The sequence below is a fragment of the Lynx rufus genome, unplaced genomic scaffold (assembly GCF_022079265.1).
Source record: "Lynx rufus isolate CCGP_SWC_20201006 ecotype Redwood Valley unplaced genomic scaffold, mLynRuf1.p SCAF_6, whole genome shotgun sequence".
Classification (NCBI taxonomy): Eukaryota; Metazoa; Chordata; class Mammalia; order Carnivora; family Felidae; genus Lynx; species Lynx rufus.
The window spans coordinates 110,665,570-110,726,367 of record NW_025814878.1 but is presented as its reverse complement, the minus strand read 5'-3'; the positions used below and the strand labels follow the sequence as shown (position 1 = coordinate 110,726,367).

General features: G+C 51.9%; 1 protein-coding gene across 6 annotated transcripts; it reads left to right on the top strand.

Annotated features, from left to right (window-relative positions):
- The first annotated feature begins 5,658 nt into the window (after window positions 1–5,658).
- Window positions 5,659–36,284, top strand: FGD2 (FYVE, RhoGEF and PH domain containing 2). 6 transcript variants are annotated; one of them, XM_047101557.1, is made up of 17 exons: window positions 5,659–5,873; window positions 9,111–9,342; window positions 11,097–11,177; window positions 12,323–12,471; window positions 14,415–14,571; window positions 14,787–14,925; window positions 15,703–15,761; window positions 16,026–16,172; window positions 16,851–16,943; window positions 23,308–23,387; window positions 23,472–23,502; window positions 24,201–24,293; window positions 25,246–25,377; window positions 28,314–28,460; window positions 29,605–29,751; window positions 34,063–34,145; window positions 36,043–36,284. In XM_047101557.1, exons 1-17 carry the CDS (start codon window positions 5,806–5,808, stop codon window positions 36,131–36,133), a joined length of 1,929 nt encoding a protein of 642 aa, XP_046957513.1. In that variant the 5' UTR covers window positions 5,659–5,805; the 3' UTR covers window positions 36,134–36,284. The 6 variants fall into 6 exon arrangements, with proteins under 6 accessions (XP_046957513.1, XP_046957515.1, XP_046957512.1 ...); XM_047101556.1 differs by lacking the exons at window positions 34,063–34,145; window positions 36,043–36,284 and adding an exon at window positions 30,088–30,542 and having other exon boundaries at window positions 5,662–5,873; XM_047101559.1 differs by lacking the exons at window positions 29,605–29,751; window positions 34,063–34,145; window positions 36,043–36,284 and adding an exon at window positions 28,646–29,591.
- The last annotated feature ends 24,514 nt before the right edge of the window (window positions 36,285–60,798 follow it).

Below are 60,798 nucleotides of genomic sequence, written 5' to 3'. Positions count from 1 at the left end.
CTTTGCATCCCAGGGCAGAGTTCTCTTGACAGCCAGCCACATGACCCAGCCCTGCGGTTCCTGGTGAGGCATCCCTCCCAGCCTCTGTCCCTCCCTCTTTCCACCTCTCTGGGCTGCAGGGAACTGAGCTCTTCCAGCTTCCTTTATGGCTTTGAAAGCAGAAGGGAGAAAGCACGAGACTTATTCATGCCAAGGACCCCAAGAGCCCTGATATAGGGATCTCCCCACGTAGAAGGAGATGTGTTCATGCCCATCAGATCAGGAGCTCCTCTGCTTAAAACTCTGTACCCACTCCCCTTAGCTCACAAGCACATCCACTCGGCAGACAGAGCCTGCCAGGGCCAGACCCTTGGAGTCTTCTCAGCCTATGTCCTGTCATTCCCCAACCCCTGGACACCCAGATGTGCTGGACTGTCAGCTCTTCTCCCCAGTCAACCCTTGGTGTCTCAAGCCTAATGCCCCTCTGCACATGCTGTTCCTTCTGTTTTGAATGCCTTTTCCACCTTGTCCACCTGGAGAGTTAACTCATCCTTCACCCTTCAGGTTGCCTCTGCTAGGAAGGCTTCCTTAATAGCACCTACTATTCTCTGCAGACTTTGATGCCCCTTCTTTCGATCCCTTGTTCAAAGCATTTCCCACATCATAGTTTAGTGGTTAACAGGCCCATCTTCCTCATTAAACTACGAGCTAAGGGGTAAGGGACTGTGTTTAATCTATAGCTTCTATCCTAATGCTGACACATAGTAAGTGCTTAAGAAATATTTGTTAACTGCATGCATGATTTAATAATGGGGCAGAAGAGATCAAAGTAAGCAGAGAGGAACACCAGGTCTCTGAGGAGAGAAAGCAATTCCAGTGGTCGATATCAAGGAAGGCTTCCTGGAGGAAGTGAACTGTGGAGACATTCCAGGCAAAAGGAACTGATTGGTTAAGGCAATGGGGTAACCATAGCAAAGGTCTTCCATCAGGATCAAGAATGTGTGTACCCAAAGTTCCCTGAGTGTCTACTCTCTCCCAGGTCTCACTCTGAGCCCTTACACATGGCACGGTCCCATTTTATCTTTCCAACCACCACGGGAGGGTGGCTCTCTAACGATCCCCATTTCACACGAGGAGAGTGAAGCTGAGTTACTGGCCCAAAGCATATAGGTTGGATTTGATGAAAGAAGTAGAGGGGCACCTGGGTGGCTCAGTTGGTTGAGCATCCAACTTCGGCTCACGTCATGATCTCGCAGTTCACGAGTTCGAGCCCTGCATCGGGCTCTGTGCTGATGGCTCTGTGCTGATGGCTCTGTGCTGATGGCTCTGTGCTGATGGCTCGGAGCCTGGAACCTGCTTCGGATTCTTTGTCTCTCTCTCTCTCTGCCCCTCCCCCAGTTGTGCTCTGTCTCTCTCAAAAACATAAAAACATTAAAAAAAAAAAAAGAAGAAGAAGAAGCAGAGCCCCCAGGAGTGGCGGAGGATGTGGGGTTTGACCTTTTATGACGCGGAAGCTACTTAAAATATCGATGCTTCTGAGTCCAAGATCATCAAAGCAGGCAGTGGGGAAGGGAAGATGGGTCTAAAATGGGGGGAGCAAAAATGGACTGAATCCGCAAAGAAGGGCTGGGGCTCAGCAGGATGAACAGGCAGCCACCTCCAAGCCACCAACCTCCATGACACAGGTGACCTGCAGAAGCAGCAGGCCCCCTTTGTCCTGGAGCCAACCACACACCTGTCCCAGGAGCTAGACGAGCTGGTGGTCTGTGGCAAACCCACTGAACTGGTGGAGGGGGTGTGTGCTGAGCCTCGGGGGATGCCTGCAGGCGAGAAGCAAGTCAGGCAGAAAGGCTGGCAGCACAGTGAGGGACTGAAGTGGGGGGACCGAGGAGGCAGGGCCCCGGAAGATTATTTTGGGCGTGGGCGTCTTGGCTCTCCTTCCTGGGCTGATGCAGCTCTGAGGGTACCTGTGCCATGTTCAGAGTTGAGCTACTAGGTGGCCTCCTGCAGGTGCCCCTGTGCCCTCTCCTGGCCCGTGTGAGGGGCACATCTTGCTGTTTGGGTCTAGACTCTGCTCTAGAAGCCCAAGGCACTGGCAGCTGAGGGCTGAGATAAGCTTCTGGGCTCAGGGTGTAACATTTGTCCATTCCATATGGCTTCTGAGGCCCCACTATGTTCTGGACACCCGGCTGGGCTGGGGAGCAGACAGGCAGTGCATGTCCCCGGGCCCTGCCTGCAGGGAGCCAGTGTATAGTCTGGTGGGAGGCAGGGGAGGAAGCTGGGCACTGGGCAGTTGAGGGGAGAGGAGCATCAAGGAGAGAAGCCTCCCCAGACCTGGGAAGACATCCAGGAAAAGTGGCATTCAAGGATGAATCTGATCAAGTCCCCAGCTCTAACAACCATGGACAGGAAATCCAGGAAATCAGCCCTGCAATTGGCAAAGTCCTGACCATGGGACCTGTTGGGCCAGCAACCCAGTGTCCTCTTAACTGTATTGTGCGGGAACATGAAAAGAACGGAACAAACTTGTGGGTGGAGAGTTAATAATTGTAACATGTGGACGTTATTTGGATCCTGATTTTTCTTTTTATTTTTTTAAGTAATCTCTACCCCCAACACGGGGCTCAAACTCATGCCCCCTGACATCAAAAGAAACATGCTCTACCGACTGAGCCAGCCAGGTGCCCCTGGATTCTAATTTTAAATTTTTTTTTTAATGTTTAGTTATTTTTGAGACAGAGAGAGACAGAGCATGAATGAGGGAGGGTCAGAGAGAGAGGGAGACACAGAATCTGAAACAGGCTCCAGGCTCTGAGCTGTCAGCACAGAGCCTGACGCGGGGCTCGAACTCACAGACCGCGAGATCATGACCTGAGCCAAAGTCGGACGCTTAACCGACTGAGCCACCCAGGAGCCCCCTGGATTCTAATTTTAAAAAAATGCTGATGGGTCAGTCTACGCAGGCTGCCATTACAAGATACCCCAGCCAGAGAGGCTTAAAAACAATACAAATTTATTTCTCACAGTTCTGGAGGTTGGAAATCCCAGATCAAGGCACTGGCAGGTTTCCTTTTCCGGTGAGGTCTCTTTTCCTGGTTTGCAGGTGACCACTTATCTCCACATGGCCTCCCCTCAGAGGGAATGTGGGGTGGGGGGAGAGGTGGGTATGAAGAGATTGTTCCTATTCTTCTTCTAAGGCCACCCATCCTTTTTTTTTTTTAGAGCCAAGTTTTTTTTTTTAATGTTTATTTTTTTTATCTTTTTTTTTAATGTTTATTTATTTTTGAGAACAAGAGAGAGAGAGCGCACGCGATCAAGGAAGGGGCAGAGAGAGAGAGAGAGAGAGACAGAATCCCAAGCAGGCTCCAGGCTCTGAGCTGTCAGCACAGAGCCCCACGTGGGGCTCGAACTCACAGACCGAGAGATCATGACCTGAGCTAAAGTCGGACACCCAACCAACTGAGCCACCCAGGCGCCCCTTTTTATGTTTATTTTTGACAGAGAGACAGGGCATGAATGGGGGAGGGACAGAGAGAGAGGGAGACACAGAATCTGAAGCAGGCTCCAGGCTCCAAGCTGTCAGCACAGAGTCTGATGCGGGGCTCGAACTCACGGACCGTGAGATCATGACCTGAGCTGAAGTCGGACGCTTAACCAACTGAGCCACCCAGGCACCCCTTATTTTTAAAAATTTTTTAAAATTTATTTTAGAGAGAGAAAGTGAGCTGGGGAGAGGGGCAGAGGGAGAGAGAGAGAGAGATAGAAAATCCCAAGCAGGATCCATTCTCGGCATGGAACCCGACTCCGGACTCAATCCCACAATCCTGGGATCATGACCTGAGCTGAAATCAAGAGCTGCAGGCTCAACGGACTGAGCCATCCTGGAGCCCCAGGCGACCAATCCTTATAAGGACCTTACTTTTCTGACCTCATTTAAGCTTAATTACTTCCTAAAAGCCCTATATCCCCTATACAGACACATGCTGGGCTAAGGCTTAATAGATGAATTTTAGGGGGGGACACAATTCAGTCTGTAGCAGATGACATTTATGAAGAATTGGCACTTTGAATGTTGACTAGGTATTTGGTTATATTGGAGAATTATTAGTAAATATCTCTCGGGGTATGATAAAAGTAATATTATTTTATATATATATATATATATATACATGTACATGTATATAACATATATATGTATGTATGCATATGTAGAATAATATTACCATATGTGAGTATATAATTTATATATGTAAATGTTTTATATATATTTATATATATAAAATATATACACACACACACACATACACACATATACGTATATAAAATCTCCTTATCTTTTAGATGCACACCAAAATATTTATGGGTACAATCATCTGACCTCTGGGATTTGTTTCGAAATGATAAGGGGTAGTGAATGTGGCCATAGATGAAGCAGTATTAGCCATGAGTTGATGCTTGTTGGGTCTGGGTTATGGGTTTTGGGAATGCATTATATTTGTCTACTTTTGTATGTGTTCTAAATTCTCCATAATAAAAAGTAAACACAAAAAGTGAAGAGGGTTATCGAAGTTAGGGAGGAGCCAAAGAAATTGCTAGAAGAAATTGCTCTGAGCTAGTGAAGCAGTTGGGTGTGTGAGGCCCCAGGGGTTTACAGGTGCTGGAGCGTGAAGGTGTGCCAGTCACTTCAGATATCAAGATGACTGAGGCTCTGTCCCCACACTCCAGGACAAAGACAAGTCTTGATGGAGAGCCCTGGTTCGGGACCAGCGAGACTAGAACCCGGTGGGAGAGGCTTGGAGGGCCAGTAAGGCTTGAAGAAGGGGAATGCAGGTGATGGGCATTTGTTGTGGAAGGGCTGGGAGCCCAGATGGTAGACGAGGCATCAGGCAGAAACGACCCAGCATGCTAAGACAGGGAAGTCTGAGGAGGACACGGCAAGAACGTGATCATCCGGGTTCTCAACCAAATCTTTGCTGGAATTGTAGGCCACTCATCTTTGCTTTGGAAATCTGACTACTTTTGCGTTCTTACTGGGTGACTTTGGGCAAGTTACTTAATCTCTCTGATCCTCAGGGTTTGTTTTTTGTTTTTGTTTTTGTTTTCTGTAAAATAGGGATAGTAATAGGACCTACCTCATAAGGCTATTGTGGGATTAAATGAGAAAATACTTGTACAGCACTAAAAAGAGTGCCTGAGTTAGCTGTTATTATCTGAGTTTCAGGGAGGAAGCCTCACTCCCCTGGGGCAAGGAGGTGGAGACAGCAGTCATTAAAAGACTGAGACCCAGTAGAGAGGTGAGAACAGCACTGTACCCCTCCCTGCTAGCCCTTAACAGGTTTGTGATCTATTTTTAATTAAAAAAAAAAAAAAAAGCTGTTTCCTCACAGCAGTGAGCAGGTCAGATGCAGAAAAGAAGCTGCTGAGAAAGCCCCAAGTAAATCCATTGGGCCTTATGAGAAAGTGTGGTTGGCCAAGCTCAGCCAAGGGCTGGCTCCAGAAACTACCTCTGGACCCCACTGCCCCCTGGGGGTGGCCTCTGGAATGGGGTCTACAGGAGTGAAAGGTCAGACCCTGGGTGGGTAGGCGGGGCCTGAGTGGGCTCCTCCCTCTAGAGGAAGCAAGGGCCTTTCCCCTTTGGGGCTGTGGCTCTGGGACCACTTCCTCCTTCTTACTCTGAAGCTGGGAGCAGGCCTCTTGAGCCCTCTGGAGCACATTCCAGGATGCCTTAGCCCATCTGTGACCCCGGGTGGGGGTGGCTGAGGGTGCCGTTGGAGGCCACCTTCTCTGCTTCAGGGGTAGTTGAGGACCACCCTGGAGGTCTGCAGAATGGAGCAAGCGAGTAAGGAGAAGCTGGCACCTGTGTCCAGTCTGGTGACTGTGTTTGAGAACAGCAGGTATGGGGTGGAGGGGGGTGGGAAGGGTCGCCAGGGCAGACTGGTGGCCTCCCTTTAGCTCCTCTGCCCACCCTGGGCCCCCCTCTGCCCACTGCCAGGCCCTGGAGCACATGTTCTGCCAGTCTTCAGGCTGAGGATCAGGGCCAGGACTGCCCTGGGGCCTCACAGCAAGCAGTTCTCTCTCTGGGCCCTTCCTGGACACCTCCTCCTGTCTGGGCAGTGCCTGGGTTCCTCACAGCAGCAGGCAATGTCATTGGGCACCAGGAACTGGGCAGCAGTGAGAGTGTGTGTGTATATTTTTTAATGTTTATTTACTTATTTTGAGACAGACAGAGAGAGAGAGAGAGCACACGTGCATGCAAATGGGATAGGGGCAGAAATAGAGAGACAGAGAGAATCCCAAGCAGGCTCTGTGCTGTGAGCACCAAGACTGACCCGGGCTTGATCTCACGAACTGTGAAATCATGATCTGAGCCGAAACCAAGAGTCGAATGCTTATCCAACTGAGCCACCCAGGCGCCCCAAGAGTGCGTATATTGATACGTTGGGGAGAGTCCAGACGTGTGTAGTTATGAGCGAGCGTGGGCGGACCAAACAGTGTTTGGGCTGCAGGACTCCACCCATTGGAAAGAAGAGCTAATACTTATCAAGCACTTACTCCTTATAAGTAGGACAACCATATAATTTATCATTCAACTCAGGGTACAATTAAAACTGAAAGTGGATGCCATTCAATTTTTTTGGCAGAAGGGAGAGGGCAATAGGAAAAGCTGAGCCTGTATCAGGCAAACCAGGATGTATCATCAGCCTACCTTTGGGGCATTTTTCTATGTGATTTTTGTTACTTAATTCATTTAATTATCTAACAGCCTCCTGAGAGTAGTTCTGTTTCTATTCCCATCTTATAGATGAGACAATGGGTGCACAGAGAGGCAAGGGGGCTTAAAAAGCTTTAAGTTCATGGGTAGGGGCTTCCATTTGAAGGAAAAAAAAAACTGGGCCAGATGTGTGGAGGTCATTGGAGGCCCTGGCAGTGGTGGTGGTGATGGTGTGTGTGTCTGTGAGTGTGTCTGTGTGTGACATTAGTCTACTCTGCCGGCATTCCTTAAGCCCAGGACTGTGCGAGGGACGGTTGTAGGTCCCTCTGGAAATAGACTCTAAGATAGAAATTTGCTTCTGGGGATAGTTTTGGGAATAACACCTGTTGGGGCGAGGGATACAGCATAGGGAGAAGTTGAACTGTGTCCACTTGAAATAGAAGCCTCAGGCTGTCCCAAGTTGCTCTGAAGCTGAGATGTCCCTCAAGTCGTTCTAACTGAGGCAAAGGGATGGGTCTTTATACCTCCACATGGGCTAGTCATTGGATGTGGACTTGACCTGAGATGAGGCAGTTGTCTTCCAGGGAGGGCAATTCCCAGTCGGCCACCATACCACCAACAACTGGGGAGAAGAGCTCCTCAGTCCTGAAGGGGGCGTGGTTGGTACAACACAGCATCACACAGGAACTGTAGCAGACACAGGAGCCAAAAGACTGATCCCTGCTGGGATGATTTTCGTCTTTGGATGCCAAGCTCATGAAATTACTATGATGCCAAGTCATAGACAATAGATATCCTGAGTGAAGCCTAGATTCTGAGTGCTGAGGGCACTCAGAGCAGACGAAGACTTCTGTGGCCTTCTAGGTGGATGTGGCACAGATGTGGACCTAGAAGGGCAATTCAGCTTCCTGAGCCAGGGACCTTACCCTGACTCTCCCAGAGTCCTCTGCCAAGCACGTTCTGTTCAGCACCAAGGACAGCTCCAGGCACCGCCTTCCTGGACCCCCACCCCCACCCCCTGCTCCCTTCTGTGTGGGGAGAGAGCACCACCTCACTCAACATGCCAGGCATGCTCAGTGGAGATCCTCAGCAGGTGTGTGGTGCCCAGGCCACACCAGGCAAGAGGAGGCAGCCCTCAGACCAGAGTGGGGTCAGAGGAGGCCTTGTCTGCAGGGTGAGAGTCACCTCTTATCATGTGAGAGGCCCTGTGCCAGCAGCCTTGGCTTTGGCTTTCTTGTGAGGTCTTCCAGCCCCTTGGCTGATCTGAAACTGAGGGGGGAAGAGGAAACAGAAGCTGGCCTGGCGCACTTGGAGGGAAATGCAAGTGCTGAAATGCAAGGGAAATGCAAAAGCTGAAACCAAATGTAGAACAGAAAGCCTGAGGCCCAGCTGTTTCCGCGGGTTGAGGAACCAGGCACTGAGGTGCCAGAGAAGGGTGGAGGAGCCCATGAGGAGCCACTGGGGACCGGGTTCCAATCCTCTCTGCCACCAGCTAGCTGAGTGACTTGGGGCAGACATGTTGACCCGCTGGACCTGTTTCTTCTCCACCCAGATGGGGAGGGGCAGTTTAGGGATCAGATGCCTGATCTGAACTCCACCTTTGCCACCCCCTCGCTGCAAGTTACTTACGCTGCAAGTTACTCTCTGTACCTCAGTTTCCTTAGCTGCAAAGCTGGGGTAATGAAAACCTGTCTCAGAGTTTTGGAGATTTTGTACCTGTCTGGTCCTCCATTGCCCAGACTAGCTGTCTCATCGCTAGCCTTTCCATACTAAAGGGAATGAGCACAACCCAAACCGTGGGCTATAACTCAGTGAAGGTTACTAAATACTTTAGCTGGCCTGTAGACCCTGCACTCAAAGATACCCTTCAAAGGCCCATCCCGGGAGGAACAGGGAATTGCTGCCAGACTGGCTTCCCCCCACCCTCCACCCACCCACTAGAGGTGTGGAAGGCACGGCTCCCATTGCAAAGTCCCAGCTTTAGCAGTCCTGCCCTCCCTTTAGAGTGTTCCATGGCTCCCTCCTTCTCTCCTAAGATTTTAGGGCCTTTCCTGCTGCAGAGACTTAACATTAAAACAGACACGAGGTGTACAAGTGAGGGTGACCTGTGGCCACCTAAAAAACACTATATGCAGAAAGAGGGGTTCCTCCTGGCATTTTAAACAGGGAAGTATGTAGTTTCCCAGAAAACAAAACAAGTCTACGCTGACTCATTTTGAAAACTGGAGTTCCCTCCAAGAAGATGTTGGAAAGGAAGTGGATGTTTTACTTAGCAAACTCCTCCTGAGTGCCAGGCACTCAGGGGCCTCTTCACACCTGTGATGTGCATTGATCACTCCTAAATCCCTGACCAGGGAAGTGCTAGTCTTCTTCCTACTTTGCAGACAGGAAACTCTCAGATCTGTTCTGTTCATTTCAGTACTCCAGGAGCAGCAATCAAAGTCTCCAAACTGGAGGCTGAACGTCACCTCCCCGGGTACAGCCTTACCCCGTCTGCAGAACCATGGAAGGAGTCCCACGTTGGGGAGAGCCTGGGGTCTGAGCCCAGGACAGTCAGCAGGAGGTACCTGAACTCCCTGAAGAACAAGCTGTCCAGTGGAGCCTGGAGGAAATCTTGCCAGCCAGAGATCCACCCTGGGCCAGGGACGCAGGTGCCTGAGGGCTGGAGCGGATGTGGGGAGCTGGGGGACCCCTCCACGGACCTCCCTGCAAATTCTCTCCCAGCCCAAACCAGCACTTCTCCAAGCAGGCGTCTTATGTCACCAGAAATCAGTTGAAAGCTAGATTCTACTCCCTTAACAACCTTTGATTACATGCCTACAGTTCACCCCATTGTTCCATTGTTTCACATTCCCTTCACCGTAGGAGTTTTTTAGGTAAAGACATTGAAACTCAGATGGCTTAGGGGTGCCTGGGTGGCTCAGTCAGATGAGCATCCAATTCTTGACTTTGGCTCAGGTCATGTTCCAGTGTCGTGGGATTGAGCCCTGCATCGGGCTCCAAGCTGAGCATAGTAGAACCTGCTTAAGATTCTCTCTCTCTCTACCTCCCCCCCAACTCTGTCTCTAAAAGAAAAAAACAAATAACCCCATAAAACTCAGACAGCTGAAAAACTTGTCCAAGGCCACACAGCTTCTGTGAACCTGGCATCCTTCCCTGGAGTGGCCTCAGTTTACCCACCACAAGAGGCAATAATCCCCAACTAGAGATAGAGATTAGTGCTGATCCTACCCTTAGACTGATCCTGGACAGGTCACCTCCCTTTTCTGCATTTCAGCTTCCTTGTCTGTGGAGTTCAAGGGCTAGGCTGCGTGGTACTGTGTCCCCCGGGAGCCAGACTGCCAGTGATCACACCCCAGCTCTTCTGCTTCCTGTGTGACCTTGGGCAAAGCACTGTAGCTTCTTTGTGCCTGTTTCCTCCTTTATAAAATGGGAATGGCGATCACAGTAGTATGTTGCGGTTACCAGCTGCTGTGTAACAAGCACCCCAAAATGTGGTGGCCGAATACGATTTATTATTTCTCACAGTTTTGTGGATTGACCAGAACGTATGGATGGTTTTTCTATTGGTCTCACTTGGGGTTTGTCTTAGTCAGGTTGGGCCGACAAAATACCACAGACTGGGTGACTTAACAGAAATATATTTCCTTGCGATTCTGGAGACCGGAAGTCCCAAACCAAGGTGCTGGCAGGGTTGGTTTCTGGCAAAGCCTCTCGCCTTGGCTTATAGATGGCCATCTTCTCACTGTGTCCTCATGCACATAGTCTCCTAGTGTCTGTCCCTCCTCTTATAAGGACACCTAATCCAATTGGATTAGGAACTTACCCTTATGACTTTATTTAACCATGATTATCTCCTCAAAGGCCTTATCTCCAAATACAGTCATATTAGCAGTTATGGCTTCAACATATGGATTTAGGGAGGGGAGCACAATTCAGTCCATAAGAGGGTCTCTCACGTGGCTGCGGTCTGATGGTGGCCGGGGCTGGAATGCCCAAGATAGCTCAACTCTCAAGCCTGGTGCCTGGGCAGGGACAGTGGAAGGCTGGATTCAGCTGCGGTGCTGGCATTGCTGGGCCTTTGGCTCTCTCTATGTAGTCTCTGGGCCTCAACGTGGCCTCTCTATCAGCCAGACCTCCAGAAGTGGTGGTTCATGGCTCCCAAGAAGCTTCCAGGCCTCTTAAGCCTTAGACCCAGAACTGGCACAACCTCACTCCTGCCCCATCCTTTGTTAAAGCGACCCCAGCGCCGGCCCAGATGCATTGTGGGAGGGCATGAGTGTCGGGAGGTGGGCACTCACTGGGGCATCTTTGGAGACTACATTGGGGTCCCCAACAGAGGAGACCAAAAACTGTCTCTCCTTCTCCTCCTGTTCAAACCCCCCCCGGCCCCCCTCCCCCACAGATGCCAGAGGAAAAGAGAATCGTCCAGGAACTACTGGAGACAGAGAAGGCCTATGTGGCACGCCTCCATCTGCTAGACCAGGTCAGTGGCCAGAATACCACCTCATCCTGCCCTGAGCCCCAGCACCCAGGTCTCCTCACCCCGCCCCTGCTCTGCCTTCTGTACACCTCACCAGAGCTGAGAGGTAGGGCCTGGGATTTGACTCTAGGGCGTTCAGTCCTCGTTGGCCGAAGTTAGGGCAGAAATCAGGAAGTAGCATTAATGCCACTTGCCATTTCACCCCCAGCGCTGGGGCTGGCCTCACGTGTAGCAGATTGCACACATCCTTCCAGTCCCCATGCCTCATCTGTCACCCCAATGCTCGACACCCTCACCGTTATTATCCCTTCACCCTTTCTTTTTTTTTAATTTTTTTTTAATGTTTATTTATTTTTGAGACAGAGAGAGACACAACATGAGCAGGGAAGGGGCAGAGAGAGAGGGAGACACGGAATGTGAAGCAGGCTCTGGGCTCTGAGCTGTCAGCACACAGCCCGATGTGGGGCTCGAACTCACGAGCTGTGAGATCGTGACCTGAGCCGAAGTTGGACGCTTAACCGACTGAGCCACCCAGGCGCCCCCCTTCACCCTTTCTTAAGAGGGTTAAATATTTGGAAATCAGGAGGAGGATCTTTTTTTTTTTTTTTACTTTTTTAAAACTTATTTTGAGAGAGATAGAGCGCAAGGGGGGGGGGGAGGGGTAGAAAGAGGGGGGAGGAGAAAGGATCCCAGGCAGGCTCCGTGCTATCAGCGCAGAGCCGGATGTGGGGCTCAAGCTCACGAACCGTGAGACCGTGACCTCAGCTGAAGTCAAGAGTCAGACGCTCGACTGACTGAGCCACCCAGGCGCCCCAGGAGCAGGATCTTTAGCGTGGTGAAGTTCAAGACCTTGACAGATGCAAGATGGACCCATCTCTGACACTCACCAGCTGCCAGCCTCTCTGACCAAGTGTGTCTGAGTCTGGAGGCCTTCATTTGCCCATCTGTAAAATGGCCAGAATACAACCCTCCCTATCTCTTCCTGAGGTTGTTTCGAGGATGATGGGAGATGGAAGAGGTGAAAGCATTCAGTAACCTAGGCGGGGGGGGGGGCCCTAAATCCCTTGGGCTGTGCTTGTCTCCCCCTGGGCTGCTGTGTGGGTGGCTCTTCTCTGCCACAGGCCCAGTGACCGCAGTGGCCGTTCCAGGTGTTCTTCCAGGAGCTGCTGAGGGAGGCCCGCAGCAGCAAGGCCTTCCCCGAGGACGTGGTGAGGCTCATCTTCTCCAACATCTCCTCCATCTACCAGTTCCACGCGCAGTTCTTCCTCCCGGAGCTGCAGTGGCGGCTGGACGACTGGTGAGGTCCCCCACGGAGCCCTGAGGGCCCCTGACCGCTGCCGCAGCCAGGTCAGGGTGCAGCTCCCGGGGCACGAGGTTTGGCCTTGCTGCGTGGCCATGGCAGTCTCCTCCTCTGGGCTCGGTCTGTGTCTGTCCTCAGAGTAAGGGGCTTGGACAGATGAGTGCTGAGGGGCTGTGTGTGTGTGTGTGTGTGTTCTGGGGAAGGGGATAGATCAGGTCCTTGCTAGGCTGAGTGACTTAGGAGGCAGTGGAAATAGCCCTCGCTGACTGAGGGCTTCCTACATGCCCGGCCTTGGGCTTCACACCTATTAATGTTACTATTACTCCTCTAATTTGCAAATCAGCCCGCTACATGATCATGGTTATGCAAGAAACTGTCTTCGTTTTCAGAGGTGACCACTGTAGCGTTTGGTGATGAAATTACTCGCTGTATACATTTTGCCGAAGCAATGCCATGACGTCCGGCATGTCTTTTAAAATTCTTCAGCAGAGGGGCACCTGGGTGGCTCAGTTGGTTAAGCGTCCGACTTCAGCTCAGGTCACTATCTCGCGGTCCGTGAGTTCGAGCCCCGCGTTGGGCTCTGGGCTGATGGCTCAGAGCCTGGAGCCTGCTTCCGATTCTGTGTCTCCCTCTCCCTCTGCCCCTGCCCCATTCATGCTGTGTCTCTCTCTGTCTCAAAAATAAATAAAATGTTTAAAAAAATAAAATAAAATTCTTCAACAGAGAGGAATGTCCATAACTGTTAAATCCAGTGATGGATACATAGGGGTTCATTATTATGTTCTTTTTAGTTTATGGTTGCTTGACGTTTTTTTTTTCACAATAAAATGTTGGTTTGTGTGTGGTGTTTTTTTTTTATTTTAATGTTTTTTATTTTTATTTTTTATTTTTTTTTTAAATTTTTTTTTCAACGTTTATTTATTTTTGGGACAGAGAGAGACAGAGCATGAACGGGGGAGGGGCAGAGAGAGAGGGAGACACAGAATCGGAAACAGGCTCCAGGCTCTGAGCCATCAGCCCAGAGCCCGACGCGGGGCTCGAACTCCCGGACCGCGAGATCGTGACCTGGCTGAAGTCGGACGCTTAACCGACTGCGCCACCCAGGCGCCCCTATTTTAATGTTTTTTAATGTTTATTTTATTTTTGAGAGAGAGAGAGAGAGAGAGACCCAGAATCCGAAGCAGGCTCCAGGCTCTGAGCTGTCAGCACAGAGCCCAATGCGGGGCCCAAATCCACAAACCGCGAGATCATGACCTGAGCCGAAGTCAGACGCTTAACCTACTGAGCCACCCAGGAGCCCCTGTGGGGTTTTTTTGTTTTTAAAGACAACCCTATGCCTAGCATCATTCCCATTTTTTTTCCAGTGGGAAAAGGAAGGGACAGTGAGGGTAGGTGGACTGTCCAAGAACACACAGCTAGAGTAAATGGAACAGTTAGGAATCAAACTCAGGGAGGCCAGCTCCAGATCTCGGCCCCTCACCGCTCTGCTCTAACGGTCCCTGGGCTGTCCTTCGGGCCTTACCACAGGATGACCCTGGATCCGTTCTTATCTCCTGAGCCTCAATTTCCTCATCTCTAAGATGGACCAGTGACCATCTCTTGCAGAGTTAAATGAGATGAGACATGTGGCATGTTTTGAGCAGTGCTTAGCATGTGGCCTTCGCTGCTGTCACGTCGGAGGCCTTGAGTGGTTACTGGATACGTGTTGTGGGCCCAACACTATGCTAGGTCTTTGGGGTGGAAGAGAATAGCATCTGCCCTCCAGGGCTCAAGGTCTAAGGGAGGTTGGACCGTACACGTTTGGGCGAATGCCTACACCCAGAGGTGCAGTGGAAAGACTGTTACGGGGAGTTCAGAGAGCCTGGCCTAACCTGACCCTGCCTGAAGTCAAGAGAGGAGGTCCTCAGGCTGAAGGCAGTACCTAGGTGGCCCTCTTGCAGGACAGCCACCCCCCGCATCGGCGACGTGATCCAGAAACTGGCCCCGTTCCTGAAGATGTACAGTGAGTATGTCAAGAACTTTGAGCGAGCCGCCGAGCTTCTGGCCACCTGGACTGACAAGTCTGCACCCTTCCAGGAGGTGATCACCCGCATCCAGGTGAGGTTCGGTGAGGGGCGGGACAGAGCCTGCATTGCCACCCCCAGTGTGCACAGGCTCAGTCTCCCTGAGTGACTCTGGCCACCTCCAGGCTCAGCTGTTTGCACACGCTCCGGCATTAGCCTGCCCTGCCCACGCCCGCGGCCCTTGGGGCAGCCTGCCCCCGCCTCCTCTGTTCTCGCCTCCACTCTTCCTCTCCCCATCTCTTCCCCAAGAGCAGCGAGGCCTCCGGCAGCCTGACTCTGCAACACCACATGCTGGAACCTGTGCAGAGAATCCCACGCTACGAGCTGCTGCTCAAGGAATACATCCAGAAGCTGCCAGCCCAGGCCCCAGACCGGGCAGATGCTCAGAGTGAGGACACCCCTCCCCCCCAGAAATCCAGGGAGCTGGGGAGGCCTGAGCGACTCCCATTTATTTATTGAACACCTGCTAACATGCTTGGAATGACTATCAGCTATCAGGCACTTCTTAGACATTATCTCTACCATTAACCTTTTTTTGGTAGACATCAGGCCAAGAGAGATCAAGTGACTTGCCCAAGGTCACACAGCCAGAAAGGGGCAGGGGTGGCATTTTTTTAAAAAAATTTTTTAACGTTTTTTATTTATTTTTGAGACAGAGAGAGAAAGAGCACAAGCAGGGGTGGGGCAGAGAGAGAGAGAGCAAGACACAGAATCCAAAGCAGGCTCCAGGCTCTGAGCTGTCAGCACAGAGCCCAACGTGGGGCCCAAACCCACAAACCGTGAGATCATGACCTGAGCCAAAGTTGGACGCTCAACCGACTGAGCCACCCAGGTGCCCCCAGGGGTGGCATCTGAAGCTATGCCTGTATTATGCCAAAACCCATGGTCTTTCCAAAGCACCCTCTGGGTCTGGCTTGGTTTGGCCAGCAATGAGAGTCACAGACGCCTAAGCCCTGTCTTCAGTGGCGTCCAGTCTCTCCACTCTGGGTGGGAAATGGCCCCCATGATCCAAACATCTCATGTGCCAGGCTAAACAGTCAAGGCTGCTCCTATGGTTACTCATGGCAGTCCCCCTAGGCCACTTTGTTAAGCCTCAAGGACTTCCTGCCTCAGCCCCCAGCCCCAAATTTTCAGGAGATAACGCTGGCCCTGCGTCCCCCTTCAGAAGCGCTCGACATGATCTTCTCAGCCGCTCAGCACTCCAACTCAGCCATCACTGAGATGGTGAGCTGCCGGCCCTCGTGGGCGGGGGTGGGCGTGGGGCCCTGTACCGCAGGCCTCCGCGGGGGCCCTCTACCTCCTCCCTGCAGCTCTCAGCCTCCCCCAGCCCACCCAGGTCTCTATCTGCTCATCCCCTGATCCTACCCCATGACACCTGGCCTGCTGCTGTCCTCCCCTTCACATCCCGTCCCTGTCCACACAAGGCAAACCTTCCAGAAGCAGGTGGGCCCTGCCCGGCTTTGGCTGAGGGTGCACCCCCTGTCCCAGGAGCGGCTACAGGACCTGTGGGAAGTGTACCAGCGCCTGGGCCTCGAGGACGACATAGTAGACCCCTCCAACACGTTGCTCCGTGAAGGCCCTGTCCTCAAGATCTCCTTTCGCCGCAGCGACCCCATGGAGCGCTACCTTTTCTTGGTAGGGGATGCTGGGGGACCCATCCCGCATGGGGAGGGAAGTCCGGGGGCCACACTGCCCCAGGTCCTGCCTGCCTGGTGTCTACCTGGCACCTCAGGAGAAACAGGGAAGAGCCCGCCTCTCTGTCCTTCCCTGATTTGGCATCCAGGTGATTTGGGACAGGTCCCTTGCTGCCTCTAGGCCTCAGGGATTTCCGACTGAGGGGTTTCCCAGACAGGCCCTGGGAAGCAACAGAGTCAGATTTTGAACCCAGACTGTTTGGCTCCCAACTCTGAGGTGTTAATCTGTGCTCTAGGGAACGCGTAGCAGGAAGGAATTAGGTTACTGTTAAGAACTGCCCAGATTTGCACTGAAGAAACCAGGGGGTCTCCTGGAAATCTGGAAACTGGTCCTGCCCAGAGGTCTGGAGGAGGGAGCCCTCGCCACCCTGAGCCCCCATTAGAAAGTCCTTGTGAGTTTGATGCCCACAGATATGGCGGCCCTTCAGTGACAGTCCTAGGTGGATTAGGGGCCAGACCACCCCTTCATCATCACACCTGTGACTCCCGTGAGTAGCCCAGAGTGTGGCGAGAGGAGAGGGAGACACAGTGGTGCCCCGCCCACCCCCAGGGAAGCCCCGCCCTACCACCCTTCCTGCCCCACCACTGCGCACGCGCTCACCGTTTGTGTCTCCTGCAGTTCAACAACATGCTGCTGTACTGTGTGCCCAAGGTCATCCAGGTGGGCGCCCACTTCCAGGTGAGGACCCGCATCGACGTGGCCGGGATGAAGGTGAGTGAGAGGCACCCCAACCACCGTCAGGCTTCATCCCAGAGGTGGATTGAGTATGGGGAGTAGCAGGAGGGACCACGCTGCGTTCTCAACCCAGGAACCCTAATCTGGTAGGTCCTGGGCCACCGTGGAGGTGGAAAAGTTTGGGGTTGGAGGTCTCCCCTGTGGGCTCCCGTAGGCCTGGCCCACTCTTTGGGGCAGTGCCCCCCACCCCGTCCTGGCCTCGCTCTGCTTTCCCTACCCTCTACAACAGTGCTTTGAAAACTTTAATACATGCATGCGTCCCCTGGGAGTGTTGTTAAAATGCAGGTCCGGATTTAGTAGGTCCGGGGCGGGGCCCGGGGGTGATGCTTCTGCTGCACGTCCGCAGGCCGGATTTGGAGTTGTAAGGGTCTACACTGTCAGCTCAGCTGCTGGATCGTGTCATGTCCCCATCCAGAGGTGGCCACAAATGAGCGAGGAGGGCAGCCCATAACATTGCCCCATGGATTGGGCGCTGCATCATCCCATCAGATTCTCCCGGGATCCCTGCAGTGTAGGGACTGTTATTTTCCCTTGCAATTTTGATTTTTCCTTTTAAAAATCACACTTTTGTTACTTAAAAATATAGATAACACACATTCCAGGGGCCCCCGGGTGGCTCAGTTGGTTAAGTGCCGGACTCCGTGTCGGGCTCAGCGCTGGGCATGGAGCCTGCTTGAGCTTTTCTCTCTCCTTTTCCCTCTGCTCCTCCCCCCATCTCAAAAAAAAAAAAGATCGTTAAATTTTTTTTTTTTTTTAAAAGATAATACAGGGGTATCTGGGTGGCTCACTCAGTTGAGTGTCCGATTTCAGCTCAGGTCGTGATCTCACGGCTCGTGAGTTCGAGCCCCGTGTCGGGCTCTGTGCTGACAGGTCGGAGCCTGGAGCCTGCTTCGGATTCTGTGCCTCCCTCTCTCTGCCCCTCCCCTACTCATGCTGTCTCTTTCTCTCAACAATAAAATAAACATTAAAAAAAATTTTTTTAAAAGATAATACATATTCCAAAATCAAATATAAAAAATATATACAGTGAAAAGTCTCCTCCCCACTCCATCCTCTAGTACCCCTTCCTAGAGACAGTCTTTCCTTCTTTTTTTTAATCTAAAAATTTTATATAAAAATGTTTTAATGTTTATTTATTGGGAGAGGGAGAGTGTGTGTGGGCACGAGCGGGGGAGGGGGAGAGAGAGGGAGAGAGAATCCTAAGCAGGCTCTATGCTGTCAGCACACAGCCTGACACGGGGCTCTATCTCTGGAACTGTGAGATCATGACCCGAGCCGAAATCAAGAGTGGGATGCTTAACCGACTGAGCCGCCCAGGCGCCCCTAGATAGCCTTTGCTTCTTATGAGGCCTCCCAGAGGCAGTTGTTACCTACACAAACTAATAACATGTTTATTACTGCTTTTTCACTTTTGTTTCACATAACCAGTGAAACTGTTTTTCATAGACACCGTCCTGCACTTTGCTTTTTTTTTTTTTTTTTAACATTTATTCATTTTTAAGAGAGAGAACAGAGCATGAGCAGGGGAGGGGCAGGGGCAGAGAGAGAGGAAGACAGAATCCAAAGCAGACTCCCGGCTCTGAGCTGTCGGCACAGAGCCCAACGCGGGGCTCGAACTCACTGACCGAGAGATCATGACCTGAGCCGAAGTCGGACGCTCAACCGACTGAGCCACCCAGGCGTCCCCTGCACTTTGCTTTTTTAACTAACTGCTAACTCTGGTGATTGCTGCATGTGAGTAAGATACCAGCTTCCTCACCCTCTGTGTAGCCACAGAATATCCCAGTGTGTAGAAAGTACTGGAATTTGTTGGTTCAGCCAACCCACCGCTGAGGGACCTTTAGATCGTTTTCAGTGAATTAACCAATGAATTAACTACGTACGAGACTGCGTGTGAATATATCTGTAGTTAATCCCATTTAAAAAAAATTAAGGAATAAACCATGGTCCATCTAGACAATGGAATATTATTCAGTGATAAAAAGAAATAAGCTCTCAGGCCATGAAAAGACGTGCAAGAAACTTAAATGCATTTTGCCAAGTGAAAGAAGCCAGTTTGAAAAGGCTACGTGACATTCTGGAAAAGACAAAAGATCAGTGGTTTCCAGGGGTGGAAAGGAAAGGATAAGTAGGTGGAGCACAGAGGATTTTAAGGGCAGTGAAAAACTACTTTGTATGATACAATATGATACATGCCATTACATATTTGTCCAAACCCACAGAAGGTACTACACCAAGAGTAAATCCTAATGGAAACTATGGGCTTTGGGTGACAGTGCTGTGTCAACGTAGGTTCATCAATTCTAACACATGTGCCGCTCTGGTGGGGGTGTTGATAATGGAGAGGCTCTGTGTGTGGGGGCGCAGGGGGTATATGGGAAATCTCTGTATCTTTCTCTCAATTTTGCTGTGAAGCTACAACTGCTCTAAAAAAAATTAAAAGTCTTTGAAAAGAAAACCAAGGCCCAGAAAGGTTATATTTTGCTTGGGGGTCACACAGCAAATCCTGGTCTGAGCGATCAAACCAGGTATAGCCGCGGCCAGAGCCCCTGTACCTAATTACCATACTGGACTGCCTCCTGTTAAGGCTTCAACTCGGAGGGGCAAACTTATGCTGAATCGCAGGCGTAGTGGAGTAAGTGGTGGGGGAACCTTCTTGACAACTCCTCTCTGATCACTCCTGAGTCCCGGAGCGTCCTGAGGGCTGGGGCTGGGAGAAGCAGAGGTCAGGTCTGGCCTGTCCTGGTACCCTTCCATTTCTCCATCTCTTACCCCTATCACCACCTCCCTGTCCTCTCCCAGGACCTGTCCTAGGAGGGAGGTTCAGGTAGGAGTTGAGCCAGGACTGTCCGTCCTCTGGAGAACCCCTGGGCCTCAGAGAGCCCTCAGCAGGAGGGCCTTGCCCTTGCTCCTGACTAGGCTTGCCTGGCATTTGGGGCCCAGTCAAGGGGCCTGGAAATGAGTGCAGCCTGAGAGGGTAATGAAAGCCAGTAGAGGGACCTGGGCAGCCTGTGGGGATTCCAGCCCACTCCCTGTGCCTGAGTTGACTGAGGTCTTTTATGAATGCAGCCCCTCACCCTGGGACGTCCAGCTTCCCTTCCTCGGTCTTCAGAATGTCCCAGAGGCCGGGGTGTGTGTGCAGGCTTGTATGTCTGGGAGCCTTGGTGAGGGAGACTGAGAAAGGCATGTTTAAGGAGAATAACAGACAGACAGAAGTGGAGACAGGCGGCCTTGTCTCAGGGCTGGCAGAGACCCAGGCATAGAAAAAGAGAGGCAGAGATTGACAGAGAGAAAAGCCAAGAAATAGAGAGGCCGAAACAGAGTCATAAAGAGAATATACACGGAGAGAGGACTGAGAGCGTCAGACCCTTAGAGAATGTGTTGAGGGGTCAGTATGTGCCGGGTTCCTGGTGCCTACCAGTCCCACCGAGTACGTTCCCTGCACAGTGTGTCTGATGTTCCATTGGCCACACAGCACTTTCTCTTGAATGGTTCAGGCAGGGCAGGCACAGAGCTATCCGCCTGTCCACTTCTGTGCAGGAACCATTTTCTGAGTCTGAAGTCTAAAGGCAGTTCTGGCCTTTGATCACCATGATGGTTCCCACCGGTCTATGACCCCCTCGCCTCCTCCCTTCTGGATATTGGGGAGGCCTAGTTCTCACCAGCTGATTCTCCCCAAGGTCTGAGTTGGTCCTAATGTTGTGCTGTCCTGCACGAGGCCAGCCTGGGGAGAAGGAAGGGATAAAGGCACACACATACCCAGAGTCTCCATGTACAACTGTGCAGGTTGGGCACCGCACCAGCATACCTCCCCTAAGATGAGCAAATCTCATCTGGATTGTCTATTTACAGTTCTTACTTCTAAGTTTTTATTTATTTATTTTTGAGAGAGAGATGGGGGAGGGGGTGACAGAGATAGAGGGAGAGAGAGAGAAAATCCTAAGCAGGCCAAACGCTGCCAGCGCAGAGCTCGATCTCACAAACCTCAAGATCATAACCTGAGCCGAAATCTAGAGTCTGGGGCTCAACTGACCGAGCCACTCAGGTGCTCCTTTAGTTACAATTCTTATTGTCCGGCAGATGGCAGTCAAGCGACTTGTTCCAACAAAACCTCAACATTATGCCAGTTGGCCAACAGATGTCAGTAAAGCGTTTTGAAGAAGGGGTGTCTTTTTCTAATTAGCACAAAGGCACCGTAGGGGTTAGCAGGGGCCTGAACCGGCCCAGACCTGGGGAGTGGTTGACACTGGACACAGCAGAGCCTGGGAACTGGCCTCCAGAAGCTTCCATCCTGCCCCTCTGCAGAGGGGATCCTGGAGTCTCAGGCCAGGAGCTCCCCTCGGTTCCCCTTTTCCTACTAAAAGCATCATATTTCTTTTTAGCTCTGGATCCCAAACCTTAGATTTCTCTTTTTTTCCCCCTCTCCCCTCTCTCTCCATTAGTCATGGAGTCTTGCCAGATTTCCCGATGTTGTCCCCCAGGGAGAAACGTTCTCTCTTCCCAGGTGCAGGCAGGCCCCTCGTCCCCTTGCACACAGCTGCGGGAGGGGCTTTCTCCGACACCTCTCCAACAGCTGCTCCAGGTATAAACCCTCGGAGCCTCCCCATTGCCAAGAGTTTGAGTCCAAACCACATCAGGCCCCTCCTAGAGGGAACAGACTGATTCTGTGGGCCTGAAGGTGAAGGAGACCTAACGTGGGGCAGGATGTACCCAGGGTCACTGTTCTCCAGGATGCGGCGGGCCACCCTGAAAGTGGGCAAAAGCCTGGTCACCACATGGCTGGGAGCCAGCAGAGAGTCTCGAGTGTCAGTGGAACAACAAAGTTCTGCCACACTAGGGCTCTTGTCTATGTCTTAGTTTCCCTTTGTGACTCTCTCTCTCCACACTGCCTGGAAGCGGTCTGTGCTTGTAAGACTCTGGGAGTGGCGTGGAAATAGATGTTTTTGCCCCTTGGGGGCCAAAAACCTGAATGTGAATCCTCATTCTACCCTGTAGATGCCGTGTGAGCTCAGGCAGGTCTCCTGCCCTCTCTGAGTCTCCATCTCCATATCTCCTAAAGGAGGGTGATAACATCTCTCTCTCTCCCAAGATTGCTGTGAAGATTTTCTTTAAGTTCCTATTACAGGCATTTTTGAGCCAAGAAAGTAGTACAATGAACCCCTGTACGCTCATCACCCGGTTTCAACAGTTGTCAACCCCAAACCAGCCTTGTTTCCTCAGGAGTCTCCTTCCTAATCCGCTTTCCACTGGATTATTTAAGAGCAAATCTCAGGTGCATAATCATTTCACCTATAAGCACAGTACGTGTCTGAAAGAGAAAGGACTGTCTTTTTTTTTTTTTTTTTTGCCATAAAAGGTGACAACGGTACTGTTATCACATCTGGCAAATGAATAATAATTATTTAATAATATTAAGATCCTTTGGTTTTCCTTGACTGTCTCATAAATGTCTTCTCACTGCTGATCTGTTTGAATCATTTGTGATATGTTTCTTACATCCCTTCTAATCCATTACACATCCCTTTCCTCTTTTTTCTCCTTTGTTAATTGAAGAAACCAGCTCATTCCCTGGGAGCGTTTTGCGTAGTCTGGATTTTGCCGACTGCACCCCTGTGGTGTCATCAACGTGTCCCGCGGTCCCCCATATTTCCTGTAAACTGGCAGAGAGCCTAGAGGCCTGACCAGATTCAGCTATGCAAGACTCTCGCTGCCTGTCGCTGTCCTGGAGAGGCGTGTAGAGGCTAAGTGCTAGGGTGGATCAGTGGGTTCAGCAGTTGTGCGAATAAAAAGGGAACAGGTGTGGAGAAGCCCTGAGCTCAGTGGCCGGGACATAGCGCTGTCTGACTGGCAGCCTTCACAATGACCTTGGACCTGTGGGGTTCTGGGACAAGGGGACAGTGAAAGGCAGTAGAAGTGGGGGGTCTGTTGGGTTCTATGAATTGGGCAACCAATGTCTTCCTTCACTGTGTGGGGTAGAGGGTCTTGTTCTAGGCTTTAGGTTTGCTCTTGAAAAAGCTGTGTCCCCAAACCCAATTTATGACCCAATTTGCGTTTCTGGTGAGTCCCTTGTGAGGAACTGTCACTCCTACCTCACACTGGGCCAACTTAGCCGCGGCTAAAATTCCAGGAGCCTTGACACCCGTGTTCTCAGAGTGCAGCCTGGCTGCGGGTGCCTTTGCTTGGTTCTGCGGGTGTAGGGAGGCCTTGGACAAGGTTGCGATGCCTGACCCTCGATTTTGAACCGTCCCTTGGGCACAATCCGCCTCCATCCACGCCGCGGTGTCTGGGGGGCAGGGGCTGACAAACCTGAGCGAATCCTCTCCCTCCCAATGCCGAGCAGGTGCGGGAGCTGACCGATGCGGAGTTCCCCCACTCCTTCCTGGTGTCCGGGAAGCAGCGCACCTTGGAGCTACAAGCGCGGTAGGCGGGGAGGGGGTGGGGGGATGGGCCCGGCGGGAAAACTGGGAGGGGCTCCTCTCAACACCGTGTTCACTTTCCGAGCAGGTCCCAGGAGGAAATGATTTCCTGGATGCAGGTATCAGAACGATCCAGGGCCCCTAGGATTCTGACCCCACACTACCCACCCAGGCTGAGGGGGAGGGTGGGGTGTGCGTGTACATGTTCATGGTGGGGGGGCAGGTGTATGTGTGTGTGTGTGTGTGTGTGTGTGTGTGCGCGCGCGCGCGCCCAGCTGCTCCCTGTGCTTCTTCAGGAGTCGGTCTGTGGTAGTTTGAAATCAGATCTGGGGGGCGCCTGGGTGGCTCAGTCGGTTAAACGTCCAACTTCAGCTCAGGTCACGATCTCGCGGTCCGTGAGTTCGAGCCCCGCGTCGGGCTCTGGGCTGATGGCTCGGAGCCTGGAGCCTGGAGCCTGCTTCCGATTCTGTGTCTCCCTCTCTCTCTGCCCCTCCCCTGTTCATGCTCTGTCTCTCTCTGTCTCAAAAATAAATAAAACGTTAAAAAAAAATTAAAAAAAAAAAAAAGAAATCAGATCTGGGTTCAAATCTTGCTGCCTTTCCCTGCCTACCTGGGTGGCCTTGGGTAAGTCACTTAATGTCCTCAGTTTTCACATCTGTCACCTGGGGCTAACAGTCTCTCCTCCCTTGAGTCAGCCAGTGTGTGCTGAGAATCCAGTGCCTTTCAGCAATGTCTGTTGGCGGTGTGGATGGATGGACAGATGAGCAAGCCCTCCCTGCCCCCCCCCCCCACCCAACCACCTCCCGTGCCCCCTCAGGCCTGCCAAGCAGCCATTGACCAAGTTGAGAAGCGGAACGAAACCTTCAAGGCTGCGGTCCAGGGCCCGGAGGGAGACACCCAGGAGCAGGAGGTAAGTGAAGCCTTTGCATATCCCTCACTGGAGCCACCAGCCTCACACACGCTTATTCCCTCACTTTGCTCTGCCCAGCCCGGCTCGGAGGGCAGGGGAGTGTCACGCACCAGGAGTGATTCAAAGGGACCAGGGAAAGCCCACCCACCCCAAACATCAGAGACTCAGTGCCAAAGGTTCTCCCATTAGCAAAAAATTCCTTTGGGAGCCTCTATATGCCACTATCCCTAGGAAGGATTTCACATCTACGCAGCTCGGGCTGTCGGGTGGTACAGGTCTGGGTTGAACGTGCCTGAGGAATGTAAGACCAAGGGAAGGTGGGGGGTGGGGGGAGAGGGAGAGTGTCTGTGACTTGATTTCTAATCTGAGTTCTGAACTCTGGCTTCCTGGGTGTCTTTGCTGAGTCCCTTGACCTCTCTGGGCCTCAGTTTCCTCACCTGTCAAGGGGGAGTAATAGTGACTGACCTAGCATATAGTCTGTCAGTTCGGTCAGCTTCATGTGGAAGCTGCTGGGAAGCACAGCACACGCGACCCCTGCCACGAGCAGGTGGCCAGAGGGCCCCAGGGCGAGGCCAGAAGGGGGTCACGAGCAGGTGGCTAGAGGGTCCCAGGGGGAGGCCAGAAGGGGGTCACGAGCAGGTGGCCAGAGGGTCCAGGGCATGGCCAGAAGGGGGTCACGAGCAGGTGGCCAGAGGGTCCAAGGCGTGGCCAGAAGGGGGTCACGAGCAGGTGGCCAGAGGGTCCCAGGGCGTGGCCAGAGGGTCCAGGGGGAGGCCAGAAGGGCGTCACGAGCAGGTGGCCAGAGGGTCCAGGGCGTGGCCAGAAGGGGGTCACGAGCAGGTGGCCAGAGGGCCCCAGGGCGAGGCCAGAAGGGGGTCACGAGCAGGTGGCCAGAGGGCCCCAGGGAGAGGCCAGAAGGGGGTCACGGAGTGCCCACCCTACTGCCCAACAGCTGCAGTCTGAGGAGCTGGGCCTCCGGGCGCCACAGTGGGTCCGGGACAAGATGGTGACCATGTGCATGCGCTGCAAGGAGCCCTTCAACGCCCTGACGCGCCGCCGCCACCACTGCCGAGCCTGCGGCTACGTGAGTCGTCCCGCCATCACCCCTGCCTCCACCCGTCCCTCCTCTGCCTTCCCCTCCCTGGCCCAGGGCCCCTCTCCCCTCCCCGCCAACTCTGCGGGCTCCCACCCACGCAGCCCAGAGGCATCAGGTGCCGACTCTGAGCCAGGGATGTGAGTGGACCTCCCGGTGCCCACCCGTGAACCAGGGGCTCGTCATCCCCGTTCTGCAGATGGGGAAACGAGGCTCAGAGAGGCCAGACAATGTGCTCAAGACACTCCCCAAAGCTGGCCCTGCCAGCTCCTGTTTGTACCACCATTTCCCGAGAACCCAGACCCAGCACCGGGAAATGGGTTCCCGTTCCAGGTGGGGGGTCCACACCCCTCAGCCCCTCGCGGGCCTTGCGCCCACCACCTCATCAGCCCCATGCCTGTCTTTCCTGTCTTCTTAACCGACCCTGGCTAACTGTCCCCTCCTCTCCTGGCAAGCCCTCGGTGCTCCAGCCCCTGGTCAGTTCTGTTCCTCACCGTGCCTCAGTTTCCTCACTCGTACCGTGCGGATTGTAACACCTACCTCCAGGGTGGTGAGGACTCAACAAAGAAGGTTCAGTGCCTTCCCTCTCCTTCTCCTCCTTTCCTTCCTCAGCAGTTCAGGAGGGGCTCACTCAGAGGAGCAACCACCAGCTGATTGAGGGAGGAACCTGTCCACTCTCTTACCAGCTCCGGCAGGGTTATCAGAGACAAATTTTGCTTGGCTTTTTAAGCACCTGCTGTACTTGAGCTGTTCTCTGTTGACATCACAACCCCCTCCATTTACTCTGCAAACAGAGAAGCCCTTTACAACCTCAGTCTTTAATGACCTCCAGGGGACAGGAGACCAGCCTGGCAGGTTGGGGCCAGTCAGGGAGGTGTCCCCAAAATGTATTTAAATGGCAATTGGGACACAAAGGAAATCTCTAGGACTGGGAACACACCTGTGTTCAGATGTAAGTGACAAGTTGTATCAGAACCTAATGGACAGGATCTGGGGATTAGCTACTGTTCTTGGTGACTCACGTCTGTAAAGAAGGGTCGGGTCAATTCACACTTGCGACTTTGTAAGTACTTCCTCAAAAATTATTAAAAATAGTTAAGAAATGCAAAGAGGCACAAAGAATAACAATACCTATGTACCTGCCTTCAAGGCACATGGAAGAAAGACAACATTCTGACCAAAAAAAAAAAAAAAGAAATGTATAATCCTTAATTGGATTGTGGATGGGAAAAACAAAACTAGCCACAGAGGTCGTTCTGGGGAACGTCAGGGAAATTTGGTCACGAGCCATCTATAGATAGTAATATTGTATCGATGCTAAATTTCCCAAGTATGATCATGACGTTATGAATAGGCAGGAAAATGCCCTTGTTTTTAGGAGATGCCAGCTACATATTTGAGGGTGCGGTGTCATGAGGACTGTAATTTGCACTCAGACGATTCAGGGAAAAAAATACATGGATAGAGAGGGAGAGATAAAGCAAATGTGGCAAAAATGTTAGCAGTTGGTGAGTGTGATGGGGGCAGTATCCTATGCTATTCTTTCAATTTGTCTGTAGGTTTGAAGTTTTTCAAAATAAAAAGCCGGTGGAGGAGACAATAAATACACACTAACCGTGTAAACACTTTAAATCTCAATAAATTAAAATACTCCCAAGGTCGTTGAAGCCCCCCCGTGTGGGACTACGTGAGAGCCCCTTGGCCCAATTTCAGCGTTTCCCTTGCCCGCACCTACCTTTGTATTCTGTGAGTCATTCTTTCAGTGGTTTGGGCGCCCAGTTTCTGTCTCCCCACCTGCCAGACGGGAATCCTGGTGAGGGTGGGGCGGACCAGGCTTTCTGTGGGTCCCTCCCGGGCCACATGCTGTGCTGGGCACCCAGACGAGCCCCCTCATCTCTGTGTTTTGGCCCCCGCTTCCAATCCCACATCCCGGGCTCAGCGTGACACCCCAGTCTTCCTGGAAGTTACATCCCGCAGCACCCATGTTTCTCTCTGAGTCTTGTCATGCCTCTTTCTCCTGGCCTCCCCAGCATGACCCACATTGGCCTGTCTGGGGGCTTTCTCTGGGCTGGGCTCGGGGCGGGCCCCGCTCCACAGAGTACACATGCTGGGTCTTCCTGGCAAGAACGACCAGCTCATCTTTTTTTTTTTTTTTTTAAGTTTTTTAATGTTCATTTATTTTTGAGAGAGAGAGACAGAGCGTGAGCAGGCGGGGTGGGGGGGCAGAGAGAGAGGGAGACACAGAATCCGAGGCAAGCTCCAGGCTCTGAGCTGTCAGCACAGAGCCCGACGCGGGGCTCGAACCCACAAACCGTGAGATCATGTGACCTGAGCTGAAGTCGGATGCTTAACTGAGCCACGCAGGTGCCCCTCAGCCCATTATTTTTCTATGAAAACATGCTTGACTCTAGGATTGAGTGGAATGCAAAACGTGCACGAATCCTAAAGCTAAACCATGGGGCTTTAAATACCTGTCCCGTATGTGGAGGGCCAGCCAAGTGGCCCTCGGCAAGTCCCCTGCTGTCGGGAGGGGATGACAGCCCCAGCGCTTCCACCTGGTGGGGCGGTGGGAGAACCAGGTGAGATGCTGAGGGGAGAGAGAGCTTGCAGAAGCGATTAGGTGCAGCCGTGTGTGCAGGGAAGCCCCTGGGATTCACAGCCGCCCTTACGAAGGGGGAATCAAGAGGCACCTGCAGTGGGGACCTGCCTTCGAGCCCCCGGCTGGGGGAGCCCAGAGCCTGAGCTCTCCCCTCCCCCGTGCCGTGGCCTCCAGGCCCCGGGGCTTCTGCCAGCACAGGGGACCACCTGTCTCTGCCTCCATCCCTCTCCCGAAGCTTGCTCTGTCTTCCTCCTGTCCCTGGTTGCTCTCATGCCCCCGCCCCCCAGGCCGGGGTACAGACGCGGTCCTCCCCTGCCTCACCCCCCAGGTGGTGTGTGCCAAGTGCTCCGACTACCGGGCTGAGCTCAAATACGACGACAACAGGCCCAACAGAGTCTGCTTCCACTGCTACACCTTCCTCACCGGCAGCGTGCTCCCCGAGGACAAGGAGGACAGGAGGCGGGGCATCCTGGAGGTGAGGGCCAAGGATCTCCACTCAGCAGCCGTGTGCAGGCGCCCGCCACGTGCTGGCACCGTCCTCAGTGCGAAGGAACAAGCCAGCTGCGTTCACATTTCCCATCCTCCTCTCTGCCCCTGGGCACCCCTCCCCTTCCCCCGCAAACAGAGCTGTCACCAAACGGAAACAACCTTTGGCTCTAGGCTGTCATCCGGACTCTCCACCTGTCCTCTGGCCCCATCCAATAATCACAACGACCTCTCCGCACAGTTCCTGTCTGTATGCCCATGCCCTGCCCCGGAAGTCTCCGGAGGTGAAGAGAGCCGGTGTCTCTGATCCCATTTCACAGATGGGAAGACTGAGGCTGCAGGTCAGGGTCCCACTTCTGGAAAGAGGCAGAGTGGAAACTCCATTCTAAGTGGAAGGGACTTCAGGGACCTGTCCCATGGAGACCCAGGCCCAGAGAGGCAGCTTATCCGAGGTCACCCAGCAAGTTAGGAGCCAGCCAGCTGTCTGGCCTCTGCCACGTATGTTCTCTCTGCTGCCTTGGGGCTGGTGGAGCCACTCTCCACACCCACAGGTGCTCCCCAAGCTGCTCCCTCCCTGCCAGTCGACACCTGTGGGGCACGAGCCGCGTTCACTTCCTGCCACAATGTTCCCCAGCCCAGACACTAGCCACCACTGCCCCTCTGCCTGGTTGAAGGCCAGGTTGACATCCCACCGTCCCAGGGAGGTGGGAGAAGACCCCTTCCCCCCATTTCAGCTGAACACAGCTCCCAGGTTTCAAGGTGGTTCCCTTCCGTGGACCTCTGCCCGCTTTCCAGTTTTCCCCACTCCCTGCTCGTGCCTTCCCTGCCCGCTAGGCCACAGGCCCACTCCCTTCTCAGGCCCCCGTTCTGTTCCCTGGGGCAACTTGCAGGTGAGAAGCCCCTCCTGGCACCTGCCCCAAACTCCGGCTGGCCGGGTTTGGACCGCAGCCCTGCCACCGGCCAGCTGTGTGACCACAGGCCCGCGACGGGACCTCTCTGAGGCTCAGGGACGAGCAACCCCTCCTTACAGCGTTGCCGCAAGGCTGCGAAATAGTGATTGTCAAAGCCCCCAAACCAGCGTCTGTCACAGAGTGGGCGCTCTGTTCCCTGACAGCCTCCGTCTCTGGTTGTAGAAAGGGTCTGCGGCAGGGTCGGAGCAGAGCCTAATGTGCAGCTTCCTGCAGCTGGTCGGGGACAAGTGGGGCAAGAGCGGCCCCCGGGGTTGGTGCGTGATCCCCCAGGATGACCCCCTCGTCCTCTACATCTACGCTGCCCCTCAGGTAATGCCACCGCCCGCCTCCCAGACCTTGTCCTTCTCACAGTTCATGTGTGTATGGGGTGGGTATTGTTGGCCCCATGTGCCCGGGAGGAAACTGAGCCCCAGTGAGGACATGCTTCCCTCCCGTCAGGGTTAGTGGCTTTCAGAGCTGGGCCCAGACTCTGTCCAGCGGGCAGCCAGTCCTCTTCTTCCTGGATGCCCTCCCGGCAGTCCACCTGCTTCGTGGGTGTTTCGGAAGTGAGAGGTGGGGATGTGGCTATCGCCTTCAAATCGGCTGTCTGAGGCATTGGGGCTGAACAGAAAGACGGCGGCCCATGGCTCTCTCCTCCCCTCCCAGGACATGCGGGCTCACACCTCCATCCCGCTGCTGGGCTACCAGGTGACTGCTGGGACCCAGGCAGACCCCCGGCTCTTCCAGCTGCAACAGTCAGGCCAGCTCTACACTTTCAAGGCTGAAACCGAGGAGCTGAGGGACCGCTGGGTGAAGGCCATGGAGCTGGCGGCCAGCGGCTGGAGCCCCGGGAGGCCCGATGATGGGGACCTGTCTGACTGACCCACAGCTGGCCACTGTGGGTGAAGACTCTCCCCTTCAGAGTCTGGCCCGGCTCCCGGCTGACCCTGCGGCCTCTGTCATCCACGGTTCCAAGCTGATCTTTCAAATAGCTGATTTCCAGGGGCGCCTGGCTGGCTCAGTCTGTAGAGCATGCGACCCTCGATCTCGGGGGCGTAAATTTGAGCCCCATGTTGGGTGTGGGGATTACTTAAAAATATAAATAAACTTTAACAAACAAACAAACGACTGATTTGCAGTCGTCAGTGCCCAGACCGTGTGTCTTGACTTGGAATTCAGAAAACGTGGATTTGTTCCTTTGGGGAGGGGGTAACTGAGCATCCCTGTTTGCTCAAGGGCTGAGGTGGTGCTGGGGACATAGGACTTAACAGTGCTAAGACCTGGAAAGTCCCAGATAACCCAGGACTGTTGGTCACCAGTATGGTTCTCAGCCTGGGCTGTACATTAGCATCACTTGGGGACCTTTAAAAAATACCAAAGAAGGGATGCCTGGATGGTTCAGTCGGTTAAGCATCTGACTTCGGCTCAGGTCATGATCTCGTGGTTTGTGAGTCTGAGTCCCACATCAGGCTCTGTGCTGACGGCTCAGGCCTGGAAGCTGCTTCAGATTCTGTGTCTCCCTCTCTCTCTGCCCCTCCCCTGATCGTGTTCTCTCTCTCTCTCTCTCCCTCTCTCTGTCTCAAAAATAAATAAACATTAAGAATACATTAAAAAAAAATCCTTAAGGAAAGAAATAAGGAAGGGAGCCACACAGGTATCAGAGGGAAGAGCATTCCGGGTGGAAGGAACAGCAAGTGCCAAGGTCCTGAGGTGGGAGCCTGCCTGGCACATGTGAAGAACAGTGAGGAGGTCAGGATGTCTGGAGCAGAGTGGGCAGGAAGGAACTAAGAGAAGACATCAGATCATAGTCAGATCATCCCTAAACTAAAGATGAGGTCAGGGGAGGCAGATGTGGGGGCCCTCCAAGGGCTGAGTGAGATGGAGAGTCGTTAGAGGGCGGGGCATCTGATTTAACAGACTCCCCCCTGCTGCTTGTTGTGACAGACTGAATGTGGGGAGGGTGGAAACAGTTTAGAGGCTGTGACACCAACCCCCCGTGAGAGAGGCGATGAGGAGGGACTGGATTCTGGATTTATTCTGAAGGTAGAGCAGAGATTCCCTCACAGGGTGAACGTGGTAAGAGAGGCGGAAGGAGCCAAAGGTGACACTGAGTGAGACCTCTGACCTGACAGCATGGAGGACGGAGCTCCTGTTGACTGAGATCAGAAAACCGTGGAAGCGGCGGGTCAGGGAGCAGCAGCACATCAGATCTCTGACGTGGACAAGTCATAGCTGAGGCACCCACTCCTGGCCACGTCCAGTGGTGGCGTGCCTGAGCCCGGGTACCAGGTCTGGACTGGGGATGTAAACGTGGGAGCTGTCAACCCAGAGATGGGGGTCAAAGTGTACATCAAACGGGGGCGCCTGAGTGGCTCAGGCGGTTGAGCGTCCGACTCTTGATTTCAGCTCAGGTCATGATCTCACAGTTGGTGAGTTCGAGCCCCAAGTTGGGATCTGCGCTGACATCGCGGAACATGCTTGGGATTCTCTCTCTTACTTTCTGCCCCCCTGCTTGTGCACACATCCCCCCTCTCTCTCTCTCTCTCAAAATAAGTAAATAAACTTAAAAAAAAAAAAAAAAGACTATCAAAGCATGCATGAAACGGAAGGAAGAGGTCCAAGTCCTGAGCCCTGCACATCCCAACATTTTAACCTTTTGACCTAGGTTTACAATTCTGAGAATCTACCGCAAGGAGACAGGCCAGTGCGACAAGATTCATGGACATGATTTACAATAGTTCTCCCAAACTGAGGACTACAGAAATAACCCATCCAAATGGGGAGACCTTTGCCCATAAACTTATGCCCATCCAGAGGGACTCAAACTGCTGTATCCATGCAGCGAACCATGCGGCTGCTGGAAGGGAAGGCTTAAATGTTAATGTGCTGCCTTGGGAAGACCGCCGGGATGCGTTAAGCAAGGAACAACCACAGAAGGATCGAACACTTTTAAACGCTCACTGTGTGTCAAGCACTGTGCTAAGGCCTTGGAGGCGATTATTTCATTCGATTCTTCTGTTTTCTCCTTTTTTTTTTTTTTTAATGTTTGTTTTTGAGAAAGAAAGAGAGTGTGTGAGCGGGGGAGAGGCAGAGAGAGAGGCAGACAGAGAATCCCAAGCAGGCTCCGCACCCATCAGCCCAAAGACCCATGTGGGGCTCGAATCCACCAACCTTGAGATCACGACCTGAGCTGAAATCGGATGCTCAACTGACTGAGCCACCCAGGCGCCCCTGATTCTGAATAATATTAGAAATAGGTGCTAATTTGGATCCTCATTTTACAGATGAGAAAACCACGGCTTCATTGGTTGAATAATTTGTTTGTGGGCACATAACATGGGGTAGCGGAGGCAGCATTCCCAACCATTGTGCAGTGGAACATTCCAGTCCTGCTTGGATGGAGATGTTTTATATCTGCAACATCTTAAGGGCTACCCAATATACTGCAGGAGTGGTTGATTTGCTTTCTTCTTTAGGTGCTTCTGTGGATTTGGATTTTTTTCACTATCGCATATCACTTCTATAATCCCAAGGACAAAAGTGGTTTCCCATGTTAAGAGGAACATAAAGGAAGGAACAAAGGAAGACTCACCTGTTCTTCTCCAGGGGCCCAACCTGCTACGCAGGGTTGCTAAGACATCAGTGCCAGAGCCCAGGGGCTGAGTGGCCTCAGGGAAGCACTACCTGGGAGCACCCAGTGAGAAGGGGATCACTTGTTAGGCCACGAACGAGTGTGGGGTCATGGAAAAGTGGAAGGACCAGAGGGTAGGGGAGGGCCTGGACTTGGCAGAACTCGGGGGTCCCACCGGAGAGCCACGGACACTGAGAGGGTTGTCCCCTGGGAACCCAAATGGCCCCCTGTGACCCGGGCAGCCCTTGACCTCTCCCAGCATCTCTTCACCCTGGATTCCTCACTTGCTGACACTGTGCATCCCAGGCTCTGGCTGTCGGGCGGCAGAGCCTCCGAGGGCTTTGAATTTCTTCTGCGAAAGGTCCCTACCTCTAAAAAGCTGGAGGTTCCCCAGCAGTCTGGGAGCTCTGGTGCCCATGCACCCCCACCCTGGTGGGAAAACTCAGAGGGAAGAGAGAAGGCTGACGGGTGTCAGGGTGATGGCATCTCTGGAGGGCCTGGTGGACCCCAAGTCACCTGGAAGGCCTCCCCTTCTGGGAAATCTCCCTTCCGCAGGCACAAGGAGGTGGCGTTGCTGCCAGCACGCTGGGGCTCCAGGAATGGCATTCATTCATTCACTCATTCATTTCTGCCTGTGTTCGTCATTGCTGGCGTTATTATTTTATGATGTGGTAAGCACTCGGCCCGCATCATCTCACTTCATTCCATAACGGCCTTTTGGCATTGTTTCAAGCGACCACGTTTTATGGATGAGCAAGACTGAATAACCTGTCCGTGGTCACCCAGCCGGGGAGTAACGAATGTATTCAAGTTCAGACCCAGGCCCACCGGATTCCAAAGTCTGACCCCAGCTAGCACTAGGGGGCAGTATCTCCCAGGGATTAATGGGTCCGGGCCACCACACAGCTCTGCCACTTACGGGCTGTGTTGTCTTGGGCGAGGCTTCGCCACTCCGTGTGGGGGTTTCCTTACCTGTCAAAGGAGGGATAACCATGGTCCTATCTCTCTAGGGACTGACATGTCAACTGAATGGATACGTGTCCGGCATTCAGAACAGTGACGGGCCACCCGTGATTATTACAGGCATTCACAGGTATCAGCTCTTTCCTCCTGCTCTGTCTGCCTCCTTATGCTGTGATGCCCGTATTTATGGAGGATCCGGGGATAAAAAGTTGAAAAAAATCAAAGTCCTGGCTCTAAGGGAGCTCAGTGTCTAGGTCATTAAAATCACTTGGGAATCTTTTGAAACACTCCCAATGCCCAGGCTGGGAGTGGGCAAGCTCAAATAAGAAGCCCTGAGTTTGGCTGGGGCTGTGGCATCAGACTTTTAAAGCTTGGTGGTGATTCTGATAGACAGCTCACTCCGAAAGGGCAGGACCGGTTCCTGAGCCGGTCATCTCTCGACACTGCTTCGCTCCTTCCATCACACCAAAGCTATACTGCTCTATCCAGTTTGCATTAAGACTGGTGTCTATCTCCACCGCTGAAAATGTAAGTTCCTGGAGGGCAGGGACTTTGTCTCTTGTTCACCATGTTTCCCAGCCTCTGGCCCACAGTCCGTCCTCGGACCGTTGGGATGAATTGTGTGGCTCAGATACGGCAGGGCGGTCACTGTACTTACTAATCGTTGCTATGGCCACACTGATGCAGTTCTAGAACCTTCACGCCTGCCCTTCCCCAGCACTGACCCTCTTTTATTCATCCCTACACCCCAGAACTTGGCAGAGGGAGCTCTATAGACTCTCATAAAAGAGTTCTAGGACTCTCTTATGTTTTGAGCAAGTGCTCAAAACCTATCCTCTGGCCTGGATTCACACTAGCTCTGTCAGGCCACGTGCTCTTTTTCTTCCACTGAGGCGCCTGGAGGTCAAAGACGTGAAATGACGTGTGCAAGGCCACGTGGCACTCCTGTGGACTCTCTCAGGGCCCAGGACGAGATGCTCCTAACTCTGTGGCCTCATCCCTTGGCCTTTTCCTTACTGCTGCCTGCCTCTCTCCCATGGCTGGACCCCAGGACCCCGCTCCTCTCTGAAACTGGTCACAGTGGGAGAACTCACCATGGAAATCGGCAAATCGGCCCCTCTCACCCCTCCGCCCCCTGAAAAAAGAGCTGGCTGTTCATTTTCGCCATGGGACACCCAGCCTGGCACCCTGAGCCCACCTGCCCGTGTCTTGAGCTTACAGCCCTCAAGGGTGGCCCAGATGCCCGATCATTATTCATTTTTTGAGACACAGAGACAGAGTGTGAGTGGGGGAGGGGCGGAGAGAGGGGGAGACACAGAATCCGAAGCAGGCTCCAGGCTCCGAGCCGTCAGCCCAGAGCCCGACGCGGGGCTCGAACTCCTGGACCGTGAGATCATGACCTGAGCTGAAGTTGGACGCTTAACCGACTGAGCCACCCAGGCGCCCTTCCAAGAGCTAACGTTTAAAGAGCACTTACTGTGTGCTTTTCACGCATCAGCTCATTTAATCCTTACACGGGTCCATTGTACAGACGAGAATAAGGAGGCACAGAGAGATTCGGCCACTTGCCCCACATCACACGGTGGGGAAGCAGAACTGGTCGTAGAGGCTCTGTGACCTCTCTGGGAAGCAGCAAGAGACACATCGGATTTCGAATTTTAAAAACATGATGTTGAGTCCTGGTTCCGTCACCCCCTTGTGACTTCACTCTGCAGGCCCCAGCTTCCTTCCTCATTCATAAAACAGGATGACCAACACGTGCACTGCGCATTAATGGGCTTGTTTCGGGGTCAAAAGATATCATGGGTGTAAAAGGGCTTCAAAGGCCGTAAAGGGCTGAGGACATGAGTGGACGATTAGCATATGGTTCTCTTTTCCCATTTTCATGTTCTCTCTGGCTTCTCGGAAGGGCTCTGTGCCTCAGTGGGCCCAGTGCGTGTGGCGCCCAGTAAGCTCCTTCTGGGAGGCGGAGGTGCTCGGGGAGTGACTTCTCCTCCTTTATTCTCTGCTGTGCCCCTATTTCCCAGGCTTTTCAGGGAGACTCATCACCTGTCCTCTCTCCCACGACCATTGAGCACAGTCTCAGAGGGCGGAGGGTTCACTCCAGCAGGCACTTAACCTCACATCAAGACCAGCCCTGGAATGAAGTCCACGAGCACATCTTAGACATTATGGTAGAAACCAGTTGGAAATTATAATTTGTTTTATAGAAACTGGCATAAGGAAACTTTCCAGAAACACATCTACTTTTGTGAAACAAGGCAATAAATCCTGGTCTTTGAAAAAAAATCATTTATTTGTCTTTTAAAAATCATTTTTAATATATTTCATTTTTTTTTTCATGAAAATACATCACTTTCTTGGAAATACAACTTACAGTAAAGCGCACGGATCTTAAGTGTATGGACTGATGACTTTCCACATGTGTTCACGCACATAATCACCACTCAGACCAAGGCCCAGGACCCACTTCTAGCACCCGAGAGGGCTCCCTCATGTCCCGCCCCCAGGCAATGCCTGCTCCCACAGTATTGATTTATTTTTGGTACAAAATTCAAAAGGGGCAAAGGATAAGTTGAAAAATCTCCCTTCTATCCTGCGGTCAGATACCCATTTTTTACCCTAAGAGTCGCTATTACTGGCTTCTTACAGATATCTCCAAAGAAAGGAGACAGGTGTACCCATGCAGAAACACACACACTTATGTTATATTGTGTTACGTTATGTTACAGTATATATATTCTCTCTCTCTCCTTTATACAAAAAAAAAGCACTTGACTATGCAATTGTCCTGTTCTTTATGTTTTTTAACTTAATACGTCTTAAAGCACTGGAATCATTTTAACAATCGGCAGTATCTTTACCAAAACGCTGCCCCTTACAAACACTTGGTTTACATAAAATCCAAATTTTATTACCAAATAATTCTTAAAAATTTTTTTAATGTTTATTTTTGAGAGAGAGAGGGAGAGACGGAGTGCAAGTGGGGGAGAGACAGAGAGAGAGGGAGACAGAATCAGAAGCAGGCTCCAGGCTGTCAGCACAGAACCCGAGGTGGGGTTCGAACTCACTAAACCGCAAGATCATGACCTGAGCCGAAGTCGGATGCTTAACCGACTGAGCCGCCCAGGTGCCCTATTATCAAATAATTCTATGCTCTGCCTTACAGCTCTCTGAGGGTCCTTAGGCAGCTAGTCCTGCTACTACATCAAAAAATACGATTCGGGGCACTCCTGGGTGGCTCTGTTGGTTGAGTGTCCAACTTCAGCCCAGGTCATGATCTTGTGGTTTGTGAGTTCGAGCCCCGCGTCAGGCTCTGTGCTGACAGCTCAGAGCCTGGAGCCTGCTTCGGATTCTGTGTCTCCCCATCTCTTGGCCCCTCCCCTGCTCATTCTCTGTCTCTCTCTGTCCCTCAATAATAAACTAATGTTTAAAAAGTTGAAAAGCGGGGCGCCTGGGTGGCGCAGTCGGTTAAGCGTCCGACTTCAGCCAGGTCACGATCTCGCGGTCCGTGAGTTCGAGCCCCGCGTCGGGCTCTGGGCTGATGGCTCAGAGCCTGGAGCCTGTTTCCGATTCTGTGTCTCCCTCTCTCTCTGCCCCTCCCCCGTTCATGCTCTGTCTCTCTCTGTCCCAAAAATAAATAAACGTTGAAAAAAAAAAAATTTAAAAAGTTGAAAAGAGGGGCGCCTGGGTGGCGCAGTCGGTTAAGCATCCGACTTCAGCCAGGTCACGATCTCGCAGTCCGTGAGTTCGAGCCCCGCGTCAGGCTCTGGGCTGATGGCTCAGAGCCTGGAGACTGTTTCCGATTCTGTGTCTCCCTCTCTCTCTGCCCCTCCCCCGTTCATGCTCTGTCTCTCTCTGTCTCAAAAATAAATAAACGTTGAAAAAAATTAAAAAAAAAAGTTGAAAAGATATTTCTTTAAAAAAAATGATTCAATTAGGCAAATATGATTCATGTAACTTTTCACAGCCTACCCAAACCATCCTGGGTTTGTATATTGGTCTTATTGGTATTATCTTTTCCTTTTGTAGCCCTTATCAATGACAATATCATACGTTTATATTCTCAATAATTCATGAGTTCTTTTTTTTTTTAAAGTCTAGTTGTACTTTATTGAGAAGTTAAAGAGCACAAAATAGAATGCAATGCAGGGATTTTTAAGAACAACAGAAACATAGAACTGAATATGTCTCTTAGAATCCATTGGCTGCACAAGATTTTCTATTGACTTTTTTTCCCCTTAGACTCTGGACTGCTGTTTAGTTATAGGAGTCAGTGTCTTCTTACTTGATTGAGATTCCTTTTTTTTTTTTAATATAATTTATTGTCAAGTTAGCTTACAGTGTGCACAGTGTGCTCGTGGCTTTGGGAGTAGATCCCTATGATTCATCACTTACATACAACACCCAGTGCCCATCCCAACAAGTGCCCTCCTCAATGCCCATCACCCATTTTCTCCTCTCCCCCGCCCCTCCCCTATCAACCCTCAGTTTGTTCTCTGTATTTAAGAGTCTCTTATGGTTTGCCTCCCTCTCTGTTTGAAACTATTTTTTCCCCTTCCCTTCCCCCACGGTCTTCTGTTAAGTTTCTCAAATTCCACATGTGTGTGAAAACATGTATCTGTCTTTCTCTGACTGATTTATTTCACTTAGCATAATACCCTCCAGTTCCACCCACGCTGTTGCAAATGGCAGGATTTCATTCTTTCTCATTGCCAAGTAGTATTCCATTGTGTATATAAACCACATCTTCTTTATCCATTCATCAGTGGATGGACATTTGGGCTCTTTCCGTAATTTGGTTATTGTTGATAGCGCTGTTAATAAACATTGGGGTACATGTGCCCCTATGAATCAGCACTCCTGTATCCTTTGGATAAATTCCTAGTAGTGCTATTGCTGGGTCATAGGGTAATTCTATTTTTAGTTTTTTGAGGAACCTCGATACTGTTTTCCAGAGCAGCTGCACCAGTTTGCATTCCCACCAACAGTGCAAAAGAGTTAATAATTCATGAGTTCTAAAGGACATGTGTGAGAGACCAAAAAACCAAAACCAAACAAAACAAAAACAAACACACACACACACAAAGTGACTAAAATGTGGAACACAAATTGTGGAATTTCTCAAAGGCCTGCATTATTGGAGCTTATTAGTTTGGGGTGAATAAAAGGGAAAAGAGATATTTTGTACTTTCAGATGCATTAAGCAGTTTTTCTGGAATTGGTCAAGAGAATCCTCTGGTGGTATATAAACTTCCCCAGGGGAGACAGCAGGTCAGCTAAAGGTGCAGCTGAGGGTGCTGGGCTGGGCTGGGAGTTCCAGGAAGCAGAGTAGGGTGCGGTCAGGAGCAGGAAGGCTAGGAGATAATCCAGGGGTGCCTAGGTCACCCAGTCAGTTAACCATCTGACTCTTGTTTTTGGCTCAGGTTATGAACTCACTGTTCAGAGGTTCAAGCCCTTCATTGGGCCCTGGGCTGACAGCACGGAGCCTGCTTGAGGTTCTCTGTCTCCTTCTTTCTCTGCCCCTCTCCTGCTCACACACACTCTCAAAAATAAATAAATAAACGTTAAAAAAAAGTTTAAAAGATAATCCAAATCAAAGTCTTCAGATGCAGCAGCAAGGCCAAAGAGCATACACAGGGCCCCAAACCAAAGACACAGCCAACGGGCAGAGCTTTGGAGCTGGACTGGCTGAGCACGGAGTTAGAAACAAGTTGGCAGGCACCAGATTGTTGCCAAGAGTGAGGCCATAACTCATTGGTCTCTAGGTGCATGTGTGGGACATGCTGACCCACCGTATGGACTTTGTGGAGAATTGTTACAATAACGGCCCCCAACGGAATTAGCCCCACCCCTGTCTTTTGGAATGTTTCTAGAATCATGTGAAGAAGCCCAGCATGAAAGACCCCAGGGAGAGAAAGGTTTAGGCATCCCAGCCCAGCAGGTCTAGACCACCCAAGTGAGCTGAGCAGTAACCAGACTGCAGCTACACGAATAAGACCAGAAGAAGAACCACCCAGCCAACTCACAGACCTGCAAGAAAGTCATTCAGTTTTGGGACGGTTTGTTACACAGCATCAGATAGCTTATACATCCCTTTACCCTATGAATTTACTATGTGAGTCTACAAAGGGTCTCTCCTGTTAGGCAAACTCAGAATTGTGAGACCCAGGATTACAAGTATCTTATGTGTTAATAATTATGTTCATCTTCCCATGTACTATTTAATTTAATGTCATGACAATCCAGTGAGGAAGAGGAAGAATGAATGTGCCATAGCTTCATTAAACGTGTGAGGACACTGAGGCACAGAAAGATATATTACTGTCCCAGGATTACTCAGCAAGTCAGTAGGGATACTATTATGGACTGAATTGTGTCCCCCCCACTGCCAAATTTGTCTGTTGAAACCCTAATTCCCCCATGTGACTGTATTTGGAAACAGGGCTTTTAAAGAGCTAATTAAAATTAAATGAGGTCATAAGAGTGAGCCCTGAGGGCACCTGGGTGGTTCAGTCTGTTGAGCATCCAACTCCTGATTATGGCTCAGGTCATGATCCCAGGGTTGTGGGATCAAGCCCCACACCGGGCTCCACACTAAGTGTGGAGCCCGCTTGAGATTCTCTCTCTCTCTCCCTCTCTCCCTCTCTCTCTCTCTCCTCTCTCCCTCCCTCCCTCTGTCCGTCTGCCCCTCTCTCCCACTCGTGCATGCACTCTCTCTCTCTGTCTCTAAAAAATAAATAAAAAATTAAAAAAGTGAGCCCCAATCCAATAGAACTTATAAAAAGAGGAAGAGACATCAGGGGTGATATACACAGGGAATAAGTCAAGGGAGGACATAGAGAGAAGTTGACTGCAAGTCAAGGAGGGGGGCCTCAAGAGAAACCAAGCCCTGCTGACACCTTAATCACAGACTCGCAGGCTCCAGAACTATGAGAAAATAAACTTAGGTTGTTTAAGCAACCCAGTTCATGGTAGGCTGTTATGGCAGCCCCAACAGATAGCGATGCTCAAAATTAGGTCTTTCAGTTTCTTAATAAGAATATTTTGCAACAATGAGGTACCATTTCTTACATATCAAATTGGCAAAGATTTTTTTTTCAACGTTTTTATTTATTTTTGGGACAGAGAGAGACAGAGCATGAACTGGGGAGGGGCAGAGAGAGAGGGAGGCACAGAATCGGAAACAGGCTCCAGGCTCCGAGCCATCAGCCCAGAGCCTGACGCGGGGCTCGAACTCACGGACTGCGAGATCGTGACCTGGCTGAAGTCGGACGCTTAACCGACTGCGCCACCCAGGCGCCCCTCAAATTGGCAAAGATTTTTAAAAGATAAGCTATGTAGTCGTAAGGATGTGAAGAAATGGGCTTTCCCAAACGCCACTAGTGGGAGGCCAAATTGGTGCAACTTGCTAGAGGGAATATGATAATCCATATCAAAGGTCTTTAAAATGTATTCACCAACACTTTTTTTGTAATAGCAAAATATTGGAAGTGGTGTATGGCAGATTATATTTTCTGAAGATGGAAGCACTGATCCCATTTCCTCTGGAACCCGGACAAACCTATGTAGTTGCCATAACCAACAGAATACAATAGAATACAGTGAAAGGGTGTGACTTCACAAGGCTAGGTTGTAAAAGGCATCGCAGCTTCCACCTTGGCTCCTTGGCCAGACTCACGTTGCGAAAGTCAGCTGCCATGTCACCAGGATGCGCTAAGCAGCTCCTTAGAAAGGTCCATCCTTAGAGGAACTGAGGCAGCCAGACCTCAGCTGGAACTACTTTGCCGGTTACATGAGTGAGTAACTTCAGAAATGGACCTTCCTTCAGAGGACTGCAGCCCCAGCCAACATCTGACCGTGGCCTCCTGAAAGACCCCAAGTGAGAACCATCCGGCTCAGTCCTTCTCAAAGTTCTGATCGACAGAAAACCTAAGAGAAAATAAATTTTTATTGTCTTTTGTCGCTATGTTTTGGGGTGATTTGTTATACAGCCATATATAATTAATACAACAACCTATATGTCCATCAAGAGGGGACTATTTAAGTCGATTATAGCACATGCCTACAATGAAATACTACTCGGTTGTTAAAAAGAAATGAAGAAGCCCCCTTTTTAAAAAAAAAAATTAATGTTTATTTATTTTTGAGAGGGAGAGAGAGACAGAGCGTGAGTGGGGGGAGGGGCAGAGATAGAGGGACCCACAGAATCCAAAGCAGGCCCCAGGCTGCTCTGAGCTATCAGCACAGAGCCAGAAGTGTGGCTTGAACTCACGGACCGCGAGATGATGACCTAAGCCCAAGTCAGACCCTTACCTGACTGAGCCACCCAGACACCCTGAAGAAGCTCTTTAGGTACTGACATGGGAAGTCCTCCAAGATAATATGTTAGGTGAAAAATGCAAAGTGCAAAATAGTATATAGAGGATGGTACCATTTGTGAAAAATTCTCTATACATAGAGAATACCTATGTATTCTCTATAGGTGTATAGAGAATACACCTGTATTTTATACTTGTGTGTGTATATATACATACACATATACTATATACATATGTATAATTTATATACATGCAAAATATCTCGAGAACAGAGGTGGGGAAATGCCTTTGAAATTTGAACCTTATGAATATATCCCCCCAGAAAAGTTCAAAATGTTTAAATAGTGCTTTCTCTTCAACACAGAAGTTTCACTTCTAGGAATTTATCCTTAGTAAATAATCATGGCAAAGATTTAGCTGTGAGGGTGCTGTCACTTCATTTACTGTCATGAAAATGGTGGGGCTCCTGGCTGGTTCAGTTGGAGGAGCATGTGATTCTTGGTCTTGGGGTCGTGAGTTCAAGCCCCATGTCGGGTGTAGAGGTTGCTTGAAAAAATAAACTTTAATACATGCAAATGGTAAACAACCCAAGTATTCAGCAATAGGAAGTTTATTGAGTAGCTTATGCCACTCTCATACTGTGCCACCATCACAAATGGTGGTGGAGGGGCACCTGGGTAGCTCAGTCGGTTGAGTGTCCAACTCTTGATTTCCAGTTGGTCATAGTCCCAGGGTCGTGGGAGCCTCCCTGCTTAGCTCAGAGCCTGCTTGGGATCCTCTCTCTCTTTCTCTCTCTCTCTCTTTCCCTCTGCCCCCTCTGCTGCTTGCATGCTCTCTCTCTGAAAAGAAAAGACAAGAAAAGGAAAGGAAAGGAAAGGAAAGGAAAAAGAAAAGAGAAGAGAAGAAAAGAAAAGGAGAGGAAAGGAAAGGAAAGGAAAGAAAAGACAAAAGAAAAGAAAAGAAAAGAGAAAAGGAAAAAGAAAAGAAAAGAGAAGAGAAGAAAAGAAAAGAAAAGAGAAGAGAAGAAAAGAAAAGAAAAAAAAAAGAAAAGAAGAGAAAAGAAAAGAAAATGGTGCCGGAGAGAACAATTCTGTGCCCGGTGAAGCGATCATGATATAGTAATTGATAAGAAGTTATGAAATGGTACCACTTAATCTTATCTTTAAAGTAAATGTAACCATACAAACATAGAGGGAGATGTAGATCAAGACACATGGATAGATACAGATTGAGAAATGTTAACAGTGGTAATCTCTGGGAGGTCTGACTCGTTAATTTTGTTTTCTCCTTTTTCATCTGTGTTTTCAAAAACAAACATGTGCTACTTTCGGAAAAATACAAAGGCTAAAAGTTTGTCTCTCTATTGTTTTTTTTTTGTAAAGATTCATGGATGATCCTATAAATAGCAGCTCTGGGTAGAGAATTTGCAACTTTGTTTTTTAAAGAGGACAGTTCTTCAAGGGCAAAGATCGCTGGACCTTCATCGGGTAGAGAAAGCAGCCCACCCTGCTAAGAAGTCCTCGAATCTGGTCACGACGTTGACCCCTTCCCAGCCCGCTGGCCAGGGGGGCCGCGTCCGGAAGCTGTCCTCAAACTACTCCTGATCAAAACCGGTAGGCAGAGGAGGTCCCAGGATCTCTAGAGGAAGGTGGTCATCACTGAGCTGTGATCTTGGGACGAGTCTCCAAACTCCATTTCCAGAGTCAGCACATTGAGCACACTGTTTTCACGTCCATCGTAGGTTAAAAATCGCCAAGTGTTGGGGCGCCTGGGTGGTTCAGTCGGTGAAGCATCCGACTCTTAGTTTCCGCACAGGTCATGATCTCACGGTTTGCGGGTTCGAGCCTCACGTCGGGGCTCCGTGCTGACAGCGCGGAGCCTGCTTGGGATTCTGTCTCTCCTTCTCTCTCTATCCTTCCCCCACGTATGCTCTTTTTCTCTTTCTCTCTCTCTCTCTCTCAAAATAAAAAAATAAAGTTTAAAATAAATAAATAAAGAGGCAATTAAGGTAAAATGAGGTCAGATGGGTGGGCCCCAATCCAATACGACTGGTGGTGTCCTTAGAAAACGATGCGATGAGGACACGGATGGGCATGGAGGGAAGCCAACCAACCCCGCTAACACCTCATTCTAAGGAGTGGATGGTAAGAAAATTCTAGCCGCAGGACGGCAAGAAAATTCATTTCTGGTGTTTAAACCACCTGGCGGTGGTACTCTATTACGGCAGCCCTAACAAACCAACACACCAAGTCCCCCAGAGATACACGTTTACGGAAGATGGAGAACATGTCCGTCGTCCGCAGCGAAGACCCTTATCTCCTGGTGATAGCTGTGAGGTGTGGAGCTGACGGGGATTACTGGGGCGCCTGCAGCTGCTCAGGTCCACTGCTGTTGGCCGCACGGTAGCACCCCCCCTTTCCAGCAGTCCCAGAAGTAATCCCAGTGCCCTGCCGGCCCGAGGTGCACCCGGGACCTGGCTCGAGAGATGGCCTCCAGTTCCCCGTCAAGGCTGCAGCCCTGTGTGGAGCGGCAGCCTGGCCCTGAGGCCACAGCACAGTCTCACCAGTCCCCTCTCCAGGGACCACTTGGGACCCTGACAGTCCTTTCGGAGGGGCCCTTCCCAGACCTGCCCACCACCTGTATGCCCAGAGATTCTGGCTGCTGAAGTTCACCCCACGCTGCCATCAGATCCTGGAATACCGTTGCTGGTCTGGAGGGAATGCGTGGTCACCACATCCCAGAGACTGCCCTTTGTGGGGCTTTAAAGGCCTCTGGGCATTCTTCCTCTCAAAGGCCACGTCCCTCAGAAGTACTCAGATCCACCCACTGGCCACGTCACATATCATCTGCATAAACTATAGAAGCTGAGTCGCAATTGTCTAGTTAACCTTTTGTAGACATTTAATCGTTTCGTCTTTATAATATGCTCTTCTTGCTTGGGAGCTAGTAACCGGCCCCACTGTGGCTCAAGTGTCTCCGTGGGTGTTTGAAAAGCTGGCTGGTCCTGGGCGCCGTAGCGATTGATGCAGCTGTGGGGGTCCCTAGGGCCCCTTCTAAGGAGGTCCAGTGGGTACTGGGTGTGCCCGACCCAGGAGGAGCCCCCAGGCACCCAATGTCCGGTCACAATGCCCCAATCTCCTTCCGGGGCTGTAGGGTAAGAGGGCCGCCCTTTTCCAAGCATCTTCCTCCTCTTTAAACTTGTTCCTTGGCGAGCTGGCACCTCCCCTTGCTTCCAGCAGATTTCCCCTGGGCTGGAAAAGCCAAGGGCTAGGAAATCCTTAGCCATCATGGCATCCAAACGTCCCCCCATTACAGAGATGAGAAAACCGGGGCCCAGAGGAAAGAGAGTCTTCTTCCGGAGCACCCGTGCATTTTTGTGGATCTCGAACGCAGCACTCGGCCCTAGGTTGAGAGGGAGATTTTGAGATTGCTCACACTGTAAGCAGCGTGTTTCCACCCTTCTCTGACCATTGACAATCCCAGGTTTGCTTTCCGCCCAGGTCAGTGTTTTTCTCCCAGCTGTGCTGTGTGTCTCTCTCTCTCAACAGCACCCCGCTGGGACCTTGGGGAAGGCTTTGCCCCAGGTGCTGAGGGTCTGGGGTTGCTAGACACAAAACAGGATGCCCAGTTAAATTTGAATTTCAGAGAAACAACAATTTTTTTTTTTTTTTTTTTTTTTTTTAGTGTCAGGATATCCCGAATGTTGTTGTTTATCTGAAAATCAAATTTAAGTGGGCCTCCTGTATCTTTATTGACGAAACCTGGCCACCCGCTGAGGGTCCTCTTTCGTTTGAGTCAGGCCCTTCCGCCACCAGCAGCTGTGTGTTTCCTTGTCACGCCGCAGCGGCCCTCCAGGCAAATGTTTTTGAACGGAAGAGCATCACGGTTCGGGGGAATCCCCCCACTGTCCCCGTAACGTATGTATTGGCAAAGAGCGATGCCCGTGAGAGGAAAATAAAAGAGGCCACGGGAGTTCCTCCCACCCTGGGGACAGCCCCGGCCATGTTGGCTCTGGGAAGGCAGTTTTAACTGGACGGCTTGCTCTCGACCTCTCAGAGGGGCTCGGGCTGTGGTGAGAAGCTTTGCGATACCAGAGGTCAGACCTTCCCAGCCAGCTCCTCTGGGGGTCTGTTACTCTTCCTCCCCCACTACCCCCCCTTCTGAGAAGAGGTCGACTGGGAAGAATGGGCTCCTGGGCTGTGAGCTGGGCAGGTGGCTCGACTTCAGGGATCATGATTGTGTCTTCGTCAGGGGGTCATTGTGGGTAATACAGGAGGAAATTCATGCAAAACGCTTGGCACACAGTAAGCGCTCCCTATCAATGGTGGCTATTGTTCGAATGATGCGAAGGGCTTTTACTTCACCCCCAAGCCAGGGCGTCTTCGTAAGAAGGCTGCTGTCAGTTCTCTGGGCTCCCGCAGTTTGTCCTTATGAAACAGGGGGGCCTCCAAAATGGGCACATCCCCTGGACAGGCATCAGCCTTAAGCTGGAGTCAGTTCTTCATCTGGGCCGGATTTTCAGTTGCCCGGCCGGGCCCCGAGGAGGCAGGGCTCAGAAGAAGTTGGCTTCGAGGGTTGAAGAAATAAGTCTCCTACCCTGGTGTCCCTGAGGGAAGGCAGGCCACAGTTTGTGCCTGACGGTGGGAGCGGCGAGGGGGCTTGGGGTTGTGTCCCTGGAGAGGAAGAAAGGCGGGGCCGTGGGAAAGGGCCTGCGAAACACACGTCCTCGGTTTCCTCTTCTGGAACTTCTGATACCAGGCCCCAACAAATGCACTTTGGTTGGAACCCAGGTGGGAAAGCCCCCGGAGCCAAAGCTCTGTCCCTTTAACATCTGCCTCCGCCGAGCGCCCTGGAGTTGGGACACTCCGGCTTCTTAGAAAGAAACTGAAACCCCTTAGGAGAAACTCCACCACTTCCCCTTCCTCAGTAAGAGGAACTTGGAGTTGCCCTGACAGGAAAGTCTTGGTGGGGTTTCTCGGAAGCTGCCACTGCTTCTCTACTGAGGAAAACCGCAGGCCGGTGGGGGCGGGGAGCAGGGGGCCAGGCCAAGGGCCAGGCTGGTGGAGAACCAGCCATTGACAAAGTCACAGCCATCAGATAGGCTCCTGGGGAGCTGGAATATTTTCTCTTGGGCACCACCTGCCAACTTCTCCTTGGCGTCCTCACGCTGCTCCCCTTTCGCTCAGCTGCCCAGGCCCTCTCCCCACGGAAGCCACCCCCTCCCCCATGCCACAGGCCTTTTCACCAAAACACCCTGCCTCTGGGTTCTAGATTCCCCACTCTACGCGCCACCTGTCAAAACTCGTCCCTCTAGTTCTACCCCTCAGAGAGGCACTCTCTAGTAGAGGCATTGGGGGTACCCAGTGGGCATAGGGAGCGACATTCTGGAAGAGGCCATACCCTCTGTGCTGTGTCAAAGAGCCTAGGGAGTGAAGGAAGGACATCTACCAGGCACGCACGGATGCCTGACTTAACAGTGGCTGCTGTTTGCTTCACTCGTTTCTAGACTGGACACAGGCTTCTCTCTGGGGAACGGGGGTGTCTCTTCCCCCCGCCCCGCCCCGGACATGTCTGGGGGCAGTGCTGCAGTAAGAAGAAATAGTACGTAGGCACAGGTCACATCCTAGGCCCGGCCCCAGGAGAAGCCGAGACACCCTCAGGTCCTAAGCTTTAGTACAAACACATCAGTATGATACAGCCCCAGAATCTGGCCATAGCGCCCTTGCCGACAACTTTGCACGCTTTCCCGCTACCTGGAGGACAGAGCCCAGGCTCTGTGGCCGGTGTATACGACCCCATGCTGAGGGCCCTGGCTCTCCTCTCCCGCTTCTCTGAGCTTGGACCTGATGAGCTACAGCCTCCTTCACCCAGCTGTCTCCTGCTCACGCAAGTCCCAGGGGGCCACGGATGGCCTAGAGAGGCCCTCCCTGCTCCCAGCCCCAGGCCAGACGGGTTAGGGGCTGCCTCCGTGACCCCACTGGGTGCACCACTCCCAGACTTTATCTACATCACCTTGTGGTTTCTAGTCTCTTGACCATCGCCCAGCCCGTAGGATCCTGAGGGGCAGCGACGGTGGGCTTGGCGGACCTCAATGAACATTTGGTGAGGGAGTAAATGAGTGAATTTAATGCTATCTGCCAGGCTGTGTGGCTGAGAGCCCCCACGTGCCCACAGGCCCAGACATCCACGTGTGGATGTGGACGCCCACGTGCAGTGGGAGGAGACACGTGCATGCCTGTCATGGTGTCCCTGAGATGTGTGTCTGTGGGTCCCTGCCTCTATGCACCAGCATCATGGGTTGTGTCCTTCTGGCCAGCAGGTGGCGCTGCGCCCTTCCTCTGCAGTGTTCATCCGCCCTGACCGGCTCTGGCTGTCATCACCAGAGGGGCCCTCAGCAGGCACAGCAGCCTCCCTTACCCCACAGGGGGACCAGGACTGCCTGGTCTCATGCCGAATCAGTCTGGTCTTCCAACTGAGCAGCCAGGGCTCTGATACCACGGTTCAACCCCCGTGTCCATGGCACTCTGTATGCCCAATGCCAAGCTGGACCTCACAGGAGAGCCTGACGTCCAGGCAACGGAAAAGCATAAAGGTTAAAAGAAAAGCATGGGCTCGCACTCCCAGCTCTGGCTCTGGCTGTCTGTGTGACCTTGGACGGGTCCCCTACCCTCTCTTAACGCGTTTCTCTGGTAAGTGGGAATCACGGCAATCTGTACAATGAAATAATCAATGTAAAACATGGGCCACCGTGGGGCTGTACCATAAGGCAGTGGCTCTCAAACTGTAACCTCGGAAGGCTTGTTAAAATAGATTGCTGGGCACCCCTTCCAGAGGTTCAGATTCAGTAGGTCTGAGGTGGGACACGTGAATTTGCCTTTCTAATGGGTTCTTGCCATCTGGAGACCACGCTCTGAGAACCCCTGGATCATGACCCGATCCTATGATGCTCATAGGCAGTCAGGGGAGACACACACAGGACAAAAGCATCCGGCCTCTGGTGAGATGTAATAGAAACAGAAGAGAAGGAGGAGCAAATTCTGAGGCCTGCAGGGGCCCAAGGGAGGAGTGTGTGTGTGTGTGTGTGTGTGTGTGTGGCAGGGGGCAGGGGTGACTGGGCAGTAAAGGGGAGGGGGGTCTCTGGACCTGGCTGTGTTCTCTCCTCCAGCCCTGAGCAGTCACACTGGAGGCGGTGAGCCCAGGGGCCAGCTGCCGGACAGCAGGACCGCCTGGCTGTCCCCCGAAGGGATGGGTCGATCAGTTCTCTTTTCCCAGCTTGGCCTCTGCTGTGCTTCCTCAGCTTCTGGGAACCCACATTTCCTTTCTCCGTCTTTTTTAAAATACTGCTTTTTAATCGAATTATCATAAAGGCAACGCATGTCCATCTTAGAACATTAATACGATATGAAAAAATTATAAAGAAGAAAATGAAAAGAGCAGTCCAGGGGCGCCTGGGTGGCTCAGTCGGTTAAGCGTCTGACTTCAGCTCAGGTCGTGATCTCATGGTTCGTGGGTTCGAGCCCCGCGTCGGGCTCTGTGCTGACAGCTCAGAACCTGGAGCCTGTTTCTGATTCTGTGTCTCCCTCTCTCTCTGCCCCTCTCCTACTCTCTCTCTCTAAAATAAATGAACCTTAAAAAATTTTTAAAAATCATCAGTCCAAGATCCAGTGGCTCAGAGATCATCACTGTCAGTCTATTTCTTTCCTTGTGTATGTGTCTCATGCACAGTATTGTATCCACTTAACATCGCAGCCGATGTGTTGTCCTTTGCCATTGAAAGTCTTAGGGCACGTGATTTTAAGGACAGCACAACAATCTAAGTGGAGGTCTTGATCAAATGCTGCCAACATTTCAAGTGACATCCCCGAGGGAACTTTCTAGAAAGGAACTCGCTGGGTCAAAGAGCATGAAGAGTTTTATTTCTTGTTTATTTATCTTATTGATTTGTATATCTTTTTTGAGCACGAAAAGTTTTAAGACCCTTGATACCTATGGATAAAGTGCTTCCTAACCCCATCGTGCAGGTTGTCGGTCCCACCTAAGATGGGAAGGTCATGGAAGCTGCTGGACCCCATTCACAACCTCTGAAATGAATCAAGGCAGGGAGGGAAGAAGGGCCCGGCACTGTCCAACGCTGACACCAGCCCAGGCGGCGCCATGCTCCGTGCCATGCTCCGGACGAAGGATGTGGCACCTCTGTCCAGACACAGCCTGGGCAAGACTGCCCTCCTGCTCTTGGAGCCAGAATCCCTCTTGAACCCTTGCTTTCATACCTAATGTCCAGTCGGCCTGCAAAGGCTGTTGGGGCTACTTTCAGAACGTCCTCAATGTGCCCACTTCTCCCCACTCTACCCCTACAACATGACCCAACTCTGCCTGGGTGATCTCAATAGCCTGGCATGGTCTCCCTGCCCACCCCCCACTTCTTGCCTCATTACAGTCTCCTCTCCCCAGCAGCCGGAGAGATCTTTTTAAAACCTAGCCCAAACCAGGTCAATCCTCAGCTCAAAACCCTCCAGTGGTTCCTATCTCACTGGGGGTAAGAGCAAAGACCTTAAATGACCTATAAGGCCTTTAAGGATCTGTGCCTCCCCCACTCCCATGACCTCCCTGACCTTGCCTCATATCGCTCCCTCCCTTCCCTACTCAGCTCCCTAATGTTCCTCTGAACACCCCACGCACATTCCTGCCTCAGGGCCTTTGCACTTGCTGTGCTCTCTGCCTGGTATATTTCCTCAGCTATCCACAGGCCTCCCTTGCCCACATGTCATCTCAAAAAACAACCATCAGCAAATATGACCTATTTTGGAAAGGCCTTCCCTGACCACGCTGTCTAAAATAGCGCCCTGGCCACTCCGTTCCCTTACCCTGTGTCACGTTCCTTCAGGAGTACCTCTCACTTCCTTGATTATCATCTGCTGGCCTCCTAGAAGAAAACCCCCACGAGGGCAGCACTCTCGGCCTATTTTGTTCACTGCTATATCCCCAGCACCTGCTGGACTGCCTGGTGCGCAACAGGTACTCAGTGAACAGGTCGAATGGGAAATTGAACGAAAGGTTTCACCATCCGTGTACGTGTGTGTTTTCTCCTCTAGGCTGCTTCTTGCTGCCTCTCAATCGCCAGCTTGCGGGTGGCTCCCAGCACAAAGTAATACCCGTGTCGTGTTGGCCGTGCAAGCGAATGCAGGAGGAGAGGAAGATACTCCAGGCAGGGCATGAGAGACCCCTGCACCGGGGCCGGGGACCTGGAGTTCCAGATGAGCCCTTGCCACTCAAAATCACTGAGGCCTTGGGCAAGTCACTTCACCTCTTTGGACTTCGGTTTTGTCATCCATAAGACGGGCGGGATGATGCCTGTGCTGCAGGCATCACACGGCTGCTGTGAGGGTTAACTGACAACTGTGGGTCAGCAAAGTCCAAAGGCAGCCCGGCTCAGGCCACCCCTCCTCTGTGAGGCTCTGCCCCATGCCTACCCTCACCCCACCGGCCACTCCCTTCTCTGAGCGCTCGCGGCCCCCGGCATAGATACGTGCGTGCGTGGGAGCCCTGCGGGTGTCTGCCCGCGCGGAGCATTTACCAGACTGCTAGTCCCCCAGCCTGTGTGCCCTCAAGACGGGGGCCAGGCCTCCCCATCTTTGCACCCATCCGCCAGGCACCGTGCCCGGCAGCCGAGCAGTGGCCCCTTGGACATCTGATAACTGACCAACGGACACATTTGTTGAAAGCTCTAGGTGCATTACTGGGATGTGAATGAATAAGGGTAGGGATTTCGGACCTCACAGAGGACTGGGGGGGAGGCAACCCAGCCAGGGGCTCTTTGGGGTTTGGGGCAGGAGGGCCTGCTGGGGCCTCAAGGGCCTTGACCTGAGAGGAAGGGAAGAAGACAGGCCGGCCGCCTTCTCTCTGGGACGGTGCCTGGCCAGCTTTCGCCCCAGACATCTGCCACACCAGCCACATCTTCTGGGCTACGGGGCGGAGGCCTGGCTACCCACCTGCATTCCTCGCTCTGTCTGCCCATGATCTCATCCTGGCCCTGCAGCCGCCCACAGGGCAGGAGGCCGTGCCCCACTTTGCAGATGAGGAAATGGAGGTTCACGAAAATCGATGCCCTGCCCTGGGACGGGTCATCCTTCCTGGGCTCGGGCAGGTGCTCCGGCGGGCCCAAGGCTCCAATGGGACAGGTGGGGTGTGGTCATGAAGACCACTTCACGCTGTCCGGTCAGGTTTTAAAAACCCCCATTGTCCTGTCCACACACTCCATAAACTCTGGTCAGTTGATTGATCGACTCTTCCTAGCTGCCTGGGGGTGGGGGTGGGGGGGGCGTCCAGCCAGGCCCAGCTGCCTTCCCTCTGCGGGCTCAGGGACCCAGACGCGGCTAGTGACACACAGGCCCTGCCCAGGAGGGGTGTGGGACGCAAGGAGCGAAACTCCTTTTAGGAACGAAATCTTGGAGGCAAGGTTGAGAAACTAGCATCTGGCCAAGGCCTAGGGGTGAAGGAGCCCAGGTGAGCCGACTCAGTCCTCAGGAATGGGTGGGGTCTGAAGGGGAGGCGGGCACTTCCTGCAGCCCCAGCCCAGGGTCCTGCTTCAATCCTTATTGGGGAGTTTCCTGGCGACAGGCAGTGACCTGTCGGATGCCCGTGTGGGAAGCAGCTTGGCGTGGCCCGCACCATCTCATTAGTGGTGATTCACCCAGGACTCACCTGGCTGTCAGGGACCTGTCCCACTGCCCGCCAGAACCAGCCTGGCCGGCACCCTCGGAGGGGCAGAGACCTTGTTCCTTCAGCCCTCTGTCCTCCCTGGCACCCGAGGCAGAGCCTGCCTGGCACACACCCAGAGCTCAGAATTCATTCATTCTACCAACGGATATTGATTGAGCGCCTACTGCGTGCCAGACGCAGTGCTAGGTGCTGGGGATCCGGAGCGAACCAGGCAGACCCAAATCTCTGCCCTCCTGGAACCCACAGTCTTGTGGGGAGAGACAGACGGTAAACAAATAAATAAGTGAGTCATCCAAGCTCTTGAAGATGGTGAGTGCTCCAGAGAAAGGCAGGGAAGCCTGTGAGATGAGGTTGCAGTTTTGCAGTTTTTATTTATTTATTTTTTTAAGATGAAAAAAAAATTTTTTGAATGTTTATTTTTGAGAGAGAGAGAGACAGACAGAGTGTGAGTGGGGGAGGGGCAGAGAGAGAGGGAGGTACAGAATCCGAAGCAGGGTCCAGGCTCTGAGCTGCCAGCACAGAGCCCGACGCGGGGCTCGAACCCACGAGCCGTGAGATCATGACCCGAGCTGAAGCTGGACGCTTAACTGACTGAGCCGCCCAGGTGCCCCAATCTAAAAAAATTTTTTAACCATTTTTTTAAAATGTGTATTTATTTTTGAGAGAGATAGAGCAAGCAGGGGAGAGGCAGGGAGAGAGGGGGCGCAGAGGACCCAAAGCGGGCTGTGCGCTGAGAGCACAGAGCCCGAGTCAGGACTCGAACTCATGAACGCTGAGAACATGACCGGAGCCGAAGTTGGACGGACGCTTTGGCCGACTGAGCCACCCAGGTGCTCCAAGATTTGATTTTTTTTTTTTTTTCAACGTTTATTTATTTTTGGGACAGAGAGAGACAGAGCATGAACGGGGGAGGGGCAGAGAGACAGGGAGACACAGAATCGGAAACAGGCTCCAGGCTCTGAGCCATCAGCCCAGAGCCCGACGCGGGGCTCGAACTCACGGAGCGCGAGATCGTGACCTGGCTGAAGTCGGACGCTCAACCGACTGCGCCACCCAGGCGCCCCCAAGATTTGATTTTAAAGTAACCTCTACACTCAATATGGGGCTCAAACTTACAGCCCCGAGATCAAGAGTTGCGTATTCTACCGACTGAGCCACCCAGGCGGCCTGAGGTCGCAGTCCTAAACGGGGTATTCTGGAGGACCTCTCTGAGAAGATGGCATTCAAGCAAAATCTGATGGAAATGAAGATAAGGAAGGCCAAAAGGTATACCAGTGCAAGGAGCCTGGGATAGGAATGTGGGGGTGGGGGGCACATTGAAGGAACGGCAGGAGACCAGGGTAGCTGAAGCTGTCGGCCAAGGGGAGAGCAGTGGAAGAGAGGGTCAAAGAGGTAGGGGCTAGTTCAGCCTGTGCAGGGTTTTATAGGCCTTTACAGGCTTGTACTCAACCGAATTCTGTAAAAATGCTCCAACTCCCCAGCCCCACCCCCCACTCCCCTGCCAGTTGAACCCAAGACCAGCTCGTCAGGCTTCTCCTGCCCGGCTCAGAACCCAGGGAGCTAGGTGAAGGGTCAGGGGTGTTTCCACTGGGGAGGGGCCGGAAGGATGAGTTTGCTGAGAGGAGGGTTGCTACCTGTGGAGGATGTGTGAAGAGGACGATGTCTGTTTGGGAAACAGATACCTACTACAGAGGGATGTTGTAGGGAGATGAAGAGAAGGGAGTAGAGGCCAAAAAAAGAAAGGGGGGCCAAAGTTGCCCAGCTGCCTGCCCCCCCCCGGAAGCCTGTCTTTCTAGGCTCATCGGGAACATACCTCATCTGATACTCTGCGACAACTTCTCTCTGACTTCTGGACCTTTGCACATGCTGTTCTGTCTCCCTGGGAATCCTTGACATCCTTTGCCTGGTGAATGCTCACTCATCCTCTATGAAGTGGCCCCTGAGTCCCCAGAGCAGATGCACCCCCCCCCCCGCCTCCCCGCTAAGGGCCCAGCACATCCCCGATGAAGCATTTTCACAGTGGGCTGTATCTGCCCACTGAGGGATCTTGCTTCTCTGTGAGATCATGGCCACAGACCACACTGGGCTTTGCTCACTAAAGGTCAGCCCAACAGAGTAGGTGCTGAAACAGAGGAGTGAATGAACAAATGCTCACCAGGATTTGGATCCCTCAGAGGTTTGGGAACAGAGTGACGAGATCTGATTCACATTTTAGGAAGATGACTCTGACTCAGTGTGTGCTGGGGGTGGGGGGAACTGGAGGAGGGTGACAGCTTACGGGCTACTGCAATAGTCCAAGGAGGGGCAAGAGAGAGGTGAGGAAGGACAGAACCAGGATGTCAGCTGCTGGGTGTGAGAGGAGGAGCAAGATCTAGGAGAAGTTTTTAAGACATCAACACTGGCCCTGGGGGGTGATGTGGAAGAGGGAGCAGAGGGCGGGGTCCAACTTTCCCTCTTTGTGTGTCCTTCCCTGTATCCGGCCCACAGACAGATATTACTTTCTCAGATACAATATAGCACAGTGGTCATGAGCCTGACTCGGTTCAAATCCTATTTCTACCACATTCTTCCTAGTTGACATTGGCTTACTCAACCTCTCTCTTCCTCAGTTTACCCATCTATAAAGCAAGGATGACAACTGAGCATTAATTACTACATTTTGTTGATTCTAAGATTCCTCTTTTAATATTTCTGGAATCAGCGTGAGTCTTAAAATCGATGACATGCCATGGGTTAATTGGCAGCATTCTTTTTTTTTTTTTTTAAGATTTTATTTTTAAGTAACCTCAGCACTCAGACGCACAACCCCAAGATCAAGAGTCGCACGCTCCACAGGCTGAGCCAACCAGGCGCCCTAATTGTCAGCATTCCTTAGTGGTACATTAAATAATTGTACATCTGAAGACCGATGGAGCCTCAGATATGATGAAACACAAAAATACATAGAGAGACCAGTACCTGGCATGTCCTAAGAGCTACATAAATGTTGGTGATCGTTACTACTGTCATAATTTGCTTTCCGGAGTTCTGTTCATCGCAGAAATAAATGCTCCATCAGAATAAAGAGAATTCATGCACAGATGTAAAGGTGAAGATTTTTTAGTAATTTCCCCCAGAAAAACACCCAAAGTCTAATACTTCCTCTGAAAGATCCCATAGAATTCTGCCAAAGTTCCAGAGAAAAGTTTAGAAACTCCTCCTTTACAATGGGGACCAGAACTCCTGGCTCCCTGACCGGCAGGGGGAACCAGGGCATGTCCCCAGATGACTTCGGGGGTGTTCCCTGTGTCCTTGTGAATTTTCCTGAGTCACCATTACTCACTGCCCACAATCAGGGCTCTGCTACCTTCCAGCCAGGAGACCGATGCCCTGGGATCAAGGGCTATCCTTAAACAAAAGTGTGATTATAGAGTGTTCCTCACGGGCCGTAAACGTTCTGCAGCACAGGAGAGCAGGGTGACCCTCACCGGTGTCTTATTTTTGGCTTCCCGGGTTGTGTTCCTGCCTACTGACTTGGCAAATCCTGGGCGACTCGCCTTGTTTTCTCTCCTCACTTAAATACATGTCTGGAAAAAGCCTCCACCCCCACAGACACTGCTGTGTGTGGAAACGGTGACAGGCCTGGTGGAGGAGGAGAAACCAGGCGGCTGAGTCCTGGAGCCTCCCTCTCAATGAGGGGGGGAAGGGTTGGCTCAGCCACTGGGGTTAGTGACACTCCCAGGCCAGTCTCCCGTCCCTTAAGGCTCAGCCAGGACCCCCGTCCCGGTTCTTATTCTCTTCTCCTCTGTCTGCGTTAACAAGAGTCCCTCTCGGCCACCGACACTGCGTCAGGCTTACACAAAGTTCTCTGGTTTGTTCCTGTGGTCAGGAGCCTGTCACCCTGAAAACACAGGGACCCGGTGACCCGCAGGGAACGGGCACGTGCTGGACCCCAAGGGGGTGGGTGAAAGGCGCTCTGTAGTCCCCAGACGACATGCCTGCTCCTGCCCACTCTCCGCCAGTTGGGAGGCAGGACGGTGTTCCAGGGAAAACGAGGGACCACGCAATCAGTGGCGGGTCTCTTGGGAGATCCTTTGGACAGGAGAGACAACTGCCGTGTCTCCTGGTCCCCAGACACCCGTCCAATGGTCTGATGGCGTCTTCATTCCAGAATGTCGATCCTCCACACATCTGTGCATTCGTGGGTTCTATTGAACCTCTTCTCCGGGGCGGGAGAGACACCAGGATGGTTTCAGAGCCTTGAGATGCTCCATCACAGCCCTCCGATTTATATGGGGAAGACGGAAAGGACAGAGAGAAACGCAGGCCTCCTCCCACGCCCAAGCCTCCGACAGGAGTCCAGAGAAACTGGTGGCATCAGAAGGGGGCTGGAAGCAATGCCCCCTCTCCATCAGCTCTACTGCGCTTTGATCAGAAATTCTTGGGGCGCCTGGGTGGCGCAGTCGGTTAAGCGTCCGACTTCAGCCAGGTCACGATCTCGCGGTCCGTGAGTTCGAGCCCCGCGTCGGGCTCTGGGCTGATGGCTCAGAGCCTGGAGCCTGTTTCCGACTCTGTGTCTCCCTCTCTCTCTGCCCCTCCCCCGTTCATGCTCTGTCTCTCTCTGTCCCAAAAATAAATAAACGTTGAAAAAAAAATTAAAAAAAAAAAAAGAAATTCTTGATTTTACGTAAGGGCGCTGTGCAAGTTCAGCTTCGAGACTCTGCCTCTGTGGAGAACATGGCTGCCAACGCTCCCCACCCCGGGTCTGTACTGAAATGAACTGTTTCCTTGTCTGTCTTGTCCTTTAAAGTTTCCAAGTTCCAGAAGGCAGGGTTGTGTCTAGTTCATCCTTGATCGCCTGTCCCCAGCGCAGTGCCGGCACACAGTAGGCATGTTGTGAGCACGTTAAATGAAAGCACTTGTCCTCAGTGGCCAGCACTCCCCCACGCCTATGTCAGCCTGGGGAGACAGGCATTCTCATTTCCCCTTATCATCCCCATTAAAAAAAAAAAAAATGTTTATTTATTTATTTTGAGAGAGAGAAAGAGAGAGAGAGAGAGCAGGGGAGGGGCGCAGAGAGAAGAAGAGAATCCCAAGCAGGCTCCACCCTGTCGGCACAGAGCCCCACGAGGGGCTTGACGTGGGCCTTGAATTCACGAATGGTGAGATCACGACCTGAGCCAAAATCAAAAGTTGGATGCTCAACTGACTGAGCCACCCAGGCGCTCCTATCATCCCCATTTTATTTTATTTTATTTTTTAACGTTTATTGATTTTTGAGACAGAGAGAGACAGAGCATGAACAGGGGTGGGTCAGAGAGACAGAGGGAGACACAGAATATGAAACAGGCTCCAGGCTCTGAGCTGTCAGCACAGAGCCCGATGTGGGGCTTGAACCCACGAACTGCGAGATCATGACCTGAGCCGAAATTGGACGCTTAACCGACTGAGCCACCCAGGCGCCCCTCATCCCCATTTTAAAGATGAGTAGACTGAGGCCCAGGGAGGTAAAATGCCTTCCCACAGTTAACGGGTAGTAGATTTGGGCTTTTAACCAACGTCAACCCCCAGAGCCTTCATTCTTGAGCCCTGTATTATATGTTGTGTGCTAGAGGGTGTTTGATGAAGCCCCTGGCATACAGAGGGTGCTGTTTGATAAACAACATTGATCTCACAACAACTCACTGAGGTAGCATTTTCCTTCACATTTTATTTTATCTTTTTAAGTAATCTGTACACCTAACATGGGCTCAAACTCCCAACCCCGAGATCAAGAGCCGCATACTCTACTGATGGAGCCAGCCAGGTGCCCCCCGCCCCGCCCCCCGTTGTTTAAGGAATCCTATTTTAAGGATAAGGAAACTGAGACTCAAAGAAGTTCCACAACTTGGCCAAGACCACACATTTAGTAAGCGGTGGAGCCGGTCGGGTTTGAACCCAAACCTTACCTCACTTTACAAGTCAAGCGCTGACCACTGCACACATCGCCTCCCTTTTGGAAATGCCACCGGCCCCACTCAACCGAACAGTCGGCTTATGTTCTTTCTGCAAGCCCCACATCTAGAATTTTCTCTTGTTTCTCTCTTCCGGCCAGCACCGGAGCTTTCCATCCAGCTTCCCGAGTGTGGGGTCCTCCTCAAGCTGTGCTGCACCCCGGTGCCGGCCGCCTCTTTGTCTGGGCCTCAATCATGCCTCCAGACCCCGCAAAGCTCGTTCAACAGAGCCAAACAGCCCTGGCCTTGAACTCGTCAACAATTTCTTCCCCCAGGGTAACCTTGGGAGAGATGTCAGGAGGAAGATAACAGCAGGGAGTGGCCATTAAGGAGGGGCACCTGGGTGGCTCAGTCGGTTAAGCGGCCGACTTCGGCTCAGGTCACGATCTCACAGTCCGTGAGTTCGAGCCCCGCGTCGGGCTCTGTGCTGACCGCTCAGAGCCTGGAGCCTGTTTCAGATTCTGTGTCTCCATCTCTCTCTGACCCTCCCCCATTCATGCTCTGTCTCTCTCTGTTTCAAAAATAAATAAATGTTAAAAAAAATTTAAAAAAAGGTGACAGGGGCCATATAAGGGGATGTCCCCCCCCCCCCCCCCCCCGGAGAGTACCTTTATTCCTGGGTGGCATCTTTCGGGCCAAAGCAAAAATAGTGGCAGATCTGGCCTGCCTTTGCAGCTCATGTGTGCACCTCTCCAGCCACAGGCCACCGGGGACAGCTCTCGGCAGGGCAAAAGCACTGGGGTCTCTGCCCAACTTTGCCTGGGTCTCCAAGGATCGCAGAGAAAACACCCTCCTTTGACCAAATACCGGGTCAGTCACGTAATCAGACTCCATAGAAGCATTGTGGGAGCAGTGAGAAGAGATTATAATAGTTTTACAAAAAGACATCCTGTTTACTCACATCCATTAGGATGGCTACTCTTAAAAAAAAAAAAAAAAAAAGAAGGTAACAAGCATTGGCAAGGACATGGAGAAACTGGAACCATGTCCACTGTTGGTGGGATTGTGAAATGGTGCACCCCCTAGGGAAAACAGTCTGGAGGGTCCTCAAACAATAAGAAACAGAACTACCATATGATCCAGCAATCCTACTTCTGGGATATATATTTAAAGGAATTGAAAGCAGGGTCTCAAAGAGATATTTGCATACCCATGTTCTTTGCAGTGTTATCCACAATTCCACCCAGAGTTTGAGGTCATCTAAATGTCCACCAAAGATGAATGGATAGGGGCACCTGGGTGGCTCAGTTGGTTAAGCGTCTGACTCTGGGTTTTGGCTCAGGTCACGATCTTGAGATTTGTGGGTTCGAGCCCCACATCAGGCTCTGTGCTGAGAGCAGAGTCTGCTTGGAATTCTGTCTCCCTCTCTCTCTGCCCCTCCCCTGCTCCTGATCGTGCTCTCTCTCTCTCTCTCAAAAATAAATAAATGAACATTTAAAAAAAAAAACAACAACAAAGGATGAATGTTGGTCTATCCATACAATGGAATATGACTTAGCCTTAAAAAGGAAGGAAATTCTGTTACAAGCTACAACACAGAGTAACCTTGAGGACATTAGGCTAAGAGAAATAAACCAGACCTGAGAGACAAATACTGAATGATTCCACTTGTAGAAGGTATCTAAAGTGGTCAAGTTCACAGAAACAGAAAGTAGAATGGTGGTTACCAGGGGCTTGATGGGGGAGGGAGGGAAAATGGGGAATTGGTGTTTAATGGGTATAGAGTTTCAGTTTTGCAAGATAAAAAAGTTCTAGAGATTCATTGCACAAT

What these genes read in the sequence shown, in the direction of transcription:
- FGD2 (XM_047101556.1), top strand. Translation starts at nt 5,806, where the DNA reads ATGGAGCAAGCGAGTAAGGAGAAGCTGGCACCTGTGTCCAGTCTGGTG. An exon ending in ACCCTGGGCCAGGGACGCAG is followed by an intron (nt 9,343 to 11,096) that starts GTGCCTGAGGGC and finishes CCTCCCCCACAG; the next exon opens with ATGCCAGAGGAAAAGAGAAT. An exon ending in GCCTCCATCTGCTAGACCAG is followed by an intron (nt 11,178 to 12,322) that starts GTCAGTGGCCAG and finishes TGGCCGTTCCAG; the next exon opens with GTGTTCTTCCAGGAGCTGCT.